This window comes from Anguilla rostrata, chromosome 8 (assembly GCF_018555375.3).
Source record: "Anguilla rostrata isolate EN2019 chromosome 8, ASM1855537v3, whole genome shotgun sequence".
Classification (NCBI taxonomy): domain Eukaryota; kingdom Metazoa; phylum Chordata; class Actinopteri; order Anguilliformes; family Anguillidae; genus Anguilla; species Anguilla rostrata.
Window position 1 is genome coordinate 1560355 of NC_057940.1, and position 52008 is coordinate 1612362.

At 46.6% G+C, this 52008-nt stretch overlaps 4 protein-coding genes across 7 annotated transcripts in view; 3 read left to right on the forward strand and 1 right to left on the reverse strand.

Annotated features, from left to right (window-relative positions):
• Positions 1-1048, forward strand: part of LOC135260499 (charged multivesicular body protein 5-like) — a 6376-nt gene extending 5328 nt beyond the window's left edge. The window contains exon 8 of the mRNA XM_064345754.1: positions 590-1048. Coding sequence (XP_064201824.1) covers positions 590-640 — 51 coding nt within the window. The 3' untranslated portion in view covers positions 641-1048. The remainder of the gene's footprint in view (positions 1-589) is intronic.
• A 1384-nt stretch (positions 1049-2432) lies between these two features.
• bag1 (BCL2 associated athanogene 1) lies at positions 2433-6744 on the forward strand. Of its 2 annotated transcripts, none has more exons than XM_064345756.1 (7): positions 2433-2554; positions 2870-2995; positions 3297-3379; positions 3721-3834; positions 4252-4359; positions 4618-4680; positions 5150-6744. In XM_064345756.1, exons 1-7 carry the CDS (start codon positions 2518-2520, stop codon positions 5237-5239), a joined length of 621 nt encoding a protein of 206 aa, XP_064201826.1. In that variant the 5' UTR covers positions 2433-2517; the 3' UTR covers positions 5240-6744. The 2 variants fall into 2 exon arrangements, with proteins under 2 accessions (XP_064201826.1, XP_064201827.1); XM_064345757.1 differs by lacking the exon at positions 2433-2554 and adding an exon at positions 2560-2649.
• A 389-nt stretch (positions 6745-7133) lies between these two features.
• On the reverse strand, positions 7134-11472 carry myl12.2 (myosin, light chain 12, genome duplicate 2). 3 transcript variants are annotated; one of them, XM_064345758.1, is made up of 4 exons: positions 11378-11472; positions 8803-9005; positions 8098-8259; positions 7134-7795 (listed from the first exon to the last, which is right to left on the reverse strand). In XM_064345758.1, the coding sequence occupies exons 2-4, from the start codon at positions 8984-8986 to the stop codon at positions 7623-7625; spliced, it is 519 nt and encodes a 172-aa protein (XP_064201828.1). In that variant the 5' UTR covers positions 8987-9005; positions 11378-11472; the 3' UTR covers positions 7134-7622. The 3 variants fall into 3 exon arrangements, with proteins under 3 accessions (XP_064201828.1, XP_064201829.1, XP_064201830.1); XM_064345759.1 differs by lacking the exon at positions 11378-11472 and adding an exon at positions 11234-11255; XM_064345760.1 differs by lacking the exon at positions 11378-11472 and adding an exon at positions 10163-10183.
• A 3081-nt stretch (positions 11473-14553) lies between these two features.
• Positions 14554-49280, forward strand: myom1a (myomesin 1a (skelemin)). Its single transcript, XM_064345761.1, is given in 38 exon segments — positions 14554-14718; positions 16493-16687; positions 20682-20819; positions 21226-21400; positions 21690-21847; positions 23007-23099; positions 23690-23778; positions 24044-24082; positions 24290-24451; positions 24915-25061; positions 25278-25298; positions 26530-26671; positions 27463-27653; positions 28330-28386; positions 28643-28767; positions 29160-29343; positions 29609-29783; positions 30206-30327; positions 31514-31710; positions 32402-32528; positions 33116-33300; positions 33492-33606; positions 34021-34177; positions 34342-34448; positions 34595-34639; positions 35564-35700; positions 35867-36011; positions 36695-36754; positions 38899-38966; positions 39073-39186; positions 40977-41064; positions 41399-41437; positions 41778-41883; positions 42415-42578; positions 42847-42883; positions 43526-43548; positions 44200-44255; positions 47845-49280. Coding segments are annotated over 37 exon segments (4452 nt in total). The 5' UTR covers positions 14554-14718; positions 16493-16547; the 3' UTR covers positions 48169-49280.
• The last annotated feature ends 2728 nt before the right edge of the window (positions 49281-52008 follow it).

The window sequence follows — 52008 nt, forward strand, 5'->3', positions numbered from 1 at the left end:
GGCCTGTCAGTCAAAGCACTGACCACACCCACGGGCCTGTCAGTCAAAGCACTGACCACACCCACGGGCCTGTCCGTCAAAGCACTGACCACACCCAGGGGCCTGTCAGTCAAAGCACTGACCACACCCACGGGCCTGTCAGTCAAAGCACTGACCACACCCACGGGCCTGTCAGTCAAAGCACTGACCACACCCATGGGCCTGTCAGTCAAAGCACTGACCACACCCACATTATCATCAGTGAAAGCACTGGCTATATCCAGTAAACCCTCAATAATGTTTATGTACAAAATATGTTTGTCATGTATAACCATTACAAGAGCAACAACACAGTTCACATCCAAAAACCAACTATATCTGTCAACTGCAGTATGCTTTTGTGCCATTGTAAGAATTGAACAGTAGATGGCGATGTTGTTTTTTCCTATCGCTGTAATGACTTAAGTATACAGGTAGATAATGCAATATGGGCACAGTATCTGGGAGTTCCGCCATGAGTAAGAAACAAAGATTGTTGCAGACAAATAAAGAAGCTCCAGTTTCTGCTGTGCTTGTTCAGAAATGAATGTGTTTCGTGGTTGTTTTCCAGGATGGCGTTTTGGTGGATGAATTCGGCCTGCCACAGATCCCGGCCACATAAGATGCTCATTAGAGGCGACACTTTGAACACTTTTTTTTAAAGATGTAAAATAACATTTATATATGAAAATGGCAAGAATGTGGCCTGTACGCAGTCAAACGTTGAATTTGAAGTGACAGGTGTGAAGTATTGAAGCTGGTTTTTTTTTTTCTCGTTTATTTCTGTTCATGGTGCTGCCATGCTAGCAAATGCTCTCTTTAGCCTGTTTCGATTGATCCAACTCCTTAACATAGTATTTAACAGTGAACAGTGACCTGAAAAGCAAGCTGTTGTGTTGAAGATTATAAGGTCTGGATAGTGACTTGATACACATTTTAAAGACCCTCAAAATGTGGCCTGCCTTTTCCTCTGTAAAATAACTCTATGTATCCCATTTGAAATGAATATAATAAAGTACATTTTAAATTAGTCTGGGTAGAGTTTGTGGTGCTTTTAAAAGAATGTTAAATGGGTTTTGCTTTTTTATGGGCTTGAAAGCACAGCTTGCTCAATGCACCTCTGGAGTTTTTTTTTTTTTTTTTTTTTAAACTATTTTGACATGCTGCCTATGATAGATGATTTTAACTACAGTAATAATCCAAGCATGTTTTATTCAGTTTCACAGCACCTGTTTAGGCATACATATATGGGCAAATATAAAACTGTTACAATATAATGTATAATACATTGCTGTGAAATACGTTGAAAGCATTGCAATATCTGAAATTGTAAATAGTTTGTGTATTTGCATAATTAGTCCAGCTGTATATTGTAAAGCATTTCAATATGTTTTCTGGTCTTAATATATATATTCCTATATACTTCAGTACCTTCTATTTTTAATTCAGGCATAGATATACAGGCTGGGATACAGAATTGCATTAATGTTGTTATCTGATGTGGAGAGACTGCACACATTCCTTCAGAAAAAAAAGATAAAATAAGTTTTTAGACATATTTACTAGTGAATTTGTCCACAAAAACAGGCATTTTTGCCAGCGCTGGTATGTAAATAAGAAGAATATATGAATTGCAATTTTAAACTACAGCTCTGTATCCACCGTAGGGGACCCGCATTGGCACATATTAACACACACAGGTCACCACTGGAATCATCCACTTGGCTGTTCTCTTCAGCAATATCAATGGAAGAAATCAGATCTTCATAGTTATTTGTCCAATGTTTGTGCATAATTTTGTGTTCTTTTCTGCTATACAGTGATTGATGTCTCTATATTGTGTTGCCAAGACGACAGCTTTGGTTTCTGTTACTTCTGTCACTACAGGCAATGTCTCTTTTTTTTTCTTGACGAACAAGAGATAAACCACACCACTGCCAAGTGTAGTTTCAGTAAGAGAATAGCTTTACCTGTTCTGTGATTTACACGGTAAAGGTCTGATTTGGTTTGGTCTGGAACACATATTTCAGGATTCTGCACATCTTGGACATTACAATGAGGTGTTCCACAACGATCTAAGGCTGAAATGTTCATGCCATCACTAAAACAGGTATTTGTATTTTTATTCATTTATTTCTATTAATATAATTCTATGGTGTGTGTGTTTGTGTGTGTGCACTCCGAAATGCACTTGTCCATACACCATTGTAATCCTTTCCAGAACAAATTTTATATGTTTATGTTACTTATATTATTGTGTTTACAATGCTATTTTTCCTTAAAAATAAAATAAATAAATAAATAAAAAATAAAAAACCTAGCCACACTTTTTCATTTAACATCGATGTCCCTAAACAAATATGAAATTACATACTGAATGTACTACCCTTATTTAAATGTTTTTTATGAATGAGATCAAATTCTCATTTCGGCGATTTGTACGGACGTTTTCCGGTGTGCGCAGGAAGTGAGAGCCGCTGCGCTTCCGGTACATTAGACATGGCCGAGAATACAATAACAGTGACCGTTGCCTACGGTAAAGTTTTTCTGTGGTTTTCCTTGCTTAGTTTCCGTATTTTTACGTCTTTATGCAAACAAAACATATTGACTTCGACATAGCTTTTGCATAACGTAGGTTACTCCCGTATGTTAAGTTATAATTTCGATTCGATTGTCTGGTTGTGCAAACCAAGTTGACCGCGAGTTCGTTCTTGTGCAAAATGTCTTTTTTTGTTGGCTAACGTGAGAGACTCGATCTTTTTGAAGTAGCGACAATGCTCGTCTGTGTAGTGTGTTGGAGGTGGGAATGTTTAGCAATGATCGTGTTCACATACCTTTCGTACTGTCGCAGGCACAGCCAAGCACAGCATCACACTGGCGGGGAAGGACGGGGCTGAGCCGGTTTTGAAAGATCTGTCAGAAACGCTCGCCGAAATGACCGGCGTCCCCATACCGTCGCAGAAAATCATTTTCAAAGGTGAGTTGCAAGCTGGCTTTTTTGCGATGACAAATTTGTATTGATCTGTGCGGAAAGCGGAGCGAATTTGGTCACGTATTTCTAGGCTAGTGTGCTGGGCGGATTAGCTAGTTGAGGCTACCAACTTGGATTCATGCACGCTAACACGAAGTTTGGACCTCGGTCTTACTGTTTATTGCCCGGTTGGACACGGGGCTGAGCAGTTAGTGTTTGTTTGGGTCTCTTAACTTTAGGCGCGATCTAATTTGCACAAGTTTGCATTTGTTGAATCCGTTGGTCGTTCCGTTTGCGCTCTCTGCAGGAAAGTCACTACGGGAGATGGATTCAGCCCTATCCAGCTTTGGCGTGAAGCAGGGCTGTAAACTAATGATGATAGGAAAAAGGGTGAGTCCATTAATTTGTCAAGCCCTTTCATTACAGTGGGAGAAAGGTAACTTAATATGTTGGTATATTGTTATTGATTCATAATGTTTGCATGTTATTTTATGTCTGCGTGTTGAACGGGTTGTTTTAGATACCCAATTACTTTGTATTTTCGTGGTTAATGTTAAAAGCCAAATTAAGCAAAGTCTGTTATCTTCGTACTAAACTGAAGTACAAATACGTACATTTACACTTAGTCCTCAGAACGGTTAACTCAGATCGCAGAAAAGCAGATGTACACGTGTGTGTGGTTATAATCGGGGTTAAATTCTCTGACGTTGTGCGCCTGTTCTCCACGACAGAACAGCCCAGAAGAGGAGGTGGAGCTTAAGAAGCTGAAGGACATTGAGAAGTCCGTGGATCTGACGGCCAAGAAGCTGGAGAAAGTGGATGGAGAGCTGACTGGGTTAAGGAACGTGAGTGCAGTATTTATTCTCTTAAAAAAAAAAAAAAAATTTTTTTGGGAGGCCTATTTAGAACTGGCAGTTGTGCAAGACTTTTTGGTCTGTGCTATACCATCTGCAGCTGAAGCTGTGTGATCCTCTGATGAGTCCATGAGCCAGGCAATATTTTCCACACAGTGTACTGTGAGAGAGTTCGTGCCGTGAGAGAGATGGTTCTGTGAGAGAGATGGTGCTGTGTGCAGGTGGGGCCACACAGTGTGCTGTGAGAGAGTTTGTGCTGTGAGAGAGATGGTGCTGATGTGTGCTCTTCGATTGGCTGATGTGTGTAACAGGGCTCTCTGTGATTGGTGGACGCGTGTAACTGGGCTCTCTGTGATTGGTGGAAGCGTGTAACGGGGCTCTGTGATTGGCTGCTGGGCCGTGTCTCAGGGCTTCCTGGCGAAGGACCTGCAGGCCGAGGCTCTGAGCAAACTGGACCAGAGAGTGAAGGCGGCAGCCGAGCAGTTCATGAAGATCCTGGAGCAGATGGACACCATGGTAATGCACCCGTTTTTGGGGAGGGACAACCACAATGATTGACAGTTATTTGACATAGTTTGAGAGACTCGTATGCAGAGCGATTTACATGTTTTGAACTTCAGTGTGACAGCTTACCTTCACAGTCACATATTGGCGAGTAACAAAAACCTGAGGTGAAAAATAACTGCAGTCCTCTCAGTTTAGGTTTTCTCACAAAGGGAAGGAGTGTTTCAGAGGGTGTGTTCAAACCCCTTCTGAAATGATTCTCCATTTCAGACCTTCCCAGAAAACTTCAGCGACTGCAGAATGAAGAAGAAGGGGCTGGTCAAAACGGTTCAGGTGAGGGAACACCTTGGGAATCACAAGCCTGCAGGACCGGAAGGGCTGCAGTGTCTGCTGCTGTTCAGTGTGTGTAATTTAACCCTTTGAAGAGTAGGTTTTTTGGAATGGTTTATTTATTTATTTATTTATTAAGAATGCTAAGTCAGTGTTCTAGAACTCCACTGCTTTCAGTTACCAGTAGCGATTGTGACATCAGCATTAGAATGTTCAGTTAAGAGCATTCTAAACACATATTTGTGACCTCACATCTTAAAGGGTTAAGTCACTGGAGTTAAACCTGCATTCACTGCAGCCCTCCAGGACTGGAGTTAAACCTCCAGACACTGCAACCCTCCAGGACTGTAGTTAAACCGGAGTTTGGTGAAGACTGAGCTCCCTGGTCTGGAGAAAAGCTGCTTTTGTGCGTAACCCTGCAGTCAGAGGGCACTCCGATCTTCACGCCTGTTCTTCCGTTGTGCTTTTGCAGGATTTCCTCGCTCAGTGTGACCGGATCGAGGCAGGGATCTCAGACCATCTGGCCAAGATACAGTCCAAGAACCTCGCCCTGGCCGACTGAGGAAGAGTGTGATAAGGAAGACCTCCCTCTCCCCTCCCCGTGGTCCCCAATCCACTGCTCTGTGAGCAGAGCTAAATAGAGACTGGTGCTCCGGGTTCGAGCAGCTTATTTATCTGACTGCAGGAAAAACCCTTAATATATTTTTATGGAAATTACTATTTAAAACCATCTCCAAAAAAACACCGTAACAAAGATAGCACCACCAAGATATTCTTGGACAGTGGAAAGACAGTGTGTGGTCCTCTTTTTTTTTTGTTGTTGTTGTCTTGCACTGACATATTGACAGATTGTGTGACTGATCACAGAACTCCCCTGTGTTTGTGTGTTTTAGCTGTGTGGGCAACGTGTCAATTTGGCCTTTTGTTCTGAGTAATGTACCTGCAAATAATAATGTGCCCTTTTTTTTTTTTGATGTTAGGACTGTAAGCGTGCATGACGTCACACATTAAGTTGTGTGATGTCATAAATAAGGAATCGGCAGTGTTCCGCAGGAAAGCCGTCTGTGCTGAACTGGCTCCGCCCCATTTCATCCTGTAATCAGCTGTCCATTTGAACGCCTGAAAGGGGAACTACACCCTAATCTGATGTTACTTTATTTTACTGATCTGTCCACTTCTGAATTGCGGCTGACCAGATGCTTTACTTGGGAAGTCCTGCGTGTGGAACAGGCCAGTGACTGCTGTGTGTGTGACTGCAGCACTGAGAGGGTGTGACTGCTGGTGTGAAATATGTCGCTCAGCCTTGTTCTCAGGCCTGCTGTACAGTAAACTCTTTTTCTTTCTTCTCAGAATCACGTTTTCAGTGGACAGATCAGATTTACCATCGACGGTTGATTTTGGGGGAGGGGTGCAGTTTTTAATTTGGCAAGACGGTGCAGCAGAGGTTGTGGTTGTGGCACATGCTCAGTGCACCCTTCCCCAAATCTCCTCTCCTCGGGTGTTAGGAGTGCCCAAACCCCGAACCCTGTACCCCACTTTGCCACAGCTGATCTCAGGGTGCATTGTGGGGGCCAGTCTGTTACGAGATCTCATCCCAACTTCTGGTCATAATTTAGCCCTATTCCAGTCAGTCGTGTGATCTGACACGTTTGCCACGTCACCAGCAACAGCTGCAGACTTTACTGTGGTTCTGGTATCCGGGTGAACCAGCCCTTGGGTACTCAGCCGTTTAGAAATAATTGGTTCTGAATAATTGTTTGGAACAAAAGCCGGCATACAGGCACGGACCCTCCTGTACTGGAGTTTTGTTCTGTTAACTGAACCAGCCTTGATAAAGCTCCATGTGTTATTTAAGGAGGTGCACGTTGTTGGAGCCTCCCCATCATGATGACCTCCGACCCCAGGATTTCACATGTATTCTGAACGAAAGGAATATTGGAGTGATCAGCGCCAGGTCCATTGCTGTACCTTCAGGGTAGTGTGCAATATTCCCCTGCTGTCTGTGTGCACTGTTGTGTCCGAGTGATTCACTATTAAAGGCCTTCTCTGAGGGGTGGCTGTACAGTACTGTGTGTGTGTGGCTTCACTTTAATCTTCCAATCAGAGCAGAGATCTCTAACTCCAGTCCCAGAGCAGGGATCTCAAACTCCAGCCCTGGAGCAGGAATCTCTTAACTCCAGGACTGGAGCAGCACCAGAACCAGCAAAGAATCCGATCTGCACATCCACACAGGTCAGATCCAGAGAAACGGAAGCGAATGTGATTTGAATGCTACAAATGAAGGCAGTGAACGGAAGTACTCCAATGTGGTTACAATGATGACTGACGATTCAGGTTTATTTACCAGTACCAGTAAGTCAATGTGGACCATCAATCAAAAAAAAAAAAACCCTTTCCCCCTCCCCACTTTAAACCATTAGAGCTTTTTTTAAAAAAAACAGGTCAAAATGAATGGCTTGGGTTGATAGCACTTTATTTCAAAATTTATCGGTTACAAAATGTAAAAGTCCAGCTAAACCAGGTCATGAGATCAACAGTCAGTTTAATTTATTTATTCATGAGTTTCCTTCATATTTTCCCTTTTCTGTTTTCACATTCAGGAATGGGGTTCACATGCACAGCACGCACACACACACACCCCGCCTTCTGCTCCCGAGACCCGGTGACGTTTCTTTTAAACTCAGTGTTACTTCATGTTTTTAAATATGATTGACGGGTGAAACTTCAAAAACCGGACAGGAGGAGCAGAGAGGCCAAGTTATCTTTTTACCTCAGGAGTTCCACAGTGGCGCCATTTTGTTTAGCATCCCCCCCCCCCCTTCCCAAACCTCGTTCTGTGCGTGGTGTTCTAATAGGTAAGAACCTGGATGAGCACGATGTGTCTGACCGTAAAGAGGAGGAGAGGGGGTGGGGAGGTTTTTTAATTTCTCCGCCCCCGCGCTAGGCTAGTCGTCCTTGTCCTTGGCGCCATGCTTCAGGATCCGGGTGAAGGCCACGTAGTTGAAGTTGCCCTTCTTGTCGATTGGCGCCTCCCGGAAGAGCTCGTCCACTTCCTCGTCCGTGAAGCGGTCGCCCATGGTGGTCAGCAGCTCCCGCAGGTAGTCCTCCTGGATCACACCTGGGGAGACACGCACGCACACACACACGTATGCGCACACGCGTGCACACAAACACACACACGCATCAGGTCACCTGGGCAGGTTACGGGACATCCCGTATCAACAGAGCGTTCTGTTTCTGGTTCTACAGCGAAGCGTGGCTACGGCCACAGATCTGTCCTTGGCCATAAAGTCATTATGATTGTTTGTTTTTTTTTGGGAGGGTGGTTACATAATCGTTCCCAGCGCGAGGGCGTTCCCAGGCCCATCTCGTGGGGGGGGGGGGTGGGGGGACAGGGGGGGTAGATCCAGGCGCACTCACCTGTGCCCTCCTCGTCGAAGCAGGCGAAGGCGTTCCGGATGACGTCCTCCGGGTCGGTGCCGTTGAGCTTCTCGCCGAACATGGTGAGGAACATGGTGAAGTTGATGGGGCCGGGGGCCTCGTTCATCATGGCCTCCAGGTACTCGTCTGTGGGGTTCTTACCTGTGGGACACAGAGGCAAATATCCCTTCACCTGCCACGATGTGCTGTGATCACTTAACAGGAGTGGCATAAAACATACCTAGATGCAGGGTAACAGAATGCTAATCTTGCTAGCTAGCCAGTTAAACTGTTGTAGGCTACTTTCTTTTATGCGTTTTTGAAGCTCATTTCCTGGTCTTGTTGAGAGACGTATATCACTAGCGCCACTAGCACAGTGGCTCCAGTGTAGGTGTTTCAGCCACCCGTTTCAATGCAAGTCAATGGTAACAATGCGGCAAAAATACGAAGTCTATGCTGTTCATGCTATTTGGACAAGACGGAAATACTTTTTGGACGAATCAGGGACAGTTTGCATCACTGCCGAGTCGCTGTCTCACGCACTTAGTGGACGACCGGACTTTGCCCATATAAGCCACAAACTGCACTTCCCGGGCTTCAAAACCCTTTTCACCAAGCCCATGGAGAGTCAATGGGTGACGTCACGTGACGACTTGGTCCATATTTGTCCCCACAGCCTAGGCTCCGCCCCCTCTCCCAGCTCACCCAGCGAGGCCAGCATGTCGTGCAGGTCCTCCTTGTCGATGAAGCCGTCGCGGTTCTGGTCGATCATGTTGAAGGCCTCCTTGAACTCCTGGATCTGCGATTGGTCGAACATGGCGAAGACGTTGGAAGTGGCCCTCTGGGGCCTCTTCTTCGTGGTCTTCCCCTTCGCCCGTTTACTCGACATTTTGGCTCTTCCGTTTTACCTAGAGAGGTTTTTAATAGGATTGGATTTTATTTTATTTTTGGGTTAAAATAACTGCTTTGTGCATAAAATGCATTTATACTTCAGCCCAGAAGGGAGTCTTTAAAAACATTTTTAAAAAACGCTATGAAAACATAAGTTACAAAAATACCAACATTTATGAGTCAAGCATTTAAAATCAAATCACAGTGGCAAAATTCAACACAAAAATATAGCCTACACACTGAGAATAGCAAATATCCTGACAACAGCAAGTACTGTCCATCAGACTGGTAATGTGGTCAGTCAGGTGTATGCAAATTCGGAGGATTAATAAAGGATTTATGTCCGTGTAAGAACATAAGGCCTGATGGCAAGAGGCGGCCATTCAGCCCATCGAGGCTCGCCATTTTGCCTCCCATCTGGACCAGGGACCTCAGACTCCAGGGCCTGTCAATCATTTCAGCTCTCCTTATAATCAGCAGCAAATGCAGGGCATGGAAAAGAGGTGTGGGTTTTTTTTAGCCAATTGGTGAGCTACATTAAGCTCTGCTGAAATGGGAACCAGCAGAGGCCGCCTGCAGGCCTCCCAGACTGGAGAATGAGATTCTGGGCATCTAAAGAGCATCCAGCACATAGCAGCAAGCCTGGACTTCGGCAAGAGTCCACACCAACTATATGGGCTGGGAACATGTTTCATAAATTAACATGATGAATTAACCATTTAGATAATCTGCAAACTGTGCTTGGGAATGCACTACTATAAAATATGTTTTATTGCAGGTGGGCCCACACTTGTAGAATGCTGTAACCACAGGGAAACAGGAAAGCATTATGCCAACAGAAGGAGTGATCTACACCCCCAAAACCGCATTCAGCACTGAAATAAGGAAGCCACAGCGAAATCGGGACTGTTGCCAGCTGTACCCCAGGCTGTGGAACCAGGACATCCCCGTTTAACACCACATCACACAGTGCACAGGTGCTGACACACCTGCAGCGTTAAACCGGTAAGAGGGGACAGCCTTTCCGAGCAAAAATCTACACGTGCACGCAAAATGCGCTGACGTCATCAAAAATGACCTCATAACCACACACAGCAATAGCAACGTGAATTAATCAGACACAAGAAAACAAGCAAAACAGAAATCTAGTTTCTCATTCAAATGAAAAGGTTACCTTATAAACCAAAGGACGTCTGAGCTAATATGCTAGGAGTCATTAGTCTAGTACAGATAACTCCTAAAATAAAGGAAAAACTTGAGGAAAGGAGGAATGTAAAGTACTCTGAATGCAGGTGCTTCTCCTCACAGGTGTGGTCCCTGATTTAATTAACCACTCAAACATCCCAGCACCCAGGTTGTGCATGCAAATTCTAGGGAAACCTAGCAGCCCATTATTTTGACTATCGTGCTTAAAAGAAAACATCTCAGCAACTCCGAACGACGGATGTTTGTTTGGCGACATTTGGCTGGAGCTTCGGCGACTAAAGACTGCTGATCTGGTCGATGTTTCACGAGGAACAGTGGCTAAGGTGATGTTTGCACGTCGAAGATAACGACCTTAACCGGGGGCAACTGAGGTCGAAAGATCGTCGACCGTGATGTCCGTAAATTAGTTTAGCGATGCATGGCAAAACTGATAAGCGACTTTTAATCAATTAACTGCAAATATCAACCTAGTCCCGGAGCAAACATTTTCGTCATGAACAATCGATCAAGAACTTTACAGAGAGAGTCACTATTGTTTGCGTTTCACCTTTATATTAGCAGTTACCTGTATGTCGCTTGTACATCCACATCACCATTTTAAACGGCGAAATATAGGCTGCCATTCGTCGTTAACACAAGCGAGCTACAATGCAGAAACGCTTTCTCCTTGACAAGCCTTCGTGAAATTCATCAGCTGGTTAGTAACTTGGCCAACGCTGCCTGGTTCAGTGGTGCAGCGAGTCAAACCAGTCAGCCCATTCCGTAGACGGCAAGCCCATTCAAGGCACCGAGCCCGCGGGGCAGACATAATTAGATGCTAGCTCACTAATCCCGTCTGGTCATCGCCGATACAAGAACGCGGACAATTATAGAACGATTACTACATATGCACGTGATCACATATCTAGTTGCACTGTCAGGTACCTAGGTAACCAAGCAGGATTCTCTATAAATTATTTGACTATCATAAACACCCATGGTGAGGTTAAAATAAAGTGTTAGCCGACCGGCTACACAACAACATCAATATCCCAATTACCGTTAGGCCCGTTACCTCCACATCATACATCAACCACAGTTCTGAAATTGTGATATCGTGACACATTTGACAGCTTTAAGATCACAGACTTAGAGGAAATACGCAGTCTCGTTAACAAAATGTTCAAACCTTCGTGACACGTACCTGATACCCGACACAGGACAAGTTTATCGAGGACAGATCCCTGCCTTTTCAATAGAGCCCTAAACTTCCGGTTACGGCCTGGAACAAACCATGATTAACAGTGTCGGGGGTCAAGGACACTAATAACATTGTCAAATATTAATCGTACTGTGAAAAATGTACTATAAATATTTTGTAATACTATATTTTGACGAGTTTGTGTACTATAAAGAGTAATTCTGGCTATTCAAAGAACTCAAATTACCTATCTTTTCATGGTCTGTTGGTTTGGTCCTCTATGTCCCACCTATCCAGTGAACCGTACCAACAGCTGTACATCCAGGATCAGTTTTCCCAATGAACAGCTCATTGGTTTTTCCCACCTCTCGCTATGACTCTATACTACACGATTCTCGTTATGATTCATTTAGCATTTTGAGAGAAGATCCCATCTACACCCGAGTGACCCCTTTGCTTGGGAGGATGGATCAACGTTGTCAGATGTACGCAGATTAACGCATCTAGAATGTGATATCAAATGACAACAGGTGAGTCCTATCCAGTGAGTAATAGGGATATCATTGAGCATTATTCCACTTCTGTATTCCCCACCCCCTTTTTTAAAGGTTATCAACAGACTTTAAAAAATCAAATACATTTACATTCACATGTGCAATATTATGGCTCAGTCAGATGGTTGCCTGAACAAACAAGACAATTACAGTTCTTGGGACTGGATGAGAGCTTATTTTCAATGGCCAGTTTAGGTCTTGGAAGCAAGGTTTGTAAACTCCTATCCAATCAGTGATTTAACACACGCACTGAAACACAAAAAGCTGTGCATTCTACTGTGAAATAAATGTAAAAATTGCGGCACAACCTCAGACAACTGAATATTTCAAGTTGATTGCACTTTTTCCCAATTATAAATGACTTCTTAGAATATAAGATCCCTGCTAAGATCATTTTCAGATAGGGTACAGATGCAAAACACAGAAAACTAGGAAATTTGCTTTGTGTTGCCACTAGAGGGAAGCAAAACTCTTTCCCGAATTTGGAATTGAGCACTGCTTTTCATTTAGCTCATTTATGCCACAGAGCTGACCCTGCAGATATAGTTCTAATTCTCTCCCACCACCAGCACTGTCACAAACCCACCACAGGACCAGTGACATTGTCCGGCATATGGCAGAAGTGCAGTGTTATGGGCGGGGAATTGTGTTTTGTAAGTCAGAGGTTGCAGGTTTTGTTCCCAGATGGGGCAGTGCGGTTCTACCCCTGAGCAATGTACTAACCAAGTTCTACTCTAACACTGACGTTATAAGCGTTATGAGATACTCTTGTCCAGATAGATTTACATTTACTGTACGTACAATCCATTTATATACCTGGATATATTTACTGAAGCAATTCTATTTAAGTACCTTGCTCAAGGGTACAACAGTAGAGCCCCATTAAATATTTAGGTCAGGGCTGCCCAACCCTGTTTCGGGAGATCTACTGTCCTGTAGATTTTCATTTCAACCCTAACTTGGCATTGTTAATTAACTATTAATTAGCAGCTGCTCTAGCTGTTGAATGGTGTGCTTTGTTAGGGTTGGAATGAAATCCTACAGGACGGTAGATCTCCAGGAACAGGGTTGGGCAGCCCTGCTCTAGCTGTTGAATGTGATGTGCTTTGTTAGGTTTGCTGCAGACTGTATGCTTCTGAATGCATCCTCCAGAATACCACCTGTTTTGAAAATTAAGGTATTATTATTATTATTATTATTATAATGCCTCCGGGTGGGGTTGTGCACCCCTGATTGAAGCTCTCCGTGAGACAGGGTGGTGAGGACTTGGGGGAGTGGGGTGGGGGAGTTCGGGGTGTGGGGGGTGCTGTCAGGGGGACGGTGACGAGGGGCAGACAGATGTCACTGAAACGAGGGCCGGGAGTCCAGGGCTCACTTTATTTTGGTGACGTGGGGGTGGGGGTGGGGTGGGGGTGGGGGGGGACTGGTACATGTAAGGCACCAAAAATATGTGTTACCTCCTCCACTACCCCCACCCACCCACCACAGCAGTCTCCATGGAGCAGTTAAACAGCACCTTGGAAGTAGGGGGGGGGGTGTTTTGGAGGATTTCAGATGGCTGTCCTATATGATCAGGCCCTGTTTATGAACCTTCTCAGAGTAGGGTTGCTGGTCTGAGATCACACTTATTTGAAATAATGAACTTTAGTCATGTAGTCGCTTGCAAAATGGCTGCAGTCCGCTGAAAATTTGGACTGTCACACATGTTTTTCCCGGTATTCCGAACAAAATTATTTTTTCGTACAATTGCGCATTTTTGGTTAGTGTGTTTTTCTGAACATTTCTGATGGAATCTGAAAGATCAGGTCTGACAAAGATTCTGTAAGATATGATCTGTCACAGCCACTCTGAACTCTGGGACACACAGATTATCTGAGGTCAGGTCTTTATGACGGCAATCCTTAAATCTGGAACACAGAAATGATGTAAATCTGCTCTACCACACCATTCCCTACTGAGACTATTAACTGTCAGGTCTGTGACATTCACATTCAGCGCTGAAAGGTTCTCAGATCTTATTGGAACATGGAAATGTCCAAGAAGGTGGTACAATGGAGTCTAACAACCATTCCTTCAGTGTCTGTGGCATTTACCTCCTGGCCAATGGGAGACCAGGTCAGGCTGGGAATTATTTCACATCACATTCCTGAGGAGTTCCCTGCCATTGAGCATTGAGTTTTATGAGCACAATGAATGAACTATCATTCCAAAAGTTAGGAAACAACTTAATGGCCAGGTAACAGTCAGGGTGAGATTTCATTGGTTTACCCCCAATTCGATTAACCTTATTGGTGTGTGTGGTAGAAAATACATCTTATTCGTCACAATTTTGTCCTTTCACAAGTACCAACAGATTTAAAAACAAAATGTGTGTTTATATCAACCAATGATTAGGCGACTATACGATGGAACCAATTCTGACGCTCCTCAACGAGCTAATCTCGGGATTATTCAATTACACCTCACCACAACAAAACAAACATTTTGAGATCCAAAAGATTTTTTTTTTCATTCTCTACTGTAAGTGTGTCTGAGTAGGTGACTTGAGCTTCCCTTTCTCCTTGGCGGCTATATTTAACGGGGTCTCTTTCCATAAAAGGTCGCGACTGTGTCCCCGACATTCTGCCGAGTGGCCGCGTTATTTTTGCCCCGCGGAGCAGAATCCTGTCTGCCGCTCCGCTGCCTCGCGCCGCTTTGCCCGGATTCGCTCGTAGTTGCCTGCTTTTGGAATTATTCATATCGCTTCATTTTTTTTCTTTTTTCCCACAAGTTGGTATCGTTTCTGTTTTGGTAAGTGGCAAGGCGCAAGTGAAAGTCAACTCAAAATGTTTATTTTTTCCTTGTGAAATGGATGCTGTGTCGTTAGCGTTACATAATTATATTACAGTCACGATTATTATTTGCATGTTTACGATTTTAAGTTATTTGCGGATTAACAGTAACTGCTGCATTTAAAACTGCCTGCTAATATTTTTTGGCTGCGTGGTGTGACATGTAGAAGCTAAGTGCATTTACGAGGAAGTTTTTCATTATCTACTGTTCTGTCAAACAGGACAAAACTTGATTTCTGACCTACGGGTTACTGTTAAAGTAGGTTTTTATGTACCAACATTGCACCAGGCAAAATAGACTCTATGTAAAGATTTATGTATCTCAACAGCAGTTCCTCCACATTATTTTAGCATTTGTCATTTGGCAGTGTAACTCATGTGAAGACATTTGTAACTCAGTTTTGACTGCAAATATAAATTAAGACCAGATGTGAAAGTTCAGATATTGATGGTAGAAGAGTTTCTCCACGAACCTCACCAAACCTGCTGAGAAAAAGCTTAACTTTTCTTTACTGTGCAAATCTAATTTAGCATTTAGCATTACACCGCGGATTGGAGACAAGAAAATGATTCATAGTTTCCTTGTGTTTGAAGACGAACGCTGTGGTCAGTAATTGGTTGCTAATGACAAACGCTCTGAAAAGCCTCCCTTTCCAGTCTGGACGACAACGGCTGGAAATATCCACTTGAAGGATTATATGTTTTAGAAAGAACAGGGTTTTTTTCTTTGAGATTTTGGGGCCAAGATTCAGCCCCTTTGCAGCTGAGCTGAAAACCAAAAATAAGGACTCACTGTGTTTCCATGGATGAGCAAACAATATATGATTGGCAGAGTTTTCTACCAATAAGCTGAATTTATTCAGTGGCTAACAAATGCAATGGAGCCTGTCACTGAGGTTTGTGAAGGGTGTAGGCCTACCTAACTCTGACCACCTGTCGGAAGAGATGTCCCATGTGACCATTGTTATGCTAAAGGACTGAACTCCACTGCGGGTTAATCTCTGCAATATGGCAAAATGGGAGGTCTGGAGATGTTCTTTCAGATAAATGTTGATAAATTGCTTTGAAATGGGACCTTTTTTCAGAATGGTTAAGTTTTGGATTTGGTACGCAGTATCTGACTAACTGCATATGTGGAATAGGTGGGTTTTTTCAAGTAAATACCATATATTTACTTGAAAATAATATAACTCTAGTCTGCATTATAAAATCCTATGCTGAAAAACATATGAAAATATGTTGCTTCTAAAAAAGAAAAAAGAAAAAATAAGGCTTACTGAATAATTATTGACTATAAGGTATATTCCATACAGTACTTTAAATTACAACATTTGTAAGCCTGCTGTGGTGGAAATGTAATTAGTATTGTATCTCCAATATAATCTTTCACAGACATAGTGGAGTTGTATATGTGGTGTGAGTCAACGTGCCATCTAGCCAATAACTAGCCATCTAAACATAATATTTGTTTTAATGATTCTTTAATCATTTTAAAGCATTTTACCCTAAATAAACCTATTGCATTACACAGTGCTAATTGATTTTATAATTAATATAACCTATTTATTACAGTTGTTCAAAACACTTGAAAACACTTTGAAATGCAAGCTTGTAATGCTTTCTAATAACTGCACTAAAACAGTTTTGTTACTGGTAACATTGCTACAACTGACAGTATTTAGTTGACAGCCATGCGCTTTAATTCACAACGCAATGTAAAACCATAATTGCAGAAACGTAGGTCAGAGGGTCTCGCAGAATTCGGGCTCGCAGACGGAACCGGGCAGGATGTCAGGATCCACATCAGTCTCTCACGCGCGCCATCACCGGCGCGCCGAGCGCCGCGTGCAAAGCAGCAAGGTGGAGAAGTCCGTGAGCCAGACTCACCAGTCCAGCAGCCGCGTCTCCTCCGCGCGCTACTCCAGCGGGTAAGCGATTTCACTTTCAGAATGCTGCTATAGAAACGGAGCCGCTTAGCCAAACGCCAGTGCTACGCTTTGCAATATTTCTTGCAAAATATAAAATGCGCAGTTGATGTCAAAAAAAGAGCGCGCATCGTATTGTGGCTTTCTCGCTTCGCACGGAGTAGGAACTGAAATGACTTCGTTAGCTCTAACACGCACAACGCTGATGCCAGCACCTCTTCAGCTGTGCGCTTTCTGGCGCGTCTGTCGCGTGCGCTGTGTGCGCCAGAGTCTGTGTCGTGGTCTACTGAGTGTGAACCATAAAACAAATATATATTCAAGTCCTTTTTCGTACGTGTTATGCTTTTTATGTTTTATAGAAGTGAATGGGCATTGGCCAACGAAGCAAAACCGTCGTATGTAGTTCAGAGAGTTCAACCTCCAGTCTGGAGGGCTGCAGTGTCTGCAGGTTTTTAAGGATTTCTTTCAGTGAGTGGCCTGTCATTCTAGGCCTTGGAAACAAGCTGAGTGGGACTCTTCAGTCAAGCGAAGCCTTAAGTGATGCTCTTAAGTGCTGAAACTAATGGAATCAGCTGCCAGCCCTGCGGGACTGGAGACCGGTCCCTGACATAGATGGTGTTAGTGAGTCTGTGTGCAGGTGGTAACATAGACAGCCCCAGTGGGAGAATAATATGCTTTCTGCAGCCCTATCGTCTGTTCATTAGTCCCTTTGGGCTGTAATGAGCTGGTGTGAAGAGCAGGGGGTGGGGGTGGGGGGGGGATCAGATGGGGCGTTTGGAATTCGGAGCTCGCTCGCCCCCTTTTTGAGCGGTTTGACCCCGGGGCCCCGGCAGCGCCTGTCCCGTATGCGAGCGGGCCGTCCTGGGACTCTCTCCCTCCTCTCCGGTTTCTGCGCCGAAGGATGGGGAAATCTGGAACAGGAAGCAGCGGTCCGCACGCAGCAGGTGGTCAGCTGATCTGCGTTCATCCCACAGCCGAACCTCGTCTCGACTACCTTGTCCCGAGCGGCAGATGGCGCACTGTTGTGGCAGAGGGGCGCAGTGCGAAATCGAGGTCCCTGTACAAATGCAGTCTCTGCGGGCCCCCTTAAAATTGTAGACCAAAGTAAAACTTTCCAGTCCAGCCCTTTCGAGTGACCCCCGCGTGCCCCCACACATGGATAGTCAATTTCTCTATTGCCGCCCCCCAACACCTGTGACGTCCCTATGCTGCCATGGCGATCTGCTGAAACGTTGCCGGCCCGGTAGCCATGCCGACGGCAGGCCATTGAGAGGAGCTAGTGACAGTGGACCGTTGAAGGCAGCTGGAGGGCACCACGTGCCGATTGGAGAAAGGCTTGTGTCACGTGGTGAACGCCGTGCTAAGCTACGCAGTGATGTGCTGAGCACTGGTGTTCAGGCTGCTTGTGTTTGAGTTCAGAGCGCTGTGCCAGGGACTGTGGTGCTGGCAGGTGCAGAATGAGGTTCCCATGGCAGCAGTCCAGAGTTATTACTGGATGGACCGATGGACTATTTCTGTAGGGCAGGGAGGTCACACATAACAATACTGTAAGACCAGTGGGGCATGGCTGCAGGTGATCTGGTTGGCTGATTCCTTACAGGTAGAGAGGCCTTGTGCAGAAGTGTGTGTGTGTGTGTGTGTGTGTTTGTGTATTATTGAATGTGTTTTTGGTGTCTTCCCCTTTATATTGGCATGTGCGTGTTTTTCCTGTGCGACCCTTCTGTGTATGTATGCATATTTTTGGTGTCTCCTTACTGTATGTTGGTATGTGTGTGAATATAAGCCTCTCCATCTTGCATGTTATAAAGTGTGTTTACAGGTCTTATTTTAGCTTGAGCTCCACCCTTGGCTTGTGTGTGTTTCTGCTGTGCACTTCTGTAGCCTTACTGTACAGTACACTAAAAGACTAATTGTCTTTGTACTCACCTGAAATTAGATGCGTTCATAGTGCAATTGGAGTCGTGAGACCTGAGAATGTTGCTCCATATTTTTTTTGTTCTACTTCAGCCCATGAATCACACGCCCCTGGTCTTTTTAAAAACCTTTTTATATTCTGTCCGCATGGCAGCATAGTTATTATTGGGCTGTGCTTAAGTTGGGATGGCAAAAAAATGTAATTGAAATTCCAGTGTGTTGGTTCTGCCCACCCCCCTGCTCCTGGGTGGAAAGTCCCCCCAGTGTATGCCCCCCCCCCATGTATCGCACACCCCCATGCCCACCCCCCCAGTGTAACAGCCCTCCCCATGTATCGCCCACCCCCCCAGTGTAACAGCCCTCCCCCAGTGTATGCCCCCAGTGTAACGGTCCATCTGCTCCCCATTCCAGACCCGGTGACCGTTTCCCTCTGAGCCTCAGGGATTGGTTTGGGAATGTGCCTGGATAATATCCGTGTGCCGAGTTACACTGTGTTACACGGGCCATAGTGAGCTCTGGGGTTTAGTGCATAATAGGTGCTAATACCGGAGATCAGGGGTAAACTGTGGGCTACCTGAGACCAACTGTCATTAGCGGTCAGACTCTGCTGGCCTGTCACCCCCCCACTGGTCGTACGAGCTCTGTGCTGTGATGTGCCTCCCTCCTTTCTTTCTGTAAACTTTTTAAACCCCGTGTAGAGTAGGTTTTTGGAATGTTTTTCGAAGTCAGTGTTCTAGAACTCCACTGCTTTCTGTTACCAGTAGTGATTGTGACATCAGCATTAGAATGTTTGGTTAAGAACTTTCTAATTGCATATTTGTGACCTTAAGCCTGATTTTTACATGGCCGCATGATCATTTCCACATGTGTCACATGACGTTTTGCATTTATAGTTCAACAATGGCCTGTGGGGAGGGTCATTTTTGTCATACGACACTTGTCGATAGAGTTGGGTGAGGCTTAAATTAGGCTTTACTGAGTCTGTGGCTCTGGGTGTGACTGGCTTTAGGAGCTGGTCTGCACTCATGCTGTTCTATAGTGTCACTGGAGAGCCTTGTGTGTTTTCATTTTTACAGGCATTGTAGTTTATCATGATGTCTTCACTGTTGTTCCTTTGAGCTTCTCAGGAGATTCTGAAAGACAGATCACACAGCTTGGATGCCTGTGGGATGAGCTTGTGCAGCTCTTATGCAGTGCAGTGGAAAAAGCTGCTTCAGGTCTATTCTCAGTAAAGTTTCCAAGTCAGCTGGGAAAGGTGATATAGGGCGGTAACTGTGGTGTGTGTGTGTGTGTGTGTGTGTGTGTGTGTGTGTGTGTACTCTTTCTCTCTTCCTGTAACTCTTGAAGCTGTGTGTGTGGTGCTTGTAGATGCTGCTTAGCTGAGCTTTTTAACACTGAATGAATGTGAAATTGTACGAACCAGCTTCTCTAGCCTTACTATAGTGTTGCTGTTGATGCATTTGAGAGGCACCAATAAGAGGAACCTCATCATAGCATGATATTGTTTTCGTGCTTCTGGTTTCTCTTGGTATGTCACTGAATATTTGCACTGGAAATGCCCCCAGTAACCCATAATAAAAATATCTCCTCTGGCAAATGCTCCAGTGTTAAAATACTGATGTCACACTGCAGGCACATAAAAAAAGGAAAGGAGATATAACAGCCATATTATTGTCGTTTTCAGAATGCATGCAAAGTTTGAATTTGCTCTCCAAAGTTAACTGGCAACGTGCACCTTGTTGAACAGGTACTGTATCTGGTTTACTAGAAGTCTCTAAAATCTCTCTCTGACTCCAGAGTTCCCTTATTTGAATTGGTGCTTTGAGTCTTTCTTTAGACAGATGACCAAAAATGCGTGACTCCAGGGGTCAGAAAGTAAAAGTCCTGTCTCGTGTTTCTTCCACCCATGAATTCAGCCAGCTGATTTCACTCATTAGTGTTCTAGTGTCCTGGCTGAAGAATTTTGCTGATTAGAAAATCCAGGTGACTGGAACACAATGCTGGGGAGGACTTTGGCTTTCTGGGGTTGCCAGCGGTGCTGGCGGGGGGATTTAGGCGGGTGTTGTTTGCCGGTACCCTGCAGGATGAAGGCCTCTCTGCACTCCATGAAGGGGCAGGAGGTGACCCTGAGGGCCCTCCCCCAGAGGGTCAAGCCTTTCTGCCTGGCTGTGGATGAAGACACCGAGATCATTGGCTACGTGGTGCCAGCCTTCAGGACCCGGTCTGTACCTGACACACCTGCACACCTGTGCGCCTGCACACCTGTACAGTTACTGACCTCATTATGTTCACCTGCAACTACACACACCTGTGCAGTTACTGACCTCATTATGTTCACCTTTGCAACTGCACACACCTGTGCACTTACTGTCCTCCTTGTGTTCACCTGCAACTGCACACCTGTACTCTTACAGGCTGATGATGTCATAATGATGATAATGATGTAATACCGGCTGTGCTGACTGTCCCTGCAGTCAAGCGCTCGTTCAGGAGGAGGCTGATGATGTCATAATGATAATGATGTAATGATGGCTGTGCTGTCCGCACAGTCATGCGCTCGTTCAGAAGCAGGCTGATGATGTCATAATGATAATGATGATGTAATAACGGCTGTGCTGTCCCTGCAGTCATGCGCTCGTTCAGCAGGAGGCTCACGAGGAGAGCCTGGGGCAGATCGCCATGAGGCAGATGTTCTCCCGACAGACGGAGAGCATGGAGGTGCAGCAGGTGCACAGGGTGGAGAAGAAGAGCAGGGAGGTGATGATAAGGGAGTCCGCCAACCTCATCACCCTGAAGAGAAAGGTGGGAGCAGCACAGACACGCAGAACAGACACACACAGAACTGACCGCTCGCACACAGAACTGACCTCTCCCCCAAAGAACTGACACACAGAGCACTCCTGAAAGTCCCGTAAGACTCTTTCTTCACACAGTGGCATCATCCCTGTGTCAATGGCAAAGCTGCTGGAAAGTGCTCTAAGTCTAATAGGAACACATCCATTGTGACTTCCCCATGTGAGGCTTCTCAGATACTGTAGATGCACTCTGACCCCTCCACCCCCGACCCCTGACCTCCCCTCCCTGACCCCAGATCCTTGAGAAGGAGGAGTTTGAGAGGAAGATGAACAAAGACAGTCTGACTCACACCCCGGAATTTATAGTGAAGCCCAAGTCGTACACCGTGTGGGAGAACCAGACCGTGAAGCTGCACTGCACCGTAGCGGGCTGGCCCAAACCGCGCGTGACCTGGTGAGTGTGTCAGAGAGAGAAACCGCGCGTGACCTGGTGAGTGTGTCAGAGAGAGAAACCGCGTGTGACCTGGTGAGTGTGTGTGAGAGAGAGAAACCGTGCGTGACCTGGTGAGTGTGTCAGAGAGAGAAACCGTGCGTGACCTGGTGAGTGTGTCAGAGAGAGAAACCGCGCGTGACCTGGTGAGTGTGTCAGAGAGAGAAACCGCGTGTGACCTGGTGAGTGTGTGTGAGAGAGAGAAACCGTGCGTGACCTGGTGAGTGTGTCAGAGAGAGAAACCGCGCGTGACCTGGTGAGTGTGTGTGAGAGAGAAACCGCGTGTGACCTGGTGAGTGTGTGTGAGAGAGAAACCGCGTGTGACCTGGTGAGTGTGTGTGTGAGAGAGAAACCGTGCGTGACCTGGTGAGTGTGTGTGAGAGAGAGAAACCATGTGTGACCTTGTGTGTGTGTCAGAGAGAGAAACCGTGCGTGACCTGGTGTGTGTGTCAGAGAGAGAAACCGTGCGTGACCTGGTGAGTGTGTCAGAGAGAGAAACCGTGCGTGACCTGGTGAGTGTGTCAGAGAGAGAAACCGCGCGTGACCTGGTGAGTGTGTGAGAGAGAGAAACCACGCGTGACCTGGTGAGTGTGAGAGAGAAACCACGCGTGACCTGGTGAGTGTGTCAGAGAGAAACCACGTGTGACCTGGTGAGTGTGAGGGAGAAACCACGTGTGACCTGGTGAGTGTGTGAGAGAGAAACCACGCGTGTGACCTGGTGAGTGTGAGGGAGAAACCACGTGTGACCTGGTGAGTGTGAGGGAGAAACCACGTGTGACCTGGTGAGTGTGTGTGAGAGAGAAACCACGTGTGACCTGGTGAGTGTGTGAGAGAGAGAAACCGCGTGTGACCTGGTGAGTGTGTGAGAGAGAAACCGTGCGTGACCTGGTGAGTGTGTGTGAGAGAGATGGACAGAATGCAGAGCGCAAAAAAAACAAGAGAAGTGTGATCTCTGTGGAAACACGCCCAGTTGTGGAATTTAATGTACAGCACATTGCCCGAATGTATATATCAGTTACACAGAGGTCTGATTTGTGGACTGTATTGGATGTGAGTGTAAAAAAGGCCTTAACCTCTCCTCCTTTCTCCTCCTCCTCTCCCCTGCACTCCCGTTCACACCCAGGTACAAGAACAATGTGTGCATCGACCCCAAAGCTCACCCTGAGAAGTACACCGTGGAGAGCACCTACAACATGCACTCTCTGGAGATCAAAAAGTAGGCCCAGCACCCCCACACCTGCAGCTATGACCTCACTTCCTGTTTGCTTGTTTTTTTGGTTTTCTCTAGGGTTTTTGTGATTTTCTCAGGTACAAACCTACAACTCCAAGTTGCTGGAGTTGTAAGTTTGCTTTCAGGTTGCATGGAGGTATATAAACCATACAAAAAATAGGCAAGCTCGCAGCATTACATATTAAACACATACTGTACAGGCAAACACACACACAAAATACTGCCGTCCATTACTCTGATATCTCAGCCTAGGCAAACCACTGTTTTGTTTTTTTTTTTTGCATTGAAGAAGCACGTATTGGTTAGATTTAAACTGTTTTTAGTTTAAGATTAAGAAGCATGTTCTGTATTTGAGTATAATAGCTTACATACGATGTAGAGCTGTATGTGTGTGAGATACAGCCGGGCCCTGAGCAGACTGAGAGAAGTGTGTGTGTGTGTTTGGTTTGTTTTTAAATGTGTGTGTGTGTGTATATGTGTGTGTGTGTGTTTGGTTTGTTTTTAAATGTGTGTGTGTGTGTGTATATGTGTGTGTGTTTGGTTTGTTTTTAAATGTATGTGTGTGTGTGTTTCAGCTGTGCGTTTGAGGACACTGCTCAGTACAGCGCCTCCGCTCTCAACATCAGGGGCGGGATCACAGCCGTCTCCTCTGTCGTGGTGAAAAGTAAGTTTACACTAACTCTGCGAGCCTCTCCTTCAGAACCACACATGCGCTTGTTCACACACACACACACACACGCACACATGCATACACTCAACACACATGCACACATACACGCACGTACTCTCGCGCACACACACTCTTACATACACACACACACCACACACAGTTCCTCAGCAGAGTCTTTGTTGCAGCAGTGGAGTTGTATATTTCAGTGTGTTTACAGCCTTGTTGTGAAAATAACTCTCATAATATCTCTTATTTTAAGGATACAAGGAAGATGTGATTCTTCATCCAGCGAAACCACGTAAGTTACACCCCAGTCTTCTGATTCAGATTTAATAGATGCTTTAATTTTAAGCCAAAGTAAGGAGGAATCTTGAAGGAACAAGTAATAACTGTAGGCTGCAGTACTGATCTCTCTCTCTCTATTTCTCGCTCTCTCTCGCTCGCTCTCTCCCCCCCTCCCTCTGTCTCTCTCTCTCTCTCCCCCCTCCCTCTCTCTGTTCTCCAGACGGGTTCTGTGCAGAGTTCGGGGTCACGTTTGAGGCCCACATCATGGATAAGTTTTCGGTGTCCTTCGGGAGGGAAGGCCAGACGCTGAGCCTGGGCTGCACCGTGGTAGTTTACCCCACCGTCAAACGCTACCAGCCGGACGTGCTGTGGTATCGCAACAGTAGGTGGAAGCGTTGCCCGGGTTACGCTGTGCATCGGGGATGGCAGGCGGAGTCTAGTATAGATGTACTACAGCAGGTGGAGTCTAGTACCTGGAAGGTGGGAGGAGTCTAGTACAGGTATAGAAGCTGGAGTCTAACACAGGTACTACAGGAATAGTGTAGTACAGGTATGGCAGGTATAGTCTAGCACAGGTATGTCAAGTGGAGTCTAGTACAGACATATCAGGTGGTGTCTAGTACATGTATAGAAGGTGGAGTCTGACAGGTATGACAGGTATAGTTTAGCAGAGGTATGTCAGATGGAGTCTAGTACAGACATGGCAGGTAGAGACTAGTACAGGTATGACAGGCATAGTGTAGTTCAGGTGTGTTAGGTTGAGTTGTAGACTGAATGTAGTACAAGCAAGATGGTGGAATCTAAGTATCTCTAAGACCCCGCCCCCACCCCTCTGCACCAATCAGATACCCTGCTGAAGCCCTCTAAGTGGGTGTCGATGCACTGGAGTGGGCAGAAGGCCAGCCTGACGCTGCCGCACCTCAACAAGGAGGACGAGGGCCTGTACACCCTGCGGTCACACAGTCGGCTCAACTCCACTCCGCCTACGTCTCGTCCGTGAGCCGCCTCGTGCTGCCTCACTGCTCCGTTCCGTGCAGCGTGAGCGATCCACGGCTCCGCCCCCATGGTGCTGACCTCACATGCTCCGTTACCGTGGCTACAGCGTGGGCGAATCCACCGGGGCTCCGCCCCCACGGTGCTGACCTCACACGCTCAGTTACCATGGCTACAGAGAGGGTGAATCCACTGAGGCTCCACCCCTCTGGGAGGGGCATATTGCTGGATTTAAGGTCAACACAACGCCTCTTCATTCATTGAATTGCCCCAAATTTGCTATGCTGACCTGTCATTTCAAATACATTACCTAAGAACATAAGAACCGTGATGCAAGAACAGGCCGTTCAGCCCAACAGTGTCTCAGAGGAAGAGCGCTGAACTGGGATCAGTTTTGTCCTTTCGACTCCTAATGGATAGGGCTGGGATATAGATAGGGGAGGACTGATCTTAAATCAGCGCTCCTACTATGAGATGCTTCCTGAACATGGTCTCTGGTCTGGGATCAGTTTTACCTTTGAGCTCATAATGGACAGGGCTGGGACATGGACACAGATCCAGGGATCAGAACAAACAGGCCCAAGGCTTTGTGCTTTCGGGACGCTGGCCCTTTAAGTGACATGCCTCGTATCCAGTTACACGCTGTGGGGCCTGACCTATGTCTGACCTATATCTGCCCCCCGGGACCACATGGGGGGGGCGAGCCTTAAAGAACAGAGCTGTGAAAGGGCTGTGTTGAGGGGGGACACAGAGGTGTCCCCACAGGGGAACATACTCAGGGTTTTATGTGGTTAACACAGGATGGGTGAGGGGATTTGGGTGTGAAATAGTGTGTGAGCACAGTTTTAGGACCCAGAGCTTGATTGAAAGGGGAACACATGGGGCAGTAACTCAGCGTGTGAGAGCCTGTCACACCCAGAATTAGAACCCACACAACCGCGTGTGTGTGTGTGTGTGTGTGTGTGTGTGTGTGTGCATGCGTGTATGTGTGCGTGTGTGTGTGTGGGGGTGTGGGTGTCGTGGACATTGCACATTACTTTAAATATGTTTTTGATAAAATGTCACAGTCTCTGATAGCACATTGTTTTATTTCTAAAATCTCTAATGAAGAATTAAAATGTGCATGTGGTTGTGTCTCTCATATCACTTCCCACACGGATTGTCACCGCGCCTCAGATTTCTCGATTTAACGAGCTGTCAGTGGGAATAGGAAACGGGGGCGGCTCCGTTTTCCTGGTCGAGCCGTAAGCAGGGAAATAATGCCTCTGTGTCTCTCTCTCACTCTCTCTCTCCCTCCCCCCGTTCTCTCTCTCCCTCTCACTCTCTCTTTCTCTCTCTCTCTCTCTCTCTCTCTCTCACTCTCTCTCCCTCCCTACCTTTCTTCTCTCTTCTCTACTAGCTTCTCTCATCTCTCTCTTCTCTCTCTCTCTTCTCTCTCCTCTCTCTCTCTCCCCCCCCCGCTCTCAGATGCTGATGTGGAGGTAGAGGGTGCCCCCGTGGCCCCTCTGGACGTGCACTGCCACGATGTGAATAAGGACTACGTGGTGGTGACATGGAAGCACCCGGCAGTAGAGGGCGCCAGCTCCATCCTGGGCTACTTTGTGGACAGGTCAGCCTGCGGTCACATGACACTCATTACATAACACCGTTTCCACAATGGCTGCCAAACTCCAGTCCTGGAGGGCCGCAGTGTCTGCAGGTTTAACTCCAGTCCTGGAGGGCCGCAGTGTCTGCAGGTTTAACTCCAGTCCTGGAGGGCCGCAGTGTCTGCAGGTTTAACTCCAGTCCTGGAGGGCCGCAGTGTCTGCAGGTTTAACTCCAGTCCTGGAGGGCCGCAGTGTCTGAGTTAACTCAGTCCTGAGGCGCTGTCTGCGGTTTAACTCCAGTCCTGGAGGGCCGCAGTGTCTGCAGGTTTAACTCCAGTCCTGGAGGGCCGTAGAGTCTGCAGGTTTAACTCCAGTCCCGGAGGGCCGCAGTGTCTGCAGGTTTGACTCCAGTCCTGGAGGGCCACAGTGTCTGCAGGTTTAACTCCAGTCCTGGAGGGCCGCAGTGTCTGCAGGTTTTTGTGGTTTCCTTTCCAATCAGCAGCCAGCTGAGGTCTTGGAAACCACATGGGTGGACTCCTTAGCCAATCAGTCACTGAAATTAATCACTGAGGGGCTGAAAAACATAAAAATCCGGCAGACACTGCTGTCACATGCATGGGGTGGAATATAAATAATGTGTGGATGTGTGTGGGGGTGTGTGTGTGTACATGCTAATCTGTGTGTATGTGTGTGTGTGTGCGTGCGTGCGTGCTAATTTGTGTGTGTGCGTGCGTGCGTGCGTGCGTGTACATGCATGCTAATGTGTGTGTGTGTGCATGTGTGTGTGTGCTAATGTGTGTGTGTTTGCTCCTAGGTGTGAGATGGGCTCCTCCTACTGGGCCCAGTGTAACGATACGCCGGTGAAGTTTGCCCGTTTCCCGGTGACGGGTCTGGTGGAGGGGCGCACCTACTCCTTCCGCGTGCGCGCCATCAACCACTTCGGCATCAGCCACCCGTCCCGAACCTCCGAGCCCGTGCTCGCCATGGACCGTCGACCGCGCGCGGGTGAGCTGCGACCCGCCCGTCCGTCCCACGTCCCAAACCCGCCCTGTCCGTGCCCACGTCCCCAAGCCCGCCCCTGTCCGTCCCAGTCCCCTGTCCCGCCCCAAACCGTCCCCTGTCCCGTCCCCACGTCCCCCTGTCCCGTCCCCAAACCCCGTCCCCCTGTCCCCAAACCCTGTCCCGTCCCCAAACCCCGTCCCCTGTCCCGTCCCCCGTCCCCAACCCGTCCCCCTGTCCCCACCCTGTCCGTCCCAACCCCGTCCCCTGTCCCGTCCCCACACCCCGTTCATGGGCTGCTTTTTTCCTTAGAGATCCCAGTGAGCTCCATAATGTGTGGGACAAAAAAATGTGCCTAAAAATGCCCTTTAATAAAAGCTGAGAATCTCAACTTGTATGTGAATTGTTTGATTACAAATTTAACTTTGGGGATTACAGAACCAAACCAAGAAAGAAAAAAAAGTATTTGTCCCAAACATTATGGACTTCGCTGTATGTAAAGCTTCAGTGAAATCGGTGACAGTAGAGATATCTCAGTAGAGTTAGCTCAGCTGAGAGCTGGAAGAGATGCTAATAAACATTAAACCTGTTCCCTGACAGAGCCTCTGCAAGTCGAACAACCAGTGTAATGTATCCATGTGTCCTTATGCATGTGTGTATCTTATCTCTTCCTGTGTCGAAGGTCATCCCTTGGCCCCGTGGACCGCGCAGATCATTGTGACTGAGGAGGAGCCTGCAGGTGAGTGGGCTCAGGTGTTTATTAGCTGTGAATAGGCAGGTAATGCATGCTAATAATCAGGGCGGTGTGGACAGTGTATAGGTACCTGAGAACATACCTCTGGGCTTCACAGACAGGAAGTGAGTCATATTTGCAATAAACAGAACAGCAAAGCTGAGTTGTAGCCATTATTCAGAACAGACGGCAATGGGAAATGTGTGATGTCATTGGTGTGATGTCACATCCTGTGTGACTGACGTGGTGCTCCCCTCTTCAGCTGGCGTCGTCCCGGGCAAACCCAGTGACCTGGCGGTTACCGAGGCAACCAAGAGCTACGTGGTGCTGAGCTGGAACCCGCCCGGGCAGCGAGGTCACGAGGGTCTCATGTACTACGTGGAGAAGGTGAGCGGCCCGGCCGCCAAGCGCACTGCACAGGAAGTGCTTCATTTACCTGCTCCGACTGCGCAGGAAGTGCTTCATTTACCTGCTCCGACTGCGCAGAGGTACTGTTTACCTGCTCTGACTGCGCAGCAGTGAGGTTTACCTGCTCTGACTGCGCAGAGTTACTGTTTACCTGCTCTGACTGCGCAGAGTTACTGTTTACTTGTTCTGACTGCGCAGAGTTACTGTTTACTTGCTCTGACGAGCAAGTAAACAGTAGTGAGGTGAGGTAGTGAGGTTTACCCGCTGTGAGGTGTGCCCGCTCTGAGGTTTACCCACTCTGAGGCGTACCCGCTCTGAGGCGTGCCCGCTCTGAGGCGTGCCCGCTCTGAGGCGTGCCCGCTGTTCTGCAGCTGATCTCGGGCACGGAGACGTGGCAGAGGGTGAACACGGAGATGCCGGTTCGGTCGCCGCGGTTCGCGCTCTTCGACCTCGCCGAGGGGAACAGCTACAGCTTCCGCGTCCGCTGCGTCAACTCCGCCGGCGTGGGCGAGCCGTCCGACGCCACGGCCGAGATCACCGTCGGCGACAAGCTGGGTGAGCACGGCGCCACCTGCTGGCCAGGGAGGGCAGGGTGTCTGTCTGTCTGTGTGCTGGAGAAAATGTTCTTTATTTAGATGCACTTGGAGTATATTCTAAATGCCTTTTAAAACACAGGCTACATTTCTCACTATGTGTGTGTGTGTATATGTTTGTGTGCGTGTCTGTGTGCGTGTGTGTGCGCGCACGTGTGTGTGTGTGTGTACACGTGTGTGTGTGTGTGTGTGTACACGTGTGTGTATGTATATCTGTGTGTACGCAGACCTGCCCCAGGCCCCCTCTCACGTGGTCCCCATCCGTCTGACGGACTCGGCGATGGTGGTGACCTGGAGCTCCACACAGGAGACGGAGGAGTTCCTGGGGTACTACATCGACTACAGCGTGGTGGGATCCAACGTGTGGACCCCCTGCAACAACAACCCTGTCAAAGGCAACAGGTACATAAACACCTTTTAAGAACATTTTAGTGGCAGGTAAAAAAGCCCTCACATTCAAACGGGTCGGTGGAAGAACCTTGTGCAAGTGAACAATGGATTGAAATTGTGAATGAGATACATAGAAAGGAAAGGCGGACTCTTCATTTCAGTTTCAGTAATTTCAATTTTGTTAGGGTTGGAGTGAAAACCTACAGGATGGTAGATCTCCAGGAGCAGGGTTGGGCAGCCCTGCTCTAGCTGTTGAATGAGGAGTGCTTTGTTTCCTTTCTGAACGGTATCACAGGTTTAATGACAGTGCCGCACATGAGAATGGGACCTGCAGAGTTAGTCTCTGTTCCCCAGGCTTGCGGTAACTGGTGCGCGGGACGTGTTTGACAGACCCTTTGGGGGCGTGCCGTGTTCCCTGTTCCCCCTGTGTTCAGGTTTGTGTGCCATGGGCTGAACGCCGGAGACACCTGCGTGTTCAGGGTGAAGGCCGTCAATGTGGCGGGATACAGCCTGAACTCCGAGGAGTCTGAGAAAGCGCTCATCAAGGCTGCCATCTGTGAGTGACAAGCCCCACCCACACCAAGGCTAAGCCCCACCCACACCCTGACAAGCCACACCCTCACCCCTAGCAAGCCTCACCCACACCACTGACAAGCCACACCCACACCAAGGCTAAGCCCCACCCACACCCTAACAGGCCCCACCCACACCAAGGCTAAGCCCCACCCACACCCTGACAAGCCCCACCCACACCACTGATAAGCCACACCTACACACTGACATGCCCCACCCATACCACTGATAAGCCACACCTACACTCCTGGCAAGCCCCACCCACACCACTGATAAGCCACACCCACACCCCTGGCAAGCCCCACCCACACCATTGACAAGCCACACCCACACCCCTGGCAAGCCACACCCACACCACTGACAAGCCCTACCTATGCCACTGCTAAGCCCCACCTACACCACTGATAAGCCACTCCCACACAACTTCCATTCCTTTCTCTAGTGAAAGGTATGAACCCAGTGTAGTGATGGTTCTCCAAGCAGACGACTCTCAAGCGCACACACACACATGCACACACACACCCTCCCGCACGCACACACACTCACACACACACCCTCCCGCACGCACACACACTCACACACACCCTCCCGCACGCACACACACATGCACACACACACCCTCCCACACGCACACACACTCACACACACCCTCCCGCACGCACACACACTCACACACACCCTCCCGCACACACACACACATCACACACACCCTCCCGCACGCACACACACTCACACACCCTCCCGCACGCACACACACTCACACACACCCTCCCGCACACACACACATGCACACACACACCCTCCCGCACGCACACACACTCACACACACCCTCCCGCACGCACACACACTCACACACACCCTCCCGCACACACACACATGCACACACACACCCTCCCGCACGCACACACACTCACACACACCCTCCCGCACGCACACACTCACACACACCCTCCCGCACACACCACATGCACACACACACCCTCCCGCACGCACACACACTCACACACACCCTCCCGCACGCACACACACTCACACACACCCTCCCGCACACACACACATGCACACACACACCCTCCCGCACGCACACACACTCACACACTCCACTGACTGGTTTAGCTGTGAGTGTTCCTCTCAGTGCACAGCAGAATGATCATTTGAGCCCCCACAGTGATCGCAGAGCCCCCCCACGGTATCAGGGTGCAGGAGAGTGTTCGCGATTACAAAGTTCTGACCTGGGAGGAGTCCACGCTCGATGGCGGAGCCGAGGTCACCGGCTACTTCCTGGACTACCGTACGGTCACCGGCGGGGTCAAAGGTCAATGGCACGAGCTCAACACCAAGGCCATCAAGGAGCGCTCCTACAAAGTGAGTCCCCTCCACCCCAGCGCTCTCTCTCTCTCATTCTCTCAGCTCTGTTCAGACTTATTCGCATTTTCACAGGCTTACTGCCACAAAGATGCTTTGCAGGAACAGAGGAAAATTATGAGAACTGGCCCCAACCACTAATACTCCAAGCTGTCCTGTGGGAAGAGAAAGCTTTCTCACATTGTAGTCTGTTGCACAAGTGCCTGAGAATTGTTCCTTTGTCTAATTTTGATAATATTTCAGTCCAAGAAAGGTGCTCAAATCTGTCTGTCATTACACTACAGGCGTTTAGCAGACGCTCTTATCCAGAGGGACTTGCACACCTTTTTACACAGCATTTACACTGCATCTGCGTATATACTGAAGCATTATGCAGCTGGGTATATACTGAAGCATTATGCAGCTGGGTATATACTGAAGCATTATGCAGCTGGGTATATACTGAAGCATTATGCAGCTGGGTATATACTGAAGCATTATGCAGCTGGGTATATACTGAAGCATTATGCAGCTGGGTATATACTGAAGCATTATGCAGCTGGGTATATACTGAAGCAATACAGGTTAAGTACCTTGCTCAAGGGTACAACGGCAGTGTCTTACTGGGGAATCGAACCTGTGACCTTTAGATTACAAGACCAATGCCTTACCCTTTATACCACACTGTGGCCCCTGTCTGTCTGCGTCTCAGGCAGAGAACCTGAAGGAGAACGTGTTCTACGAGTTCAGCGTGCGCGCCATCAACCAGGCGGGAGTGAGCGAGTCCTCCCTGGCCTGCCCTCCCACCGAATGCAAGGAGTTCACCATCACCGTTCCAGGTACCGCCGCCATTACGGCTCTGACTCCTGCCCAGTTTCCATGGGTAATGCCTGCTCGCATGTGAAACTGAGCCTGTCGGCGGCAGCGCTGCCATTGTGGAGCAGTGGACTGCATTGGAAATGAGAGAAATGTTGAGAACTGTGTTATGCACAGGCATGGGGCTGTAATGAACATCTGAATGTGAAGTCCTGTTCCTGTCCCTGCTGCAAGGGTTTCTGTGTTCAGTCAGTGTGACTCTGATTCTTAAACACCTCACTCAAATCTTCTAGTTATACAAGCGGTTACACATTAGCACCCATAAAGCCATCACAGAACCCTAGGAAGGTTTTTGGGGGAGTGTAATACTCAAGGTGACGCCATGAAATACACAGCAAAGCATTTAATACTGCAGTCTTTGCTAAGGATTAGTCAAATCAGGTGTGTTACTGCTTGGTTGGAACAAAAGCCTGCACCCACACCAGCCCTTTCTGGATAAGATCGAGGAGCCCTGCTTTAAGATCTTGAATGCTCCAGTGGCATTGTGGGTAATGGTTGCTCTGACTGAGGTGTGAGGGGTGACCCCCCCCTCCATTCTTTTTGGTCGCAGGAACCCCCCACAGCTTGCATGTGCAGGAGGTGCGTAGCGACTCCCTGGTGTTGCTATGGGAACCGCCGGTGTACCAGGGCCGTACCGCGGTCACCGGGTTCTACGTGGACATCAGGGAGGCGGAGTCTTCCGAGGAGGCGTGGCGAGGAGTCAACGAGCAGGCCACCACCAAGAAGTACCTGAAGGTGTGTGTGTGTGTGTGTGTGACTGTGTGTGTCACGGGCTGACTGTGTGTGTGTGTGTGTGTGAGAGAGAGTGTGAGCACATATGTGTGACTGCATGTGCGTGTGTGTGTATGTATGTGTGTGTAACTGTGTGTGTGTGTGTGTGTGTGTGTGTGTGTGTGTGCACTGAGTCTCTCTCTCTCTCTCTGCAGGTCGAGGGTCTGAAGGAGGGCGTGTCCTATGTGATGCGGGTCTGTGCTCAGAACCTGGCTGGAGTGGGAGAGCCTGCAGAACTCTCAGACTCAGTGCTGGCCCTGACCCGCCCAGGTAACCCCCCCCCCACACACACACACACCCCTGCCCACACACACACTCTCAGACGCACACACAGTCACACACACCCCCTGCACCAACCCTGATGTCCTCAAGTGGGTTTCCAGTGATTTAGTCCCTTGGAGTGTTAAAGATCTTTGTGCTGAAAATGTGCAAAAATGAGCCAGATTGGAAAGTAGTCTAGTGCAAAATGTTTTTTTCAGGGGTGGGATCAAATACACCAAAACTCATTTTGTACTTCTCAAAAAATGCATTGATACATTTTGAACAAGTGCAATCAAAATGGTGGAAATGTGGGTCATTTTACGGGTGGAGCCACATAAAAATGAAATGATCAATATGAAATTTTAGCGAATGGCATATTTGAAATGTCCGGCTCTAATGAGGCGTGTGTGGCTCGCTCTCCAGGGACCCACGAGATCTACGTGGACGTGGACGATGACGGCGTGATCTCCATGATCTTCGAGTGTTCCGAAATGTCAGCCGAATCGCAGTTCGTCTGGTCCAAGAACTACGTGGAGTCCGTCGACGCCTCCCGCCTCAAGATTGAGACCTCAGGGGGCAGGTAAGTCGGGTGTTTTTCTCCAGGTGTTTTGCGAACAACCCTTAACTGAACACAGGCTCTGAATCCCCCAAAGCTGTGCTTATGGGAATGTTAATATCTTATAATAGCTTAATGTCAATAACTTGTAAAGTTAAATGTGACAAGAACTATTTTTCTCATGTCAGGTCACGGGCCATCTTCACCGACCCCTCCCTGGAGGATCTGGCCATTTACTCCTGTGTGGTCACAAACACTGATGGGGTCTCCTCCAGCTACACACTCACAGAGGAGGGTGAGGCTCTGTGTGTGTGTGTGTGTGTGTGCGTGAGTGTGTGCGAGTGTGTGATTATGTGAGTGAGTGAGTGAGTGTGTGTGTGTGTGAGTGAGTGGCTGTCTGTCAGTCAATCTGTCACTCACTGAACTCCTCCTCCCTCATAGGACTGAAACGCCTGCTGGACATCAGCCATGACCACAAGTTCCCCAGTGAGTATCCCTTTCTCTCTCTCTCACCTCTCATCTCTCTCTCTCTCCCCCTCTTTCCTCTCTCCTCTCTCTTTCTCTCTTATTCTCTCCCTCTTTCTCTCATCTCTCTCTTTCCCTTTCTCTCTCCCCCTCTCTCTCTATCTCACTTCTCTTTTTCTCTCCTTCCTCTTTCCTTGCTCTCCCTCTCTCACCCTCTCTCTTAAATTCTATTTCAAAATGCTTCATTAGAATGCCAATATCCTAGTATATCTTTCTCTATCCATCCCTTTCTCTGACTGTGGTCAGTTGCAGTAAGTGTTCCGTCGAGGCTAGTAGCTCATTTCAACTTAATGCTTATGATGAGCTGAAAACTTTCGGTTGAGAACATCAGAATTTTCCATTTGAAAATTGCCATTAGCGGTTAGCGCTGAGCTGAATGTGCTGGTTAGCAGTTAGCACTGGGCTCAACGCGCCGGTTAGCGGTTAGCGCTGGGCTGAACGTGCCGGTTAGCGGTTAGCGCTGGGCTGAACGTGCCGGTTAGCGGTTAGCGCTGGGCTGAACGTGCCGGTTAGCGCTGGGCTGAACGTGCCGGTTAGCGGTTAGCGCTGGGCTGAACGTGCCGGTTAGCGGTTAGCGCTGGGCTGAACGTGTCGGTTAGCGCTGGGCTGAACGTGCCGGTTAGCGGTTAGCGCTGGGCTGAACGTGCCGGTTAGCGGTTAGCGCTGGGCTGAACGTGCCGGTTAGCGGTTAGCGCTGAGCTGAACGTGCCGGTTAGCGGTTAGCGCTGAGCTGAACGTGCCGGTTAGCGGTTAGCGCTGGGCTGAACGTGCCGGTTAGCGGTTAGCACTGAGCTGAACGTGCCGGTTAGCGGTTAGCACTGGGCTGAACGTGCCGGTTAGCGGTTAGCACTGAGCTGAACGTGTGGTCCTCCGCGTGCTCTCCAGCCATCCCCTTCACCTCTGAGCTGGCCGTGGAGCTGCAGGAGAAGGGCCGCGTGCGCTTCTGGATGCAGATGGAGAAGTTCACCCCCAACTGTGAGGTGGAGTACGTGTTCAACAACAACATCATCGCCCAGGGAGAGGTACGCAGCTGAGACTCGCGCACGGCTACACACACGTGTCCACACACACACATACACACACGTGCCCACACAATCACACACCTACACACACACACACACACTTATAGGCAAACATGGGCTTTCCACACTATAGCTTGCTCTGTATGTGTGTGTGTGTGTCTTTCAGAAATACACCATGAACTTCGATAAGAAGACGGGCATCATCGAGATGTTCATGGACTCGCTGGAGGTCCAGGATGAGGGAACCTTCACCTTCCAAATGGTGGATGGGAAGGCCACCGGCTGCTCTAGCGTGGTGCTGATTGGAGATGGTATGTTAAGCCCTGCCCTTCCCATGAGTCTCCACCAATCACAGTTCAGTCTCTCAGTTGATAGTCCTGCATACCAGAAAGCAGGCTTCATGAGTGTTACTCTGATTGGAGAAGCCATGAGCCTTCAGTCTGTGGGTTATTTAAACCAATCAAAACACTTCACAGTCTAAACCACTACACTGACGGCACATGAAAGCACCACCCATTTTGAGACTCGATAAGCTGTGCATTTTCTCTCCAGTTATTCACTCTCCTGCTCCTCAGTGGAGCAGTAACCATGTATATCCACTGGGGTGCAGTATTAGCCGTACTCTGGCTTCCATTAAGACTTATTTCTCTGGTTATCCTATGGGAAGCAACACAGATCACATGAATCAAGCTTTCATTTAAAACGTTTACCTGTTCAACTGATGTACGCATACAGTATATACTCTTTAAAATGTAGCCCTGTGTGACATTATTACACGCTTTTATTGTGGATATATTATTATGAGCAGACTTCCATGTGACAAATCCACTTCCTTTAACTCTGTGACATGCCCTTACAGTTTCCTGTGGCAGAAATGAGGTTTTAAGATGTGATCTGCATACTGCAGCTCTCCTGTGAAGCACGCTCACTGCTGAAAAGATATTTCATGAGCGGCTACTTTTGATTGTCAGTGTGGATATTGTGTTTCCTGTAGAATTCAGAGAGATGCAGAAGAAGTCTGAGTTTGAGAGGAAGGAGTGGGTCAGGAAGCAAGGTGAGAGAAACCCTGTGTGTGGAAGTGATTCTGTCTGTGGTCATCTCTGTGGTTTTAACTATCTCTGTGGTGATTTTTTTGCCGGTGCTATTGGCTGTTTGTTGTCATTACATTTGCATGTGGTCATCACTATGGTCTTCTCTGTGTCTGTGGTTGTAACTATGTCTGTGGTGAAAACTGTCTGTAGCTCTGACTGTAGAAAGGACTCAGTCTGTGTCTGTGGTTGTAACCATGTCTGTGGTGAAAACTGTCTGTAGCTCTGACTGTAGAAAGGACTCAGTCTGTGTCTGTGGTTGTAACAAGCGGCCAAAACCAGACTTCGTTTTTGAAGCTCATTTCCTGGTGTTGTAGTTCCTGGTTGCTCACTAGCGCCACTACGGATGGCTCCAGTATAGGTGTTTTCATATCCGGTTTCCATGTAAGTCTACGGTACAAATGCGATCAAAATACAAAGTCAATAATTTTTTCTCACAAGAACAAATAATCATAATAGGTGTATTTTATTCGTCTTATGACTGTCCATGGGTCGATTTCATGATTTATTGCGTTATTTGGGCACAGTGCCAATATTTGTTCTGGACCAATGAGGTACAGCTTGCGTCACTTCCGGATTACTGCGGAGGACTGAGCTACAGTAGGGGCTACAATCTGTGGTCACTGGGGTGGGAGGTGGCGTTTCTTGGCCTTGACATTGCGGCTCCGACCACGGTCCACCTGTGCGAAGTCAGAAAATGCAGGCATCCCATTTTGTAGTGGTTTCATTATAGCGTGTGCTATTTACAACTAGGCGACCATAAAATAATCCTCCTCTGAAGTTTTGCGGTAGCCGAGTCATTTTTACTATTTCCTTTAGCCCACTTAACCAAATAATTAGTTGGCAGAAAGTGTAATCAGCTAACGCTTATTTGCTATATGTGGTAGTCCAGTAGCCTATGCTAAAACAGTTCGCAACTTCGGCTACCAAGCCATTTGACTAGCTAGCTAACCCTAACCGGCAAATATTCCATCTGTCAAACGTGTTTGACGGCTTGTCAGTCGTGTACATTCCGTAAATGTCTACTTGGGCTATGCTGCACGAATGTGACAAAGCTAGAAGCTAGCAAGAAAATAATAATAATTAGAAATTCAATGTACATTATTTTTGTTTTTATGCAACAGGTGGAAAACTTGCTCTTCAAAGTGCGTTGTCATATTTACACGCCTGTAGATCAGTTATTAAAATACTTGGTAGATTTGTTAATCACCGCTGACAGTGTTAATTTTTATTCGGTAAAAAGTGACTTGCGAACGATCGGTCAGCTAGCGTCACCCAGCAAGTAAACACCACAAACGGCGATGGAGTAGTAGCAGTTAATGGCTCATTAACTGACTGGCGAAAACCTACGACGATAACTTGCTTGGTTAACAGCAGGTCTACCAGACAGTTATATGAAAATTAGCCTAGTCAAATCACCAGTAGTCTACACATCTCTGATTGATTGACCATCAGTGCAGTCGATGTTCTTCCCCTGTAGTTCATATTGCTAATGTGTGAGCTAACCACGGATAGCTTACCTAGCTCACTGGCAAGCTGATATGCTAGCTAAGCATATTCGTTTTGCCGAGAAACATAAATTGAAGATAACTGAACATAATTTTATTATTAATGTCATACATATAACGTGATTACATGACACAGTACAGTCACGGATGGAAATTAAACTCCGTAAACATTTGATCATATATTTAAAAAAATAACGGCAGACAGTCAGCTAGCCTCAAGTTCGTTCTGCAATCGTTCGTTCAGGTTGATGGGCTTTTCCGCACCGGAATGTCAATCACATTGTAAAAATCACAAGACCGCTTAACTCTATGGTTTTGGCTCCAAATCGAGAACATGGCCGCGCCCGCCATTGAGCTTCAAAACGTGTTTTACAGACCCAAGGAGAGGCAATGGGTGACGTCACAGTAGCTTTGTCCATATTTTTTACAGTCTCTGGGTTGTAACTATGTCTGTTGTGAAAGCTGTCTTTGACACCGACTGTCTGTAGAAAGGAGTCTGTGTCTGTGGTGAGAGCTGTCGAGCTGTCTGAAGCACTGACTGTCTGTAGTACGGACACGGTCTGTGTCTGCGCTGATATTGTCTGTGCTTATTCCACCCACAGGTCCTCACTTTGTGGAGTACCTGAGTTTCGAGGTCACAGCAGAATGTAACGTTCTCTTGAAAGCCAAGGTATGACCCCTGGACGACCTCTGTCCTCACCTGAGCCGAGCGGGTCACAAGGCCCCCCCCTTCCCCCCCCGGACTCATAGCTCACCTCCCTCTAACCCCCCTGCAGGTGGGCAACCTGTCCAGAGAGACCGACATCACCTGGTACAAGGACGGCCTGGAGGTGGAGGAGCAAGATAACCTGTCTTTCACAGACGGCATCCTGGCCCTCAACATCGCCAAGGTCAGTTTTATTAAGGGGCGGAGGGTTCACCCCTGAACACAGAGGCGCCAGAGGTGGAACCTCTCCCCTGGAAATTCAGGAAGTACAGTCACAGAAACAGGAAGTGTGAAATGTGGCCTCAAATTCAGACTTGCAGAACGGGATCTCACCTTAATGCCAATCATTCCATCCATACGTCCACCTTCACCAATTCACCTGAGTAGCTTTTAAATTAAAACATGAATTGAATGTCTAGGAAGTTTACTTAGTGACTTTGTACAAAGGTTTTGCACTGTGCTATAATTTACTAAATATTCACCTGAAAACTTGAGTCTGTGTAATAAATGTATGATGGTTTTTGTGTGCTTTTTGAATATGATGTCACTGGGGCTGCTGGTGTTCCTGTGCGTGAGTGTGGGTTAGTCCAGCTCTGGCACTGGGAGTATTTTCTGTGTGTGTGTGTAAGTGAGTGTGTGTGTGTGAGTGTGAGTGCGTGTGCGTGTGCGCGTGCGTGTGTGTGTGTGTAAGTGAGTGTGTGTGAGTGTGAGTGCGTGTGTGTGTGAGTGTGTGTGTGTGTGTGTGTAAGTGAGTGTGTGTGAGTGAGTGTGAGTGCGTGTGCATGTGTGCGTGTGTGTACACGGTGCAGAGTGTGGGTTAGCCCAGCTCTGACTGGCCAGCAGCTCCTCAGGGTGGGGTGTAACGGGCCATAGCGTCTCTGAAGGAGGGAGGGAAGCAGCATGCGATGATGCAATCTTCCTCACCACGTCACGCGCTCAACGCGGTTCCTCTGCTGCGCAGCTCTGCGCTCTGCTGATGCAGCTCTGCAAAAATGACGCTGAAAAATAAACCTGACTGAGGCATTCCCATGGTGCCTATTATAAGAGGAACATGTGATGTCACTGCAGTGGGTGGCAGTTGGAGGCGGGGCTGGGGGCTGAGGGCGGGGCCTCTGCTCATCCCAGTAAATGTGAACCTGATGGTGTTGGTCTTGTAGCATTTTTTTAAAAAATCAGTGGACCAGTAGAAACATTCCGACATCTGCCACCTGGAGCAGACTGGTATCAGTGGTGTAGCGTTGCTGGGCCGGCATTGGCTCGTGGTAAATTCACCAGCCACTTACGGCAGTGCCAGCAGTGGAAAAACGGTGAACATCAGCGACCATGTCCACCAGTATGCAAACACCAGGCCAGACCAGGTTCCCGTTTACACACAGTAACGTGTTCAGTGTTGAGTCAGCTCTAGGAGAGTGCGTGTGGTCCGTATTGCGCTCATACGTGCTCTGTGTTAGCGCTGAGTTAGCACCGACGGTCTTTACTGTGCAGCGCTCTCACACCTTCGCCGCGTAACGAGCCTGTGTGTCTGATTGCAGTGCGGCTTTAAGAGAACGGCAGGCTCAGATTCAGAATCCGACGACGCAGACCTTTTCCCCAAGGAGGAGAACCCCGAAACGGAAGCCAAAGTTTGGGACATTACCTTTTCCCCCCCGCGTGCTAGATGTGCTTCATGTTTGCTTGCGAATGCAAAAACATTTTTGAGCTTGCTTTTTTTTTTTTTGTTTGTTTAGTTTTTTGTCTCTCTCTCGCTCTCTCCTCCTCCTCTGTTCTGTCCTGTGTTTGAAACCTGCAGCACCCATCGCAGGAGAAAAAGCTTGCCTTTTCAGTCAGTTTTTTTAATTCTTTTTTATTTTGATGAAAAGTTTGAAGGACTTCCCTCGTGTTTATTGGAACGCACGTGCAGGCAGAGAGAGAGGGTGTATGTGTGTGTGTGTGTGTGTGTGTTCTGACCCACAGAAACTCTGGCTTTCGTTTCAGATCAGTAAGAAGGACGCCGGCATTTATGAAGTCCAGCTGAAGGACTCCAGGGGCAAAGATAAGAGCACCTTGGACCTGACAGACAAAGGTGAGTCACCTGTTCACCTTAAACATAAAACTACACCTCAGAGGCCCTTATACCTGCTGAACTGATGCACATGACTCAGCATGTTTAGAGTCCCCTGTCCACACCCTGTCCATCATGAGCTACCAGACATGACTAGTCCTGGATCCAGCCCTTCTGTTCTGAGGTGAATCGCTCCTGGGCCTGGATCACTTTGGCCTTTTCATGCTGAAAAAAAGGTAGCTTCAGTAGCATCAGTCATGGAGTCCTCAGGAGTTGAGTGCTTATGAAACACACACTGTGCATGATGTGTGTGACACCAAGCTCCTTGTGTGAATCACCGTGTGATATTTTCCAGGATTCCAGGAACTGATGAATGAAGTCTTCAGAGTTATTGGTAAGTCTGCACTTCTCAATACTTCTCTCTATTTTTAACAAATATATTACCGAAGGAAAATACGCGAAGTACTCTGATCATAAAAGATGTTGCCTTTAGCTGGTTTGATGAGATTATCATTTTTTCAACAGATAAAAATCATAATTGGTTTTTATGCAAGAATTTGACAATGCACATAAGGCAGATTTAAAAATGGAGGTTCACATTTATTTACACATAAATTACCTTGCTCTAATATTCTGCACGGAAAATTCCAGAACACGCAACCCGACATTGTGCTTCGGTTGTGTCGTGTGACATCACATTGTATGACCTTGTGTGACCTTGTGCACCCCCGCAGCAAACTCTGCCACTGAGCTGAGTGTGACAAGCACTGAGGAGGGCATCATACTGCACACCACGGTGGTGTACTACCTGGAGGATCTGCGCGTGGGCTGGCTGTACAAGTACGTCACCACTTCCACTGTGTGTGTGTGTGTGTGTGCGCTACACCAAGGATCTGTGTAAGTGTGTGTGTGTGCTACACCGAGGATCTGTGTGTGGGCTGGCTGTACAAGTACGTCACCACTTCCACTGTGTGTGTGTGTGTGTGTGTGTGCGCGCTAAACCGAGGATCTGTGTAAGTGTGTGTGTGTGTTCACCAGACTGTGTGTGTGTGTGTGCAACACCAAAGAACTGTGTGTGAGCTGACTGTACAAGTATGTCACCATTTCCACTGTGTGTGTGTGTGTGTGTGCATGTGTTCTTGTGACGTGAGAGTGTGTTTGTGTGTGTGTGTGTTACACAAGACTGTGTGTAGCTGATGTCGTATGTCACCATTTCCACTGTGTGTGTGTGTATGTGTGTTATTTTGTGTGTGTGTGTGTGAGTGTGTGTGTCTATGTGTGTGTGTGTACGTGTGTGTGTGTGTGTGTGTGTGTGTGTGTGTGTTCTCACAGTGTCTGCACTAACACATTTTCCCCTGTGTTGCTCCTCAGAGATGCAAAGATCACTCAGTCCAAACATCTGGAGGCTGGCATCACAGGGGAGGAGCTCTGGCTGAAGATAAACGAACCCACAGAGAAGGACAAGGGCAAATACGCCATCGACATCTTCGACGGGAAGGCCGGGGTGCGGAGGGTTTATGAACTGGCCGGACAAGGTACAGTTTAGTGTGTGTGAGTGTGTGTATGTGTGTGTGAGTGTGTAAAAGTGTGTGAGTGTGTGTGTGTGTGTGAGAGAGTGTGTGCCTGTGTGTGTGTGTGTCTTGGTGCAGGTCTGAACATATATCATCAATGGAACTTGGCAGCACCTCTTAACTCTTCACCTATTTTCTCAGTCTTCGTGCTCTTTTCTCTTTGCTGTTTCTATTTTTTTCTCCTCGTAATAAAGGCCAAAATCTGTAATATTTTCCGTCTGTTTTTACACAGCGTGGGAGGAGGCTTTCGCTGAGTTCCAGAGGCTGAAGTGAGTATGCTCAGAATACTCCTGTCAGGACAGGGCTGTGTGTGTGTGTGTGTGTGTGTGTGTGTGTGCATGGTGTGGGGGAAACTCCATCCTGCTTCCATATCTGTTTCTGAATTTCATTCTCAACCCGACCGTTTACCTGAGCTGATATTTTAGCTACATTTACCGATACGCTCACAAAATGATGTATGAAGACATGGTGTTTTTTTTGTGTCCTTATGTGAAGTACTTTACTGTGGTCTAATCTTTAAATCATTGTGTAAGTAGTGTGTAAACAGTGTGTAATCAGTGTGTAAATGGTGTGTAATCAGCGTGTAAACAGTGTGTAGATTATATGTAAATAATGTGTAATCAGTGTGTAAATGGTGTGTAAACAGTGTGTAGATTATATGCAAATAGTGTGTAAGCAGTGTGTAAACAGTGTGTAGATTATATGTAAATGTGTAATCAGTGTGTAAATGGTGTGTAATCAGTATGTAAGTAGTGTGCAAACAGTGTGTAGATTATATGTAAATAGTGTGGAAGCAGTGTGGAAGCAGTGTGTAAACTGTGTAATCAGTGTGTAAATGGTGTGTAATCAGTGTGTAAATGTGTAATTGTCCTGCACACACACTCACCATCTCTCACTCTCTTCTTTTCCAGGGCTGCTGCCATAGCAGAGAGGAGTAAGTGGGGAGTGGGGGGGGGGGCATCAGTCCCATATCTACTTCTCTCCGCACATTTGGGGGGGGGGGACACATCAGTCTTGCATCAGCCAGGATGTCCCGCACTGTCGCTGGAAATATTTTGGAGGCTTTTGTCCCTTCTATAGCACGTTTGGGTGGTTGCATGGTTACCATGCACAGCAAATGTAATTGTGATAATTGACAAACTGTCAGCATTGAATTTAATCACATTACGCATTACAAATTATACATTACACATTAATACTTGTTACACATACTTGTTTATATGGACCACCAACCCATATACAGGTCACCCCAACAATACAATACAGTGTTGTGTTGAAGCCTAGGCACATTTTTAATGTGACTCTTTAATGTGATTAACCTTTCAACCTTACCTTGTGGTGATTATTTGTACAGTACATGTACCTGTATACATTTTAGTTACTTAACTGATAAATAATTGTTGTTGTGGCAACACTATATTGTCAACAGAGCCTTTTGAACTGAGGGGAGTTGGGTTGAGTTGGGTTCGCTGAGTTCAGTTCAGCTGTATTAAAGAGACCAGTGTCCCCCAGGAAGTGTTTGTGCTCACCGCACCTGAAGCATGTTGGGATATGTAGTTTCTACACTGATTATGTCCTTTTTCAGACCGCGCTCGTGTTGTGGGAGGCCTGCCAGACGTGGTCACCATCCAGGAGGGCAAGGTACTGAACGCTTAGCCTCTGTGGTGTCCGCTAACAGTTAGCCCTGCTAGCTAGCCCTGTTTTTTGACACTCATAAACACATTTTGCACACAGACAGATTTACCATATTCTGTACAAAGTTGAAAAAACCAAACAGTAGATCAACATTTACACTAAAGGCTTCAGTCTTGTTGTTCAGTGATTACTAGGCCTTGTAATGTTTATGGCTCATAATGCATGTGATGTTTCTTATGTTGTAATTTGATAGTGCTTCATTCTGTCCACGAGGGGGCGCTCGTGGTTCACGGTGGTAGTCGGCTATGCTTGGAAAAACCGCAAGGCTATTAGAGCCCCAGAGGATGGCTGCGGTAGCCGACAGAGAAACATGTACAACTGAAGTTTAGTAAGCTCACTAAAGAATTCAAATACTACTTTGATCAGAACTTTACAGGTCTCATTCACAAAACTTTTGGTAAATGGTAAATGGACTGTCATTATTATACGCTTTATCAAAGCGCTACAATGATGCCACCATTCACACACACACACACACACACCCTCACTCACACAACACACACACACACACACACACACACACACACACACACACACACACACACACCATTCACACACACACACACACACACACGCACACACACTCGCACACACACACACACACACACACACACACACACCAACGGTGAAAGGCTGCCATGCAAGGTACCAGTCAGCTCGTTGGGAGCCGTTAGGGGTTAGGTGTCTTGCTCAGGGACACTTCGACACACCCAGGCCGGGGGATCGAACCGGCAGCCCTCCGACTGCCAGACAACCGCTCTTACCTCCTGAGCTACGTCGCCCCTTTTTTTAAATTATTCTTACTTTTGTTCTTAAAAATGTTCCTACAAAAAAACAATATGGGATACATGACACATGCAGACCTTTGTTTTTGTGCATATTCCAGGTGAATGAGAAGATGAATGCTGGCTGTTTGTAAATTCTGTGCACAATGTTCAGTGATTAGCACTGGTACGACCCGGTCTAGGGTCAGGTTGTGACAGGGTGAAGGATAGGGGAATGGGAATGGGAGTGTGGAGTGGGAAGGGAAAACGAAAACAAAACTGCCAACCGACTAGTAACTCCAATCCTATCTGCCTAACCAAAACTAAATAACCCTCGGCTAGTCTTCAAAGGCTTTACTGGGCTCGAAGTGGCGTGTAGCCTACCCCCAACAGAGATCAGATCTTCGCCCTGGATCACCATCAAAAACAATAAAGGAAAAATAACAAAACAAAATAACAAATAGTGTCTCAAGGAGGGCTGTGCCCGACTCAGATTTTTCTTAGTCAAATCCGATTCGGCAGTTCAATATGACGATTCGTTTTATATATAGACGGAGTGTAGCACAGTGGGTAAGGAACTGGACTTGTAACCGAAAGGTCGTAGGTTCGATTCCCGGGTAGGACACTGCCGTTGTACCCTTGAGCAAGGTACTTAACCGAAATTGCTTCAGTATATATCCAGCTGTATAAATGGATACAATGTAAAATGCTATGTAAAAAAGTTGTGTAAGTCGCTCTGGATAAGAGCGTCTGCTAAATGCCTGTAATGTAATGTAATATATAAAGGTCTATAAGACTTTCTGGCAAAATAGTACATTGGCATGCATTTCAGTGCTGATTTAGACCACGTTAACATAGTCAAGTGCAACAGAATCATATGAACATCTTTTTGAGCATTTAAAATCAATAAATCCGTTAAGACAACTGCATATGACACCAGATGGCTGATTTTAATTGCCGACAATGCATTAGCTTGCGTGCAAATTTGTCGGATCATGTGTCGGAATAATGAGACAGACAGTACACAGGTAGTTCTGGTTAAACCTAGCTCTTAAAAACTTCTTTATTTTGCTTTAAACATTAAAAATGAACAAACAAATGAAACAGTTTAAATATATTCACAGCATTGTCCACTTTGAAATAACTGAAATATCTTCTTCAACAGGAAGTATAAGAAGCCTAATATAGGCCTATACACCTAAACAAACATGTAAAAGAATAAATTAACAAATGAAGCAATTTAAGATTTGAATTATTTTAGTTAAAATAATCAGTTTGTAAACAACAGTTTAAATGAACGGTATTGTCAGCCTTGAAATAACTGACGTCTCTTCTTCAACGAGACCCTTTTTATTTCTTAAATACAAAAAAGTTGTATATAAATCTAAATAAACGTGTAAAATAATAAATTAACAAATTAAACAATTTAAGATTAGATTTATTTTAGATGAAAATAAATGCAAACGGTTTAAATAAATTCACAGCATTGTCCACTTTGAAATAATAAGTGACCTCTCATCTTCAAAAGAATATTCTATTTTTGTAGGCTATTTCCCATTAAACGCCGCCTAAAAAATAACTAATAAATCTAAACAAGGGTAAGAGCCTATACATAATCAAATTACACGCAAATTAGGATTAGCCTATAATTATTTAAGATGAAAAAGCAAAGGTTTGTATTCAGGCTGTTCCTACACAACAAAATAAATAATAGGCCTACATAAAATATAAGGAATGGTCTCACAATCGATGCAACCAAGTTAGGCCAATGCTCATCAGGTATAAGCATCTTCCTCCAGCACCGACAATGTCTTCAGATTGCAGAGGTTTTATAATAACGCGGTCTCGGATGCAAGAATACAAAGATACAGGCGATAATTCACTATTTTATTAAATTCAATATTGTAATATAACCACTGTCCATTTTTGTAGGATTCTATGATGATGTATTCCGGACCGTATTGTTATGCACATTGACTGTCTAAAAAAAACCGGCTGCTCGACTCATAGGATCTCAGTCGACTGAGGGGTCTCTGACATGATTCGAATCGTCGACTTTCAGGGGGCAGCCCTAGTCTCAAGGGAAGGATACAATCCAGCTGGAACGCTCTAAATAACCAGAGTCACTACACGGCGAGTAGAGGGGCAAACCAACAGTCGAAGTCAGGATCGAGCATGAGTGGTACACTGGGCCAAACAAAATGAAAGGGCTAGGCAATAACCAGAGTCGATAGGACGAGGCAAGGGTCATACACAAAATCCGATGAACAAACAAATCAAAAGGGGCTAAGCAAGAATCAGAAGTCAAACAAATGCGGTCATACACTGGTCAAATAAGCAATCAATAATCCACAATCCAAGCACACGAGTGCGCAGAGCTAGTCTTCCTAGATAAATGCAAACGACGGTCTTTTAAATAAAATAACCGGAAGCGGAAATTACCACTCTGGGGCAAACCGGAAGTGGATCAAAGATAGTCAGGCAGAGAGCAGTGATGCACAACTATAAACACAAAAGCTATACGACGGAGGTCGTAAGAAGCATAAGGAGACAGCCATGGACAAATACAGATAAGAAAAAAAATGATGAATGCCAAAATGTTCTTGGAAACGTTCTTACCCGCAGTTTACGATCAAATGCGATTGTACGCATGTTTCCTGAACGAGGCCCGATGTCCTTACCTGTTGCCTGTGAGTGTCGCTACCTGTGTGCCTTTGGTCACTGTTTTGGTGTGGTCACCCTGGTTTCTGCTGTCTTCCCCCCCGCCCCAGTCTCTCAACCTCACCGGAAACGTCTGGGGAGACCCCGCCCCCCAGGTGCAGTGGCTGAAGAACCAGGCGGACATCTCGTCGGACGACCGCTACGTCCTGAAGTTCGAGGCGGGAAAGTTCGCCAGCATCACCATCCCCTCGGTGACCCCGCCCGACTCCGGGAAGTACAGCCTGGTGGTGACCAACAAGTACGGCACGGAGAGCGGCAACTTCACCGTCAGCGTCTACATCCCCGAGGCTGAGGAGGAGGAAGGAGAGCAGGACGAGAAGGACAAGAAAGAGAAAGACAAGGACACGGAAAAAGACAAGAAAGTCAAGAAGTAGGGAAGGGAAGGGAAGTTCTCAGGAGAGGTTAGGAGGGTGAGGGGGGGTGAAATATAATTAAGTAGTTAAAAGAAGTTACTAATGAATTTTTGCCAGGGCGATTTACAAATGCCTTTAACTGCAGTGCACTCCAGTGCTATCTCATGAATAATTAAAATCCTCAGTGCACTCCAGTGCTATCTCATGAATAATCAAAATCCTCAGTGCACTCCAGTGCTATCTCATGAATTAGTAATATCCTCCATGCACTCCCGTGTTATCTCATGAGTAATTAAAATCTGCAGTGCACTCCAGTGCTATCTCATGAATAATTAATAGCACAGGAGTGCACTGAGGATATTAATTACTCATGAGATAGCACTGGAGTGCACTGAGGATATCTCATGAATAAGTAATATCCTCAGATATGTTCCCTGTGTTATGCGGAACACGCTCACTCTCTGGTCTTTCCAGAGTATGAAGATTAAATAGCACAGGTCACTGCACTGGAATAAAAGGCATTGAATGGTTGTCCTGATTATAAGCGTAACCAGGGCAACCCTGGTTTTGCTGGGAATTGTATGCATTGCCGCTCTTGTGGCTTGTTTTGTCTGTGTGTCGCTGGCCGTGTTTTTACACGAGCCCCAGATCTGTGCTTTACCAGCATCCAGGTGCCAGAGAGAGGTGCAGTAAGGCCTCAAAATGGCCCCTCCGTAGGGCACAAACAGGGTCAGAGGTCATGCGTAAAGGCCGCGATGGTACTGCGATGTACTGGCCTGCTCTGTGAGTAACCCGTTGATAGAAGAACCAGTAAAATGAATGTTTCTGTTCACATTTGTGATGTTGAGTAGTGTGAGCCCTGTGCAAATGGGGCTGCAGAGCGAATGTGATGCTTAGTGTTTAGTGTTACAGTCAAACTGGGCTCCCAGCAAAAATCCCTCCTCACTGGAACCCAGTCCCTACCTGAGAGGGTCAGGGAAATGCGAACATGTTGAGCTCACTGTTTTCTTGTCAGACGGGAAAGTTAAGGGTCGCATTTTATCATGAGAAACGTGGAGCTACAGCGATAACTGCACTTTCTGTATGACTGTCCTGTTCTGTGTCGCCTAATAAACGATGCACGCATTCCCTCATCTCCTCGTCCTCTTTCTCTGTTTCTGTGTCCGCTGTCCTTCCCCAGCAGATGCTAAACCTTTCAATAACAGCAGGGGGAAATGTTCCAGAACCTTTCAATAACAGCAGGGGAAATGTTCCAGAACCTTTCAATAACAGCAGGGGGAAATGTTCCAGAACCTTTCAGTAACAGCAGGGAAATGTTCTGGAACCTTTCAGTAACAGCAGGGAAATGTTCCAGAATGTTTCAGTCTCAGTAACTCACTTGCTGTTCGGACTCCTTCGGAACAGTCAAACAGACCTCAGGAAAATGCACCTAACAGGAAGCATTTTAAGAATGTTCGGGGTCATTCCCTTTAACTATTTGTTTGTGAGATGGCACTGTGACAAGAATGTTTCCTCGACAGTCTTAACTTGTTTCCTATCCCAAAACGATTCGCAGAATTAGAATTTCAGGCTTGTCGCGTTCAAACAAACTGTTGGAAATAACAACCCGTTCTGGCATTATCCCCTGATGGTTATTCTTTCACCTAATAAAGTTTTATTTCTCTTTCTTTTTGTTTCCCAATGTAAAGTGACTTTGAGTACCTAGAAAAGTGCTATATAATCTGAGGTATTATTGTTGTCATTTCCTCATTTAAAAAAAAAGAAAAAAAAAAAAGATACAAGCCAGTAAAGCTTGACATGTATGATATTTGCTGGCCCTTGCTATAAAATGAAGATGAATGACGATGATTTTACTTTAAAAAAAAAAAATTAAGGCTGAGTAACATTACTATGGCTGTTCCTGTGATCTTCCTTGTGACTTAAAAATAATGTCCTGGAAACTGGACATCCTAGAAACGGGAGAGATGGGTGTCGTGGGCTGGCTCTCTCTGCTAGGGTCTACACAGGGCAGGTCATGAGGGGTCATGGGAAGGGCATCTGAGAACAGCGGCTGGGAAACATAGCGCGGACGTGAGCGTTTCTGCACCTTTGACCCGTCTTGGGTTTGCTCAGGAGCGCTGCCATGGTTCTGTCCTTTCAGGTGATTTTATCTCTTATGTAAGTTTGGATTTCTCCACCCCCCCCCCCCCCCCAATGGATCTGATACCGGGGGTTGTGTAAGTTTTATTGGACCTCACCACACATGACTCCTGATAGAAACGCACGAGTAGGATGCTGATGTCATCGCCACGCACTGCAGAGCGTTGACCCAGGCAATATTGAACATGTGCTTTTTAACCTCTTAGCGCAAAGCCCCTAGTGGTCGGCACGGCAGCGTGCCAAGATTTCTGAACTCAGACATTCAGTGGTTACTGCAACCAAAGTATGAGTTAAAAACAGAAATGCTTTGTTTTAGTTTCATTAGTAGACGATACACGACAACTATGCCGAATACAGAGTTTCACCACCGGAGTGCCACCATTGTCGCTCTGGTCGTTAATTTAACACGCACCCCCTCCCTGCAGTCTCATCTACAAAACACCCCCCACCCATGACAATGGACAATATTGTCTATCTTGGCATTCATAAAAATATTCTTTCACCACTCAAAAATCGTATTCCCTCATAGCAGCAATAGCCCTAAGATACGCCAATACAGCCATGAAAATGCTGCTCACTGAATAACAAAATAAACGAGAAAAGGTTTTTAAAAAATGATACCACGTCATTCTACAGTCAATATCTGGGACTAAATATTGAATAAATATACAACCTTACCATTGGTTTTACACGTAGAGATGTCCCTTTTGAGACTGAGTGGTCATATATTGTCTTGGACAATCCGTTTGTGAAATATACGTGCATTTGTTATGCCTGGATACCTTCCAAAATAGCTGTTTGTAATATCACACGTGTTGTTTACGGCGTTGTCGCCCTTTTTAGTACAGCCTGGCTTGATTGACAATTCATTTATTCAGTAGGTGAGAGTATAAGCATTTTAACGATGTATAACATGTCTAATTCTGCTTTTGGAATAGCGTTTTATAGGTCAGCATGACCAAAAAATGATTTATCATAGCATTCACTCTGTGGTAACAGTAAAAATTGTTGACGTTGTCAACAATTTTGTGTAATTTCTTGGAAAATACTATTATTATTGAGGACTTTTGGGCATAGCTAAGTCATATGTTTGCTGATAGACCTATCTGACATCGTTTTCAGAAACAGAAGCAGATAGATTGTATCATTGATTTACTGTCTCTATCTCTATCTACTGAACACAGATAAAATTTCATCATTGCTATCTAAGTATTAGGCCTACTGCTCAAAATATTTGAAATTGAGTGTCTTTAAATAGGTTAGTGGTATTATATAATGTGAATGTTTCACACTGTAATGTAAGCGTTAGTTAGTAGTGTAATAGTTTTTGTGATGCATGCAACAGTGATGACGAGAGTGTTTGAACATTGCCAAAACGTGGTGGACGGTTGAAAATTGTTTTCATGTCGTCCCATCCCCATACAAGAAAACATAATAGAGTACAGTGTATAGAAATACATATAAGAGTTAATTATTACTCATTTAGGTACTGTACATTTTTAAAAAAATCTGATATCAATGTTTCATCTTAAACCTTCATAAGGGGCTCATTTACACTCCTGGGCAAAAAAATGGGCCAAGCCCAAAATGGCAAAATATTAAGCTTTTAATGGTCTTAACAACAAATCATCGGTCAGAAAATTAGCAAGAATGAAACAAATGCACTCCTGAGACCTCCTGTGCATTTGCTTGTTTTCTTTTGCTGCAGTGAACTGTTTGGGG

What these genes read in the sequence shown, in the direction of transcription:
- bag1 (XM_064345756.1), top strand. Translation starts at nt 2,518, where the DNA reads ATGGCCGAGAATACAATAACAGTGACCGTTGCCTACG. An exon ending in AGCTGACTGGGTTAAGGAAC is followed by an intron (nt 3,835 to 4,251) that starts GTGAGTGCAGTA and finishes GCCGTGTCTCAG; the next exon opens with GGCTTCCTGGCGAAGGACCT. An exon ending in GGCTGGTCAAAACGGTTCAG is followed by an intron (nt 4,681 to 5,149) that starts GTGAGGGAACAC and finishes GTGCTTTTGCAG; the next exon opens with GATTTCCTCGCTCAGTGTGA.
- myl12.2 (XM_064345758.1), bottom strand. Translation starts at nt 8,986, where the DNA reads ATGTCGAGTAAACGGGCGAAGGGGAAGACCACGAAGAAGAGGCCCCAG. An exon ending in CGACATGCTGGCCTCGCTGG is followed by an intron (nt 8,260 to 8,802) that starts GTGAGCTGGGAG and finishes TGTGTCCCACAG; the next exon opens with GTAAGAACCCCACAGACGAG. An exon ending in CTTCGACGAGGAGGGCACAG is followed by an intron (nt 7,796 to 8,097) that starts GTGAGTGCGCCT and finishes GTGTCTCCCCAG; the next exon opens with GTGTGATCCAGGAGGACTAC.